The sequence below is a fragment of the Equus quagga genome, chromosome 5, assembly GCF_021613505.1.
Source record: "Equus quagga isolate Etosha38 chromosome 5, UCLA_HA_Equagga_1.0, whole genome shotgun sequence".
Taxonomy (NCBI): domain Eukaryota; kingdom Metazoa; phylum Chordata; class Mammalia; order Perissodactyla; family Equidae; genus Equus; species Equus quagga.
In genome coordinates, this window is record NC_060271.1 from 118,966,517 (window position 1) to 119,038,100 (window position 71,584).

The 71,584-nt window shown below is 43.9% G+C and overlaps 2 protein-coding genes across 4 annotated transcripts in view; both read left to right on the top strand.

Annotated features, from left to right (window-relative positions):
* The first annotated feature begins 13,635 nt into the window (after positions 1-13,635).
* DNAJC27 (DnaJ heat shock protein family (Hsp40) member C27) lies at positions 13,636-46,216 on the top strand. Of its 2 annotated transcripts, XR_006888435.1 has the most exons (8): positions 13,636-13,872; positions 21,453-21,535; positions 25,057-25,126; positions 32,626-32,790; positions 33,431-33,553; positions 38,760-38,920; positions 42,315-42,503; positions 45,650-46,216. XR_006888435.1 is itself a non-coding variant. In XM_046660071.1 (7 exons), exons 1-7 carry the CDS (start codon positions 13,786-13,788, stop codon positions 42,445-42,447), a joined length of 822 nt encoding a protein of 273 aa, XP_046516027.1. In that variant the 5' UTR covers positions 13,636-13,785; the 3' UTR covers positions 42,448-46,216. The 2 variants fall into 2 exon arrangements, 1 of the variants encoding a protein (XP_046516027.1); XM_046660071.1 differs by having other exon boundaries at positions 42,315-46,216.
* Positions 46,217-67,043: 20,827 nt separating this feature from the next.
* Positions 67,044-71,584, top strand: part of ADCY3 (adenylate cyclase 3) — an 87,717-nt gene continuing 83,176 nt past the window's right edge. The window contains exons 1-2 of one of the 2 annotated variants that reach the window (XM_046661465.1): positions 67,044-67,212; positions 67,686-68,536. In XM_046661465.1, the coding sequence (XP_046517421.1) occupies positions 67,862-68,536 (675 nt within the window). In that variant the 5' untranslated portion in view covers positions 67,044-67,212; positions 67,686-67,861. The remainder of the gene's footprint in view (positions 67,213-67,685; positions 68,537-71,584) is intronic. The other variant, XM_046661466.1, reaches the window with a different exon arrangement.

Consider the following 71,584-nt stretch of genomic DNA (forward strand, 5'->3'; position numbering starts at 1 on the left):
TGCATTTTTTTTTTTTTTTGGCTTCCTCAATTTAGTGATTATTAATTTGGTTCTCTTTTTGGAACCAAATAGCCAGTGCTAAGCAACCCATTCTCCCCGATTGTAATTCTGATGCTAGTATCTTGTCAGAGATGTTTAATTTTGCAGCTGTAGCTTGGCTCTTTGCTTCCTCTGCTTCACATTTTAGTTCAAAGTCTTTTTGGTCAGGTTAGAAGGTCTGCCCTGAAACACAGTCATCTTCACCTTAATGAGGAGCATGCTGCTAGCACTCTTTTTGGCCTCATAAGATGTAGCACAAAAAAATCCAAATTCTGTTCTTTGGCACCATCTAATTTGCTGTTTGATTCTAATATCTATACTCATTATTTTCTCTCAAACGTTTATTTTTTGAATAGTCAATAGCTGTACATGGTACAAAACACAAAAGGTACAAAATGGTATTCAGTGCAAAGTTAGTCTCCCATTCTCATCTCTCAACCCTCAGTCCCTCTCCTCAGGCACCCACAATTACAAGTGTCTCTGCATTCTAAGCTACCAGTATGCATATTGTTAACACAAACAAACAAACAAGAAACCCACACATGGGGATATCGGTCTGCATCTTGCTTGTTCCCTATCTATCTCTTGGAGACAGTTTCTCACTGATATAAACCTCATTCTTTTTACTAGCTGCCTGTGCTTGTACTGTAAAAACCCCTCCTGAGGGACATATAGGTTGTTTCTGATCTTTTAGACTTTGTTTTCATGGTCAAAACTGTGACAGATGAAAAGAGGTGAAAACCGCTCCTGTGTGCCAACAACAGCTTCAAGCTTGCCACCAATCCTGTAAGGTTTTATCGGACTATATGACATTTCCCACACAAATCAGCTGGTGAGTGGTTAATGACTCTTGGCGGGCTTTCTGTCGGATCTTGGATATGTGCTCAAGGAGACTGTGTGCCTCCTGATGAGGCAGAGCAGCCCACAGATGGCCAATTCTGAATACCCACCTCGAGGTTCCCTTCTCCCTTCTTGCCTCTCTTTTTCGATGCCATACTTAACAAAATACCAAGACAAATGGCAGAAACAATAAAGGACATGATAGTTTGAAAGAAAGAAATTAATATGAGCTGGATAAGAACAAAAAGGAAGATTTTGGAGAGAATATTTGAGCAGATCTGGACCAGGGCTTGGTACAAAGGAGGGATTCATGAATTAAAGGCAAGGAAAACAGAAAGAGCAAAGGTAAAGACAGGTGAAGCAATAGCCCAAATTTAGAAGATGAGGAGAAGAACAAACAGCCTGGAACGAGCAATTCATGCTGAGGAGCAGTGGACTCTGAGGTGGGATGGATAAGATGTGGCATGATTAGGGAGGATTTGAATACATGGATGGTAAGTTTATAGTTCATCTTGGAGAGTCTAAAAAGAGTCTTGCTATCTGGTAGGGCAAGTTTCCCCAACTTGTTCTTTTTCAGGAGTGTCCCAACAATTTTCGGTCCTTTGCTCTTCCATAAAAAATTTAGAACCATCTTGTCGGGTTGCTTTTGAGATTGTACTTTTAATGGCATTGATTCTATAGATTGATTTAAGGAGAAATGACATCTTTACATTTAAAAATTTTTTTAATTCTCAGGAGATTTCATTTTAATTCTTGGGAGATCCCTACAAATAATTTTTCAACCCAAAGTCAAAGATAACCAAGCATGGAAGGAAATAAGACAGCACGATTGAGGTTCAGCAAACACAAGACAGTAGAAACAGACCAGCAAATACTTCAGGTATAGAACTTTTAGATAAAGATTATAATATAACTATGCTTTTATATTGAAATAAGTAAAAGAATAGCTTAAAAATATCTACAGGGATAAAAAAAAGGATAAAATCGTCCCATTCACAACAACATGGATGGACCTTGAAGGAATTATGTTAAGTGAAATCAGCCAGAGAGAAAGACAATCTCTGCATGACTCCACTCATATGTGGAAGTTAAACACGTAGACAAACGGATTAGTGGTTACCAGGGGAAAGGGGGGGTGGGGGGTGGGGACCAAGGGTAAAGGGGTGCACCTACAACACGACTGACAAACAATAATGTACAATTGAAATTTCACAAGGTTGTAAACTATCATAATCTCAATAAAAAGTTAAAAAAATATCTGCAGGGATAAGGAAATTATAAAAGTTGGCAGAAACTTGGTTTTGTTTGCTGCTGTATGTCCAGTCCCTGGACTGTAGCCTGGCACATAATAGGTACTGAGTGAATATTTGTTGAGAGAATAACTTGATATCTACACCCTAGGTTTCCTGCCTGGGGTCTTGTGGCATATATAACTGCCTGTTGGTCATCTTTATTAGGATGTTGTTTTATTTGTTACCCTCAATTCATGTCTGACATACCCCAAATCTGCAATTGTTCAAAACAGAGGTCATCAATGTTTACACTGTGTATCCTTGGGCTTCCTTATTTCTATCAGTATTATGATCATTATCTCAGTCATTCAGGCTCCCAAACTAGGGGTCACCCTTTCCTGCTCTTTTGCCCCCATACTAGCAATCACCAAGAGCCTTCTCCTGTTGCACTTCTTTCATCTCTCCCCTACTGTCCATTCCCATTGTCACTGTAGATAGATTTTGTATTACTACATACCTGGGTGACTACTGGGCTTCTGATTGCCAACCATCCCTACTTCTGTATATTCTTTATACTGCTCCTGAATTAATATTTATAAATGATATTCTGTGCATGTTAATCCCCTCTCCAAAATGTCTATCGGTTGCACAGAACAAAAGTCATACACCTTGGCCAGAACAAAAGTCACATATGCACAGCTCTGTCAGAATATCTATCTTGCTTTTAGTCACCCAATTCCTTAACATATATTAATTGAGTTTTTATTCTGTACCAAGCTTTGTGCTAAGTGCTAGAAAATATGTGAACTACCGAGTCCTAGTTCTTGCCCTCAGTGAACTTGCTGTCTAGTGGGAAAGATAGCCACTTAAAATGACAATCACAGTTCAGTATGACCAGTGTTATCATGAAGGAAGTTCACGGGGGGTGTAGAAGCCCATGTCAGAGAAAAACTTGGGGTGGATGGGTATAAAACAGGTGTTGGAGGAGGCTTCCCAGAGTAAAGAACTTTCTATCTCATTTCTTGATATTCCCCTTTTGCAACTTTTTCACCAATGGTGGTGATCTCCTTCTTAGCCGAGAGTAATACTAATGTGGTACAGAGGCTATGCAAGCTTGAATTTATGCATGTATGTATACCCATGTACGTGCACACACACGTTAGGTTGAATCATACAAAAACCACTGAATATTTAACCATTTTTAACCCACAAAAATGGCAATTCCATATGGTCCAACCATACGACTTGAAAACTTTGCCTAGGATTATCCCTCCATAAATCCATTATACAAACAGAGTTTTGCTCAAAGGTGCAAACTTACAAGCAGCCCCATAAATGCTCTCTTATACATCCTACTTATTCCCATAAGTGTAAATTCTCATTTACATATTTTACATCTGATCACAAGTACATATATAAACACACGAAATGACAAACTCATTCACAAATGTCCTCGCATACCACACACCCAGTACACACACGAAACCAACAGATGCACGAGATGCAAACCTACACATGCTCCCCACACACATTCATCATAACCAGCACATTGGTGTACACACAGACTTCCACGCATACACTTGCGCACACATTCAGATCAGATCTATCCAGAATCATTTCAAACTTAGCAGAGCCAGATACATGTGAGCCCTGAGGGCATAATCTCACCCGCCCACTTCTAATCTGTCTTTTTGTAGACCTAGAAAATCAGACAACAAGGTGATATAATCATGTTTAAAATAAGCATTAATAAGCTCTGAACAAGGATTTGAAGAACTCTGCTTCAAGTCAAGCGCTTATGCATTAATGCATGACTCTTGAACATTCACTATCGCTGCTCAAAGGCCCTTTTAGGCATATGCCTTCAGGAAGGTTCCGCGTCAGAGCTTAGGGCTCCCCACAAGACCCCTGGTTAGTGAAGTGCCAGTGTGCCTCCGCCAGAGAAGGCCTTTTCTGTTCCAAGTCCCTGCCAGGCCAACTTTCCTGCTGGGTTGGGTAAAATGGAAACCAGTAATGGAGAGGGTGAGCCCGAACTAGTTATGGGGTGGATTCCCAGTAAATTATGACAAGCAATCGTCACAGTTGTCATAGGCAGACAGTTGCGTTGGCAGGGAACTGGCTGCAGCTTGAGTGGGATCTGAAAGTACAGGGGGAGAAGATGCCTGCCGCCTGTCTGTTCCTTTGTCACATGCTGCTTCCACAGGCCCCAAACCCTTCTTCCTTACTTCCCTGCCACACGTTCTCTGTCTGGTTTCCATGGACACCAAGATCATCACAGGAACACCACGAGAAACTCCGAGCAGAGAGAAACATCAGGCCAAGTCTGCTTTTTTAGCTCTTAGGCCCTTGTGAAAATTAGGTAGGAATTGTTTTTGTAAACTTTTTTGTATTGAAGTGTAACATACTACAGAAAAGTGCACAAATCATTAGCGTGCAGCCCAATGAATTTTCACAGCATGAACATAGCCATGTGACCACCACCCAGATCAAGATATAGGACACGACCAGCACCCAGAAACCCTCTTTACATCCGTTTTCATTCACTATCCCCAAAGCTAACCAGAATCCTGACTCCTAATACCATTGATCAGTTTTATCTGTTTTGAACTTTATATAATTGGAATCTTCCAGTACATACTCCTCTGTGTCTAGCTTCTTTAATTCAGCATTACACCTATGAGATTCATAGCAGTAGTTAGTATTGTAGAGCAATAGTATAGCATTCCATTGTAAGAGTATACCACAATTTATTTATCCATTCTGCTGCTGCGGACAAATAAGTTGTTTCAACGATTCCTAATAATACTACTGCAACAAATATTCTTGTGCAAAATGTATATATTTAATAAAGGATATATATCTAGAATATATACAGAATTCTTACAAATCGACAAGAAAAAATAAGCAACGCAATAAAACATTGGACAAGATAATTAAACAGGCACTTCATAGAAGAGGAAATGGGCTATAAACATATGGAAAGGCACCCAACCTCATCAGTCATCAGAGGTAGACAAACGAAATCACATTAGATATGACTACGAACTTATAAGGAAGGCTAAAATTAAAAGACTGACAAAATTGAGGACCAGTGAGATTTGGAACAAGTGGAATTCTTATTCACTGTTGGTGGGAGTGTAAACTGATAAAGCCACTTTGGAAACTCTTTGGCAGCACCTACCAAAGCTGAGCACACACATACTCTACGAAAACGCAGTTCAGCCCCACGGAGATACGAACATTAGTCGTTTTGGTGGACTTTCACTGCAAAATGTTAAAGTTCATCAAGCTGCTAATATGTATAACTAATCAGCAGCAGACGGATCATTTTAAATCTTTCAGTTGTCCATCATAATCAGCATAGTTCCTACTTTTTTATGGTTATGTACAACTTTTGTCAACATCTCTGCTGTATCTTTACCCAAACTGTTAAAGAGAGCTGATTAAAAAGCAGACTGCTATGGCATAGCACTAGAGATTTCTTTCCTTTTTCACTTCTATTTCTTGTCATTCCCTTCCCATCTCTTCCTTTCTTTCTTAAAGTTGTTATTAGGTAATTGGGTGTCATTAACTGCAACTTGATATGTAGGTGGAAACATTGATTTACGCCAAAATCTCTCCTCCCTGGGTAAGCAGAGCAGTAAGGCTGGAGCACATGGCGATCTGGGTAAGAGCATTTTGGGCAGAGGGAAACTAAACATAAAGGCCATGAGATTCAAACGAACTTGGCATTCAAAGAATAGGAGGAAAATGGCACTTGAGCTCTTTCAGTAATTCACCTGGTACCCCAGGATGTATCCCAAGGAATTGGCACCTTGGTCTGAGTCCAAATTCCTTGATGAGGTCAATGACGAGTTTGTGCGTGTCTATATTACTGAGTGTCACTTGCCACATATTCCTTATTGCTACCTTCCACTTACTGTTGGCATCCTTGTTTCACTGCCTTGGCACTTTCAAGATGGCTGGATCCCATGGCTGGCAAATTGATGCTAGCTGTCATATGGGAGCTCAGCTGTGGTTGTGGATGGGGGGAAAGGCACTCAGTTCCTCTCTGTGTGGGCCTCTCCATGAACTGCTGGGACTTCTTCACAGTTTGATGTCTGGATTCCAAAGTGAGCATTCCAAGAGAAATAGAAGGAAATTGCATGGCCTTTTATTACCCAGTTTTTAAAGTGTCCTAATGTCACTTACACCATAGTCACAAGGCCACCCAGATTTGAGGGGGAGGGAACATAGACACCCCCTCCCCACCTCTCAAGGGAGGGAGTGTCAGCTCTATTATAAGAATATCATATAGGAACCTTGAAGACTTTATGCTGAATGAATAAGCCAGTCGCAAAAGGACAAATACTGTATGATTCCACTCATATGAGGTACCTAGAGTAGTCAGATTCCTAGAGAAAGAAGTAGAACGGTGGTCGCCTGGGGGAAAGAGGGATGGGGAATTAGTGTTAATGGGCACAGAGTTTCAGTTTGGGAAGACGAAAAAGTTCTAGAGATGGATGACAGTAACGGTTGCACAACAATGTGGGTGTACTTAACGCCACTGAACTATACACTTAAAAATGACTAAAATGATAAATTTTATGTATATTTGGATTTTACAAAAATAAAATAATAAATGGGATGGGACATACTGTTTCAGCCATTTCTGGAAAATACAAACTGCCACACAGTCTTTGGGATGGTAGTAGGAGGAGTGTATAGATGTCTAGACGGTAGCATAATATTCACATCCCTTGACACGGTGCAGTGCATGCTTAGAACTAAAATCCTATGAGCTGATAGGTAAGACAGAAAGGGCTAATCAGGGTCGGTATGTTCTAAGGTCCTTATATTGCTCAGTAGAAACTCATCCCATGCCAGTTGCTACTCCAAGTTTCTCACTCCCCTCCATCATCTGCCTGATTTTTATTACTCTTTAGAATCCCCAGGGGCCGGCCCCATGGCCAAGTGGTTAAATTCACGTGCTCCAGCTTCGGCGGCCCAGGATTTTGCAGGTTCAGATCCTGGACGCAGACACGGCACCACTCATCAGGCCATGCTGAGGCGGCATCCCACATGCCACAACTAGAAGGACCACAGCTAAAAATATACAACTACGTACCGGGAGGCTTTGGGGAGAAAAAGGAAAAATAAAATCTTAAAAAAAAATAGAATCCCCAGGTAGTTGTTTTGCACTTTTTCCAGAGTTTACACTTATCAGTGGGAGAGTTGATCTGTAGGGACTTTCACTGCCATACTGGAAGCAGAACTTCTCAAGAAATTCAATCTGTAGATAAAAACTTTTCAGGGTGTATATTAGTTTTCTGTTGCTGTATAACAAACCACGACACATTTAACAGCTTCAAACAATAGACATCTACTATCTTGCAGTTCTGCAGGTCAGAGGTCCAGGCACAGGGGAGCTGGGTTCTCTAGGTCAGAAATCTCACCAGGCTGCAATCCAGGTATCAGACAGCTGTGTTCTTACCTGCAGCCCGGGAGCTCCTTCCAGTCTCATGCAGGTTTTTGGCAGAATTCAGTTTCTTGAGGTTGTCAGACTGAGGTGCCCATTTTCTTGCTAGCTATTGGCTGGGGGTCGCTCTCAGCTCGGAGAGCCCACTCTTAGGTCCTTATGTGGCCTCTCCCATCTTTAAAGGCAGCAATGCAGAACTTCCCTCACACTGAGTCCCTCCCATTCTTTGAAGATCTCTTGCCAGGAAAAGCCCACTCCATTTAAGGACTTGCCTGATTTGGTCTGGCCCAGGGAGGATAATCTCCCTATTCTAAGGAGAACTGATATTCTTGTTGATATTGCTGAAGCTGGGAAATGAGTACATGGAGCGTTGATTACATTAGTCTCTCTACTGTTGCAAATGTATGAATTCTGTCACACAAATTATTCCAGAGCATAGAAATGAAAAAAATTTCCAGGGGTTTTTTTACAAAGCAAGTATAACATTAACATTGAAAACAGGTAACGGTAGGACAAAATTACTTAATTTATTATTATATTACTTAAGAATATTACTTAATTCCAATATTACTGAAGAACATTGATGCAAAAATTCTAAAAGTTACCTAACAGAATTTGGCAATATATAACAAAACTAAATATGCATTTACCTTTGACTCAGTAATTCCACTTCTAAAGAAATTTACCCTGAAGACACATGCACAGCAATATGAAAATACACCAATGTCAATAAATACATTGATTGAAAAAAACTATAGCATTTGCACACAATGGAGCACTGTACTATGTAGTTGTAAAAAAGAATGAATATGATCTTTGTGAACTATTATGAGGTGCTTTCCAGGATATACTGTTAAGTGAAAAAAGCAAAGTTCAAAAGAACACATCCACATATAGTTATCTTTTGTGTAAGAAAGAAAAAGAAATAAGAAAATATACATGTAACTGCTTACTTTTTATAAAAAGAAACACAAGAGGGAATAAGCTTGAGTCTAATGTGATGGGGTGCCCATGAGAGGTAGGTGGGAAGAGGTGAAGAGGATTGGGATGAGGGTGAAAGTGACACTCCGCTGAAAAACCCGGTTTGTATAATCTTACTTTTGAAACTACATTAATGTTTTACATTAATCAATAAAGTCAACAGCAATGAAGGGGAAAAAAACTAAAATAAAGTACAAACAGAAACAAATAAACTTAATTGTATTTCAGATGAAAACCATAACAACCCCAAAGAGAGGAAAAAAGGATTAACTCGATTAACTTTTGAGCGCAATACTTAGAGTATATGAAACTATATGACAAACTGTATCTGTCAGTTTAAGACAAAAATAGCTATAAACAAATATTGAACTCAAGTTCAAAGTGTTTCTGTTTTTTGAAATGGTATAGGTTAGTAATTCTGAAACTACTTCCCGTGTATTGTAAGATCGAGCAAATGAGTAAATGTACTGAGGATAATGGGAGCCAGTTTCTCACTGTTGCAGGAGGGAGTTATAAATATGGAAAGGGGGAAGACTAGAACACATCCTGTTGTGCTAAAATTGTGGATATCAGTATGAACTATGTTTCAAAATATGGATTTAGATGCATGTATGTCTGTATATGTACTATTTTGGCTCAGTCAACTGAAAGGGTCAAAAGCAAAGACACCTAGTATCAATGAGCACACCTAACATCCAGATCTTGGTTTCTAAATGCCATTCCCCACTAAAAGGACCTACATCACCAGGGCTTGTTTTTGTGTCAAAAAGCAAGGAAGTGCTCAAAAAATGATGGAGACATATCAAAAAGACATAACAGCCAGCTTGAGCATAAAAATAAATAATAGTAATAATAGAATATTCTTAGGGTAAAACAAGCATATATGAGTGCATCCTGATATGAGTTAGTAAATGAATGAATGAGAAAGGAAAGCTCTCCCTTATGGTAGACTACCAAGTAATAAATGCAGGAGAAATGACGGAGTTAGAAAATCAATATTTTGCATCCATCATAGTAATAATCTCTTCAGCCATGAATCATCATTGGCTTCTAAAAATTTGTGGATGAAAAATCAATGAAAAAAGGATTTCTATATAACCTCAAAGTATTCTCTTTCAAATTACTTATTACAAAAGGAAAAAGTCACTTTACTGTGGATTAACCTGTGAACAATACCTTACACCTTAACCAACTAAAGTGAACATCTTAATAAACGGAACAAATTGGCATCACAAATCTTCTGATGTGATGCTCTTAAAATGAGATAATGTCTTTCCTGTGGTAGTTCAGCCAAATATAACTGAATCTAATCAGAAGAATACGTCAAACACAAATTGAGAGATATCCTAAAAATAACTGTCATTTTGGAAGATATAAAGAAAAGCTGAAGAACCACTCCAGATAAAAGTAGACTAAAGATATCCAACAACTAAATAATGCTGGATTAGACTCCAGATCTGGGGGTGGGAGGGTTGGGGGGATGACATAGCTATAAAGGATATTACTGGGACAAATGGGGAAATTTGAACGTGAACTGTGCTTTAGATCAAAGTTTCCCAAATCTTCTTGGTTCAAGGAGCTCTTAGCGTCTCAATAATTTTTTCATGGTGTTCCATGACCAAAAGAAATATGTAGGTCCAAACAACTTATTAAGTATTTATGCCCTAACAATTTACTTGCCATTTGAAAAACGAATACATGTAAACTGAAAGAAAAACAATATTTTTTATTTCATTCTTAAATAACCACAATTGCTTACTAATGGATTTGTGCACCTGTTGGGCACTGCACAACTTCACAAATCTTGGAATCAGATTGGACAAGACCATCTTCATTTCCTGTTCCACACTGATTTTTGCACTGTACTTGCTTTTCATCACAACCACAGAAAAACCCATCTTCCCAAATATATAACAGATCAAAGGAATATGGCGCCATCTATTGTTGAAGTTGTAAACAACCTTGAGTGAGTAGTTTTGCACAGATTTGATTTTGTTTGCCTTGAAAATTTAGAATGTAAAATATCTCACAGATATCCCGTTGTGAATTCACTGTGAGGCTGTGGGGCACCTCAGTGCACAGGTTGAGCACCACAGGATTAGATAATAGTGTTGTATCAATGTTCCATTTCCTGATTTTGCTAAGTATATTGTTGCTACCTAAGAGAAAGTCCTTTTTCTTAGGAAACACACATTGAAGCATTTATGGATAAAGAAATATGTCTGCAAATTACTCTCAAATGATTTAGAAAAGCATGTGTACATATAGATATTGAGCAGAATTGATACAGCAAATGAGGCAAAATGTTAACAACTGATGAATCTGGATAAAGGGTCTACAAGATTTTTTTCTGCTATTCTTGAAATGTTTCTGAGTGAAATTATTTCAAAATAAAGATTTCCAAAAGATGCAATACAAAATACTACATTTTAAGGTGTATGTACATATGTAGTAAAACAACTTTTAAATGACTGGAAATTAAAAGCACCAATTCAGGTAGCTGCAACGCTTGTAGAGCAGGAGGAGGGACGTACTGGGGAAGAGAACACACAGCATCAGCGATGTATTTTTCCTTAAGGTAGGTGGTGGATATACAGATAGTCATACATTATTCTTTCGACCTTTAAGTATGTCCAACATATTTCATAATTTACTTTAAAAATAACTATGTAGGGGCTGGCCTGGTAGCATAGTGGTTAAGTTCGCATGCTCCGCTTCAGCAGCCTGGGGTTTGTGGGTTCGGATCCTGGGAGCCGGCCTACATACCACTCATCAAGCCATGCTGTGCCAGTGCCCCACATACAAAATACAGGAAGCTTGGCACAGACATTAGCTCAGCAACAATCTTCCTCAAGCAAAAAGAGGAAGATTGGCAACAGATGTTAGCTTGGGGCCAATCTTCCTCACCAAAATAAATAAATATGTAGAGTCTTTCTTAATACATAAAAATAAAAAACATGAGTAAATGAAAGCATATGGCTAATGTTTATTGGGGGAGGTCACCATGTACTTCAAGTGCATTATTTCCTGCAACCCTTACCACCACCACATGCCCCTGTCATGCCAACACAAAGGATAACAGGGCTGACTCCAGACCTCATGTTTCTCAGCTCCATACCATATCTTCCAGTGTCCTTCCATACACAGCTAATTCATGCTTCTCTTTCTTCTTTTTATCTCAGACTGGGAAAGAAAGCTAACTGTCTTGCTTTTTCAACTCCAAACTAATTTAACAAACCCAGTAGAAAATATGGTTACACATATTCAAACCTCGAAAACATCAATATGAAAAAAACGGTAATAAATTTTAAACTTCCCCATGTTTTACTGCTCTTATGCTCAGTAGTATCATACACAGTCAGTCTTTAACAGTGGAAGACTTGACATTTTGCAATTCTTCTTCCACAATACCAGTTCTATTTGAGGGTCAAAGGTGAACTATCAAAGAAATAGATATTTATTGATTTAATTTATTAAATCATACTGAGATCAGCATCTGGAGAATCAGTATTCTTGTACACTTTAAACTATCAAAATTCTAACCAGGACTTACATTTCATATTTGTAAAGAACTTTAGAAGCTCCATTGAACAAGTTACTTTACTTGATTATGAACAAATCCAGAACAAGCTTTTTTTAAAAAAAGTAGTTAATGTTTTAAAATTAAATTTTAAAATTAAAATGTTTGAAAGTCTCACTTTAAATAATTACGAAAATTTGAGCCTTTATTCACTGTCTTCCTGTAATGTATTTAAGGCGTTTAAAGCTGTGTGAGAACAGAAGCTATGCCACCTTTGCCGTTGTCATTTACAGGGAAATAGGCAGCCATTCTTTTTCAGGGCATTAAATAATCCTTTGTCAAGTTCTATTCATCTTCTACAGCTGAAGATACTGACTCAAAAAGTTACAGTTTCAGGGGCTGGCCTCTGGCTGAGCGGTTAAGATCGCACACTCCCCTTCGGTGGAACGAGGTCCGTGGTTCGGATCCTGGGCGCGGACCTATACACCGCTCATCATGCCATGCTGTGGCAGCACCCCACAGAGAACTAGAATGACTTACAACTAGGATATACAACTCTGTACACGGCTTTGGGGAGGAAAAAAAAAAAAGAGGAAGATTGAACTAACAGACTTTAGCTCAGGGCCCATCTTCCTCACACACACATAAAAAATTACTCTTCCTCTCAGACTGATTTTAATTCAAGCAGACGCTTTTCTTCTCCCCTGGAGAAAAGTGGTTATCTTAGAATCCTTTACTATTCTACTGTCACGCTATCGGCTAAAGGAAAGGTGAGAGCAGAAGATGGGACTAAGTGCGGATGTGAGCAGCAGGGAGAGGAGGAAAATGAAGGCGCGCGCAGCTCCTGGCCGTCACACACACCCCAATAAAGCTGGAAGTGTAAGAAACAAACAGTCTGAGCTTTCCTCCTACGATTACAACTACGAACAGAAGCGCAAGGCCTAAACTAAAACCTGCCTTGACTTCAAACGGACCACCTATTTTTCTAAAGGGTAGGAACGGGATTCGGATCCTGCCTAAGGCCCCTCTTCAGGACTGGGGCCCTGACTTCCCACTGCCTGACGCTGCCTCAGGAAGCACGAGCACGGGAAACAGAATATTGGGGGGGGGGGGGGGGGGGGGGGGGGGGCGGGGGGGGGAAAGGACGGGTCCACGGGGACTGAACAATGCAGAAAGAACACCCCCAAAAGGGCCGTGGCCGACTTTGACATTTCAGCGCGGCCGGGCCTTGAACTGACCCGTAATTCCGGAGACTCCCAGCCGGAGGATTTCTACCTGTTCTAACAGCCAACAGGTTTCTACCCCCTGGGCTGCAAACTCAACAAACGCCTATGACCTGGCGCCCCGAACCCAAAGCCGCGCTCTGCACCGAGAGTAAACCCAGCCACCCCCGGGCGACCCCATCCCGCCGAGGGACCCGGCCCGGCCCGGTGGTGCGACCCCAGGGAACAGGTAACCACAGCCCCGTCTCCAGGGCCTGGCGATGACGTCACGCCGCCCCTCTCTACCATCGCGAGACTCTCTTCTCCCTCCCCCAGTTCCCTGCGCTCCCAACCGCCCGAGCCCGCTGCTAAGCAGCGGCGGGGATGGCGAGCCGCGGGGCCGGGGCGGTGACGATAGCAGCGGTCCCGCCATTGGACGAGGAGCCCTGAGGGACAGGCCAGCGCGGTGAACAAGGAGAGACCGAGGCGGGTGGCCCCGAGAGAGCGAGGGCAATGGAGGCCAACATGCCGAAGCGGAAGGAGCCTGGCAAGTCCCTGCGCATCAAAGTCATCTCCATGGGCAACGCCGAAGTGGGAAAAGTGAGTACCGCGCTGGGAGGGGCGGGACCTGCCCCCCTCCCCCCCCGCAGCGGGGCGGCCTGCCGATTGGCTGGGAGGGCGGCCACTCAACATCCCGGGGTCCAGCCTCCTCCCCGCCCCTGAGCAGGCCTGGGTCTCCTCCTGGGTGATGCGGCTCCGCGAGGAAAACTCTGCTGACCTTTTTGACCTTTGGGTTGCCACCCCCCTCCTCTACTGACGTCACTCTCCATAAGAAGGTGTCTCTTGTGGCCTGTAAGCCTTGAATGTACCCCAAAGAGAGTAAGGAGGCCTAGATCCCTGTGGCAGGTCTTAGATACCATGTCTGTGTTCTAGGTGATCCGTCCAGGACTTAGAGGTGGAGAATAAAAGTTTAATTACCCCCAGCGGTGCTTGGGAGCCTAAGGGAACTTACTGGGGTGCATGTGAGGATTTGGATTTATAAAATGTTGCTCTGCAGACATGGAGTCTAGAATCTACATTTCAGTCATAAGATGCTCAGGTGTTTCACAGAGGAGATGCAGTGGATGTCAAGGAGCCTGTGTTGTTTTGTTTTGTTTTGATTTCTGGTAGTGTCATAACATCCATTCTGTCAAAGAAGGCTTTGTTCCACTGCCGTTTTCCATGGTCCTTCTACTGGATATCAGCTACAAGTTCTCCCGTAGTATAGGGGGAAGGGAGGGCAAGAGGGGACCAGAGGTCTTTCCCCAAATTAATTCTGAGACTGCCTCCTCTTGACTCAAAATTATCTCTCCTTCTGGGTGAGTGGAAACTGTTGCTTAAGAACCTCCCAAGGTCATTAAATCAGTGACTAACACAGGATTAGAACCCGGGTCTTCACACTCACCACCGTGCTCTTTCCATCATTGGATGCTGTCAAAATCAACGCGGAGTAGGATCTACATGCCAAAAGAGCTGCTCATGGGAGTGTTTAGGCCATTACCCTGCTCACAGTTGATGCTCAGAAAATGTTTATCAGTGTCTTTTCTTTCCATTTAGCGTATCCTGTAATATTTATGTATCTGTCCGTGTGTGTGTATGTAAGTATTAACATAGCATTCATGGAAAGTCAACACATTGAATGGCAAGTGTGTTCTAAGCATTAAAAAGAAAAGAATAAAGCCTCTGCAAGGTTATGTACTAAACTAGCTAAGTGAACATGTATCACTTTTGTAATTTTACTATACTTAATGGTACAGCATTAGAAATAGCCCCAAATGCCCAGTGTCACCACATTTATGTAACATTGTTCCAGAGTTATTAGCCAATGCACTTAGACAAAATAAAATATGAAATGCTGGAAAGGAGAAGGCAAAATTATAATTATTTGCTAATGATGATGATTATCTGGAAACCCAAAGAGAATTAAGCTATTAAAAAATTAATAGCTTTACTATATCAAATTATAATTGTTTGGAATATGTAATCAAAAAACTATTTTAATTTATAATAATAACCAAAATATAGTATCTAGGTTTAAACTTAAGAAGAGATGGGACCTATACAAAGAAACATTTCAAACTCCGCAAAGGTACATAAAATTACTTAGGCAAATGAAAAGATATACTTTCCTCCTAATTAGGATCACTCAGTATTTTAGAGGTTAGCCCTGGTGATCTAGTGGTTAAGATTTGGTGGTGAGCACCGTGGCCCAGGAACCACACCACCTGTCTGTCGGGTGTCATACTGTGGCAGCTGCGTGCTGCTGTGATGCTGAAAGCTATGCCACCAGTATTTCTAATACCAGCAGGGTCACCCATGGTGGACAGGTTTCACTAGAGCTTCCACAGACTAGGAAGAAGGACCTGGCCACCCACTTCCGAAAAAATTTGCCATAAAAACCCTATGAAAGCAGTGGAACGTTGTCTGATTTAGCGTCAGAAGGTGAGAGGATGGCGCAAAAATATGGGGCAGGGTTCTGCTCTACTGTGCACGGGATCACTAGGAGTCAGCCAACTTGGTGGCACTAACAGCAACAAATATTTTGTAGATGTCAATTCTTTAAAATAATGTACAAATGTAATTCAGTTCCAGTTAAAATACGAATAGGGTTTTTCTTTTCTTCAGAACATAATAAAAGGCACCAAAGTCCTTATGAAAAATTAAACATGAGAATGACCAAGAAAATTGTGAACAAAGAAATGAGGGGAGACTAACACTACCAGATATTAAAACATATTTTAAAGTTACCAAGCTTTTCCTATTGATACTGGAAAGAAAGTATAGAGACATCAGTGGAACAGAATGGAGTTCAGAAAAAACCCGAAACACATAAGGAGATTCAGTTTACAACAAATGTAGTAAGTTCACGGGGAAGTAGGGACCATTTAGTAAGTACTGTTGGAACAACTACTTATATTTGGGAGTGGGGTGGAGTCCTATTGCATTCCTTTCTCAAAAGAAATGTTTAGATGGATAAAAGATTTAAATGTAACTTTAAAAAAAATTTTGCCTTAGTCGTAAAGGTAGCACATACTCATTTTAAAGAATTTGGAGAATATAGAAAGATGTAAAGATAAACAATTTTAAGTTAAAAATTAAGGCATCCCCTAGTAAATAATCCTTGAGTCAAATGGCAAATCAAAACACATGACAAAATGACTAGAAAGCAATGAAAAGGAGAGAATCCATACCAAAACCTTCAAGACAAAATTAAAGCTGTAGTCAAAGGAGAATGTGTTATCTTATTCATTTCTAAAAAAGAGAGATGAAACTAAAGGAACTTAATGGTTGCACAACTTTGTGATTGTGCTAAAAATCACTGAATTGTACACCTTAAAAGTGTGAATTTTATGGTACGGTATATCTCAATTTAAAAACTAAAGGAGGACCCGCCCAGTGGCCGAGTGGTTGGGTTCATGCGCTCTGCTTCGGCGGCCTGGGGTTTCGCCACTTTGAAGCCTGGGCGAGGACATGGCGCCACTCATCAAGCCATGCTGGGGCGGTGTCCCACATGCCACAACTAAAAAGACTCACAACTGTGTACCAGGGGGCTTTGGGAGAAAAAAGAAAAACATAAAATCTTAAAAAAAAAAAAAAAAAAAATTAAAGGAACTTAAGACATTAGAAAAAGGACATGAAATAAACCAAAAGAAAGAGAGAATTCTCTGGAAAGATAAATGAAAAAGAAAAGTGCCTAAAAATCTACTTAAGAAAAATAGAGAAAGAAAAAATTACAAGATTAGTACTGAAAAGGAGACATTATCACGTACTGGATGAGATTAAAACAATGATTAGAGAATGCTACATACAATTCTTTGGAAGCACATTTGAAAATGTAGAGGAAATGGAGGATTTCCTAGCAAAATGTAAATTACCAAAATTGACTGAAAAAGAAGTAGAAAACCCAATTGACCAGTTGCATAAGAAATTAGGAAAGCAATTAAAAGATTTACCTTCCAAAAAGGTATCAGAATCAGATGGCTTCATGAATAAGCTTTATTTGAACTTTAGATAACACATAATTTCAGTTACATAAGTTATTCCACGGAAAAGACAAAGGTGAACAGCACCCCAATTTATTATATAAAGTCATGGTAACTTAAATAGCAAAACTTGATATAGTATCAAAAAGAAAAATACATACCATTTTCACATATACGTAGAGGGGCGTAATTTCTAAATATCTACACATAGAATTCAGCAATATATCAAAATACATAAAAAGGAAATTCACTATTAGCAAGTAGTTTTTTTCCAGGAATGCACACATGGTTCAATATCAAGAAGTTAATCAACATAATTTGTTACATCAACTGATTATCTGTACTCGAGAAAATATTTTCAGTACTATAAAAACATTTGATATAATCAAGTAGTCAATCCTAGTAAACACTTTAGGCATAATCAGAATAAAGTGAAACTACTTAAATATGATAAACAATATTTGTTAACCAGCAGCAAATATACCAGATGGTGAAATGCTAAGGCCATTTCCATTAAAATTAGGTACCAAAAGGGATGCTTGCTATTTTCCTTTATTATTCAGCATTGTTTTAGAGGTTCTAGAAATGCAGTAAGAAAAAGAAGATTCCCAAGGGCTCAATCCCCTCTGTGAAGGAACCCTGAAATTTCTCTCTGGTCTTTGTTTACATCCAGTTCAGCTTTCTGCTTCAGCAGTCAACCTCCCCGAAGCCCAGTTCTCAGTGTCCTCTAGAACCTGAAATTTCCTGATGTGCTTACCATCGACTCTTCATGTCAGCCAACTCTGAAGTTTGCCCTAATTCTAGATTTCCAGTTATATTAAATAAATATTTTCCTGCTAAATCAGTTGAATTGGGTTTCTCTTACTTGCAGTCAAAAGTACCCCCATCATGCAATATTGTATATACTTCTCTGGAGGTTGCTTTTCTCTCTTAACAGTAGGTTATGGTAATCCCTCCAAGTTATCTGACACAACTCTACTGGCTCTGTTTTGTGGTTGCATAATAATCCATATCATGCAAGTGTTCTCTATTGATGAGAATTCACTTTGTTTCCAGCTTTTTTACCTATTACAAGCAATGTTGCTATAAATATGCTTGTATGTATATATATCCTAAATACTGGTACTCTAGTTTCTATGGACTAGGTTCCCAGGGGTGCAACTGCTGAGTTGAAGAGCACATTTTTTTATTTTAGTAGCTATTGCCAATTGCTCTTCAAAAATGTCTATTTCTACCAGCAGTATGCAGGCACTCTTTTCCCCAAATCCTTGCCAACACAGTGTTGTCATTCTTTTAATTACTACCAATCTGGTTCGTGAGAAGTAATTTCATTGTGACTTTAATTTGCATTTCACTGACTACAGATGAAGTGAGCATCTTTTCATATGCTTCTTGGACATTTGGATTTGCTCTTCTATGGATTGCCCCATTTATACTCTCTACACATTTTCCTATTGGGTCATGTGTCTTTCTTACCAATTTTTCTGGTTTGGGACCATTAGAGATATTAACTTTTTGCCAGTCGTATGAGTTACAAATATTCACCCCAGTGTGTCATCTTTTAATATTTTTATAGATGTTTTCCCATACAATTGCTTTTATTATTTTTGTTTACATATACTCAGTTATGACTGTCTTTTCTTTAGTGGTTTCTGGGCTTCCTTTTTTGGTTGAAAAGGTTTCCCTAAGGTTGTACATATGCTGCACATTTTCTTCTGATTTTTTTCCCCCTGAGGAAGATTCGCCCTGAGTTAACATCTGTTGCCGATCTTCCTCTTTTTGCTTGAGGAAGATTCACCCTGAGCTAACATCTGTGCCAGTCTTCCTCTATTTTGTATGCAGGTTGCCGCCACAGCATGGCTGCTGTCAAGTGGCGGAGTTCCATGCCTGGGAACCGAACCCAGGCTGCTGAAGTGGAGCTCACCGAACTTAACCACTAGGCCATGGGGCCAGCCCCTCTTCTGACATTTTTGTTTTATTTTTAAATGCTTAACTCAAATTCATGTGTAATTTATTTTTGTATATAGGAAAGTTGAGGACCTAACTTAATTTTTTTCCAGATGTATATTCAATTGTGCCGGTAACATTTTACTAAATAAATCATTCTTTTCCCATTGACTTTTAATATCAATGTCTTTGCTTTTTAAATTTCCTTATATAATGGAATCTATTTCTAGGCTCTCTGTTCTGTTCTGTTGACCTACTTGTCTGTCCTTATGCCAATATAATTCTGTCTGGATTGGTTTTTCAGGCTGTATTTTAATATCTGTCAAGCCAAATTCCCTCCTCTTCTACTGCCCCACTCCTCTTTTTAATACTTTGATTAGCTCTTCTCAGATAGTTGTTCTTTCATATGAATTTTAGGGTAACTTAGAAAAAAAGGCTCAAACCTATTAAGATTTTCATTGGAACTGTATTAAAAAAAATAAAAGTGCCTAAAGATCTGTTTAAGAAAAATAGAGAAAACAAAAACTTCTTTCCATATTTATGTTATCTAACTTAGCTTAGAAGGTCCCAAGGCCCGGGAGCCCTGTCTCTTTGTGTTATAGAGAGTCGTTATTAATACTGTTATTTAAATGTGTATCTCTTTAAACACTTAGGACTAGTGTTTGAATAGTTTAGTGGAGTAAAAGGACTTCCAGGTCCCTAATCTCATGAATAATTTAGAAAAAGGCTATGTTTATTTTTCTAAGATATCATGAGAGAAAACATTTGAGAAGTGCTTTCAAGCTATAAAGTGTCTTTAAAAGTATAACCTCTTAGCAGTAGTCACTGCAAAGAAATTTTTCCTTCAGTTCACAATGAGCTTATTAAGTACTTTTTAAAGTAACTGTCCTATTTGATTTAGATTGAGGTTCATCAGGAAAGGGTTTGAGCAGAATAAACTCCATTATCAGTACTTCAAGTAAATTGTAAGTTTCATGAATGCTAAGGATTGTTATTAATATACAAGTCGTTCTAAATTGGTTTTTCATTGGCACTGAGCTAACTGCTGCAAAAGATACAAAGAAGTAAAATACTGGTTCTTGCCCACAAGTAGTTTATTGTCTAGCTGAAGAGATAAGATAAATATACACATGTGAAAAGATAATTGATAACAGGCAGTGTATGACTGATGGCAAACACATTATATATATATATATATATATATATATATATATATATATATATATATACGGAATAGATTTTTTATGTAAAGTACTAGAGGAATTCAGATACAGGCAAGATCTCTTTTAACCTGGGTGCTCAGAGTTTGAGCTGGGCCTTGAAGGATAAGTAAGATTTGGAAAGAAGGGAGAAAGCTCATTCCAAATAGAGGGAAAAGTAACGACAGTCAGGAGGTCGGGTGCTGAGAGTTTTGCAGAAATGGAGAGTTTGTATAGAAGAGTTTAGACAGAGAAGACAGATTAGGGCCGGATTATGGAGGACCTTGAATAACGGACAAAGGAATTTAGATTTCGAACTCTGAAGATTCTGAAGATTTAGATTTCGAAGCCTCTGAAGATTTTTTAGTTAGGGAAATGAAATAGTGTCAGTGGTGTGCAATATTGATTAAGTTGGGAGGAAAAGGAAGCAGAAAGACCAGTGAAGAATTTCCTACCGTCGTCTAGGAGGAGATGATGAGGACCTAAACCACTGTGATATCAACGGGCATCGGAATGAGGAGAAAGATGGGAAAAACGTTCAAAAGAAGATTTAGAAAGGCTCAGAATCAAACGTGACTTTGGTATTTTAATCCTCTGTAATTGGGAAAATGGTGCTATTATTAACAGAACTAGGATGTCAGCAGGACAAGCTGTTTTTGTGTATAAGGTTAGCTCATTTTTGGACATGTTGAATTTGCGGTAACAGTGGGACATCTAAGTAGAAACTAGTCTGAGAGATATTTGGAGATTGGTGGTCTTCAAAAGAAAACAGCATAGGATTGAGAACTAAACTGAAAACATGCCCATATTTGGTATTAAGGGGAAGAATTTTTAAATAATTTTTCTTTAAAATCTTCACTTTTAGCATTTGTTTCAATTATTTTGTAGTTTTGGCTTTTGAAAATGCTCTCCCTCTCCATGGTGAATGAAGAAACCATAATAAAGAAATGTCCTTATTTTGTGTGTGTTCTCAGAGTGTTTTTACTAAAAGCATGTATTTTTACCTTTTTAGAGCTGTATTATAAAGCGATACTGTGAGAAAAGATTTGTATCTAAATATCTTGCAACAATTGGAATTGACTATGGAGTCACAAAGTGAGTATATTGTTTCTTTGGGCTTGTAAGTTACATTCAGAACCTTTGTAAAATGATCTGTCTTGATATAGAGATTCTGAAGATAAATTAAGAAAGATAGGAATAGAGTAAGAGACCTTTACAGATATGTAGTGATCATGTCATCTCTTCCTCGTTGAGCACGTCTGTTCGCCAGGCCTCCTGTTAGGTGTGGGGTCTACAGTGATGAGCACTCCGCACAAAGCCTCACTGGTAGATGTGACCTGTCAGGAAACATGTTTCCGTATAAGCAGGTCCTGTTAGCAAGTGTGTTTTTAGAACATTTTGAAATATTCTCTCTAAAGTCTAAATATTATGTGGAAAATTTTCTATCAGGGGACTTCCTGTATTGGTTTATGATCTTTAATAGCCTATTGGAATTTAGCAAAAATGATCTGGGAAGAGTAAAATTGGGTATGAGTGGGGATTTATTTGGAAACTAATCAAGGGTGGGCTGAGCTGGGGCGACAGGGTCACATTCACAGGAAACAGTACTGCCGAAGCGGAGAACTGGGGGAGACTGCACACCCCCAAAGGCGGGACTTCAGGTGCTCACTATTCTGGCCCCAACTTCCCCTCCCCTTCTCTCTCCTGCATTCCTTTACACACTTTGCTCTCCATGCACACTGAACTGCTATCCTCCTACTTTCCTATCTCGGTGCCGTTATTCATTCTGTCCACCTGAAGTGTCCTTTCCTCTCATCTCTACCTGTCAATCTCTTCAAGGGGTAAAATGCTGCCGTTCCCGTAAGGCCTTCTGAACACCCTGTTTATCAATCAGGAAGCTTTTTGGTTGCAAGTGACAGAAATATTGAAATTCTCTTTGCTATTTATGGTACTTATCATAAATTGCCTTGTGTTATTATTATTATTTGTATATATTTATGTCTCCTGCTAGATTATGAGCTAGCTCCATGAAGAAGGGGCTATTAGTATAAATTATCTCCAAGTGCTGGGCACAGTGCTTATGCACAGTAGATACTCAGTAAATATTTATTGTTAGGGTAAGATAGATATAGCTAAAGAGAAAGTTTGCAAGATTAGAACGTGAGGGCAACATTCAAGAGGTAGACTGAAGTGGAGGGTCTGTACTTCAGGGCACAGGATTTCATCAATGATGTGGTAGGATATCCTATTTAAACCCGTTTTGTTTTGAATCCATGTAAGTAGCTAATTTATTCCTCTAAGAAGTAAGAATCACCATGTTATGTTATGGAACTGTGGTTTATTCAACAGGCTGTTCTGTTTCTGGCTGAATTTTTTTTGGAAAAGATGATTGTCCTATGGTGAGTCAGGAGGGTATAATCAACAGAAAACCAACTCAAGGAAAAAAAGGGATATTAATCAATTCACATAATCCAATTGCAAGGATGTAGCTGGGCCTCAGAGATGGCTAGAACCAGGGACAGAATATAGCCAGATCATTTCACTACATCTCTCTCTCTCTCTAACTTTTGACTCCCTCTACGCAGCTGCCAGCGATCTCAGGCTCACGTTGTAAATTTTACTTCCAGAGAGAGACCGCAACTAATATCCCAAGCTTAAAAATCCCAGGGAAGGTTTTGATTGTCCAGGGGAGGACAGATACCTTTCCCCAGCTCGGTTGGCTGTGGCCAGCAGGTGGGATCATTAAGATGTCAGAACCCATCTGAACCACACCTGGGAGGAGAAAGTCGGGGATACTCTTTTGGGTAGTCAAAATAATAAGTGCCCATTCCATGCTTACTGTTTTCAATACAGTGAAGCTCAAATTACAGTATCCTTAAGAATTACTTGTGGAGTTTGTAAAGATACAGACTCCTAGGACCTACACTAAGGTTCTGATTTGCTGGATCTGAGGGTGGGGCACAGGAATCTGCATTTGTAACAACCTCTCGTAATTATGATACAGGTGGTTTTCAGGCCACAACTTAGGAAAGCACTACTTTGAGATGATGAATTCTCATTTTTCTTAAGATAATTTCCCCTGTCTAGCTTCTGAGTTTCAATGTGTGAACACAGTTGTGTTACTTCCTCACTTTATAGACTTCAGCTCCATCCCTATTAGCTGCTGTCTTTTTACTGTAAAAATTTCTAATATAAATTGTTATACCAGATCTTCACCAGATGCTCTCAAACTCTGTTATTATTCTGTTTTATTTTGCAGTTCTCACACTCTCTTTTATAAGATGGATCCTGATTTCACAGATGTTAAAATGAAAACAAATGTGCATCTTAGAATAGATGAAATATGGAAGAGAATTCAGGAATGGAGAAATCATGATAAGATGATTAGTGGTTAGCTTGATTTAAATATGCAAGTAATATAAAACAACTGTAGGAATTATGGTTTCAGAACAGAAAGTGGATGTTATAAACTTGGACAAGGGGATGGTGGTAATAGACCAGCCAGGAGGTGTTATAGGGACAATAAGGCAAGTGCTAAAGTCCTTGTATTCCATAGGAGGGAGTCATGTCAATGCTGTCCAAACTGAAACACGTTACTTAAAAAATGTCATGATTCTAATCTGTTAATTGATGGTTAATACTCTCTATTCTTAACCTTAGAGAATATTTTAGGAAATAATATTTCTGTGGTGAGGAAACATTTATATTTAAAACTCAATAATTCCTCCGAGTTCACGTCAGTTTCTTTTTCTTTTGTTAATATAGAGTAAATTTTATGCTTTTTATTTTAAGATAGTATAATCCCATTTTTATAAAAATATTTGTATTTATTAGTCTTATCTATGCATAGAAGAAGTCTACAATGATGTTCACCTATGTTTATGAAGGTTTTTCCTGGGTGATAGAATTTGGGCTAACTTTTAAAATTTCGTTTTTGTATTTTTTCTTTAGTGTTTGAATTATTTACAATGTTTCATTCATTCATTTTCCAATAGTGATTTTTCTTTCCAAAAAAAAGCCTAGAAGCAAATATGCTATGATGTTAACAGTAGTTAGTTCTATTACAAATTTCCGTTGTTATCTCTCTTTTTGTTCTTTTCTCTATTTTCAAATTTCTGAGAACAAATTGATCATTGCTCTTGCCCAAATGAAGGTCACAAGAAAATTAAGCAAATGTCATTAATAATATATATCTTTGTTACTGTACTGCATAGTAACCAAGCATAACCAGTAGTAATTAAAATGTCTTTCTAAGTGAAATGAAACATTTTATTTTCTTTCATCTCATTCCTACTTGTCCTAAACGAGTTTTTCTTAGCATAGCAGTGGTACCGTTTGTTAGTTAAGGGGTGTGGACTGAAGCGTCCCGAGGTAAGGTGAAGGTAAGTGAGAGTTCTTGTTCCAGTGAGCACAGTGTTCTTAAAATAGGAGGCAGAGTCATCTTCCAAGTTGCTGGCTGTTGTAAAGATTACCTGGAATCAAGAAGAGGCACTAAGAAAGCCTCATTTAAATGTCATATGCATACTCTTCTGAAATTCATAAATGACATAAATGATGTTAATGTGATTGCAGAAACCATGACCTTCTTTGGGATTGTTTCCATTTGAACATTTCAGGGTACAAGTCAGAGACAGAGAAATCAAAGTTAACATCTTTGACATGGCTGGACATCCCTTCTTCTACGAGGTAAGAAAGCCTTTTTGAGAAAACCTATACCAGTATTATCAGTGGGCTTAAGGAAAGATCCTGAATTATCTGAAACAACCAATATTAAAATCATGTATAAAAACACGTAAATTTAGCTGGTGTTTGTAGCTTCCCTTCTGAGCCCTAACTTAATGGATATCTGTTGGTCTTTTGTAGTATCCCCTTAAATGGTGGTAGGAAATTTCGGTCCTAAGTAGTCTCAGATGAATCTTGTGGCCGTTCTCTTGTGTTTTTCCTTCCTTGAGTTTTTCATTTTCCCTGTGGAGGCTCTTCACCCTTTTCTAGTTTGGCCATTTCGCTTCTGCTCTTGCCTTTATTATTTCTTCCTTCTGCTTGCCGTGGGTTTATTTTGCCCTTCTTGTTCTAGGATCTTGAGGTGGGAGCTTAGATTATTGATTTGAGACTCTTTTCTTTTCTGAGTATGCGTTTAGTGCTGTAAATCCCCCTCTCAGCACGGCTTACCTGTTTTCCGCAAGTTTTGATATATTTTGTATTTTCATTTTCATTCATATTTCATTTCATTCATTCAATATGTTTTTTTATTTCCCTTGAGATTTTCTGTTTGACCTATGGATCATTTAAAAGTGTGTTGTTTACTTTCCAAGTGTTTAGAGATTTTCCTGTTATCTTTCTGTTATTGATTTCTGATTTGATTCCATTGTGATAAGAGAACACACTGTATGATTTTGATTCTCTTAAATTTTTTTTTTTTTGGATTCTCTTAAATTTTTGAGGGTTTTTCATGGCTTGGGATTTGGTCTACCTTGGTGTATGCTACGTGGGCATTGAAAAGAATGTGTATTCTGCTATTGTTGGATGGAGTATTCTATAAATATTTATTAGATCCTGTTGGTGAGTGGTGGTGTTGAATTCTTTTATATCCTTACTGATTTTCTGTTTAATTGCTCTGTCAATTGCTGACAGAGAGGTGTTGAAGTTTCCAACTATAGTTGTGGATTTGATTATTTTCTCCTTTCAGTTCTGTCAGTTTTTGCTTTACAAATTTTGCAACTCTGTTGTTTGGTGTATACACATTTACCATTGCTATGTCTTCATTATATAATTTTATTATTATATATTTCTCCCTCTGTCTCTGGTAGTTTCCTTTTCTGTAATGTCTACTTTATCTGATACTAATGTAGACATTTCTGCTTTCCTTTCATTAATGTTTGCATGATACATCTTTTTCTATCCTTTTACTTTCAGCCTGCTTATATCATTATATTTGAAGTGACTTTCCTATAGATAGTAGATAGTTGAGTCATGTTTTTTAATCTATTATGCCAATTTCTGTCCTTTAATTGGTATTTTTAGACCACTTATATTTAATGTAATTATTGATGTATTAGGGCTTAAGTCTGCCAGGGTTTTTTTCTGTTTTTCATTTCTCTGTTTTCTTTTTCCTGCTTTTCTGTAGGTTACTTGAGCACTCTTTGAATTCCATTCTGATTTGTCTATAGTGTTTTTGAGTAAATCTCTCTGCGTAGCTTCATCAGTGGATGTTCTAGTATTACACTATGTAAGTTGTCACAGTCTGCTAGCATCGTCATTTAAACACTTTGAATGCAGTGTAGAAACGTTTCCTCCTCTTATATTACTTTGTCGTCCCTCGTTTATAATATAATTGTCTTAAATATTTTCTCCACATACATTTAGCACTACATCGGACAGTGTGCAATTTTTGCTTAACTGTCAAACATACTTTAGAAAACTCAAGAGAGAAGGAATGCCTATTATATTCACCCATATTTTTGCTTATTCTGTTCTTTTGTCCTTTATTATGTTCCAAGGTTCCTTCTTTTATCATTTCCTTTCCATTCAGAGAACTCCTTTAGCCATTCTTTTAGCATAGGTCTGCTGGCAACAGATTCTCTTAGTGTTCCTTGATTGAGAATGTTTTGATTTCCCCTTCATTCCTAAAGAATATTTTTTCAGGTTATAGGATTCTGGGTTGATATTTCTTTTCTTTCAGCATTTGAAAAATAGTATGCTTCTTTCTTTTGGCCTCCAAGATTTCTGATGAGAAATCTGCTATCATTTGAGATGTTTTTTCCCCGCAGGAGAAGTGTCATTTTTCTCTGGCTGCATTCATGATTTTTCCTTCGTCTTTAGTTTTTAGAGGTTTAACTATGATGTGTGTTAGCATGGATTTCTTTGGGTTTTTTTCCTGTTTGGGATTTTCTCAGCTTCTTGAATCTGGAGGTTTATGGCTCTTGCCAAATTTGGGAAGTTTTCAGCCATTATTTCTTTGAGTACCTTTTCGGCCCCACCTGTTTCTCCTCTCCTTCCTGGACTCTGATCTTGTTGTCCCACAGGTCCCTGAAACTCTGTTCTATTTATTTATTTACTTATTTTTGGTTTATTTTCTCTCTATTATTCAGATTGGGTAATTTTTATTGTTTCATCTTCCAGTTCACTGATTCTTTCCACTGTCCCCTCCATTCTGCTGTTGAGCCCAACTGCTAAACTTTTTTATTTCCGTTATTGTATTTTTTGTTAATTTATTTTTCTAAAATTTCCACTCAGCCTTTGCTTGAGTGGGTGGGGTTGGAGAGACAGGCTTTTTCCGAGGCGTGTGGCTGGAATGGAGTGATTATCATCTGAAGTTTTTGTCTTGCAAGTCTGCTTCTTTCCTGATTCTTTGGCTGAAGAGAGCAGGATTTTGTCGGGCTTTTATTTGTCTGCATTCACTGGCATTTCCAAGTAGTACTTCTTCAGCTTGGTTATATAAAGCAAAAGAAAATCCAGGAAACTCGCCGTTATGTTGTTCCTTGGGTCCTGAGGTCCCTAGTTTATCTGGCTCCCTCTCTCCACCTTCCAGAGTCTTCTTATCTATGTTTTTTTGTTTTTTGCTGAGGAAGATTCACCCTGAGCTAACATCTTTTGCTAATTTTCCTCTTTTTTATGTGAGCCGCCAGAGCATGGCCACTCATAGACAAGTGGTGTAGGTCCACGCCCAGGGACCAAACCTAGGCTATGGAAGCGGAGCATGCTGAACTTAACCACCAGGCCATGAGGGCTGGCCCTCTTATGGATGTTTTATATATAATATCCAGGATTTTCACTCGTACTTAGCAGGAAGAATTGGGAAAAGTAAATCTACTCCATCTTCCTGAAGAAAATATAACTTTTAATGGCTGTATAATCTTCCATCTTGTGAATATACCCAAATATTTATGTAAAATGAATTTGTTTTAAAGCCGAAGGCTTATAGTGGGTTAAATCAATTTCACAAGCATAGAATAATACCAGTGAAAAACGCGTGGAGGGTCTGGGTGACCACAAGTTTGACATAGATTCTAACCACCAGAAATGTTACCATAAATCTTAGATTATATCAAAGTCATCTAAATGGAGAGTTAGAAGATGCCTGAGAATTAACATGGTCCAGACCGCTGCCCATTGTAGGATTTCTTTCTTCAGCCTTCCTGATTGATGGCCATCTTTCATTCACCAGATACTATGCCAGTTTCTATGCTGGAAGCAAGATACACAGCCCCTGTTCTCATGGAACATAAATATGTCAGAGAATATGTTAAACAAGTGACACAATGCTTGGGAGCACTTAATACCCAGACCTAGCTTATCTGGAAGGTCAGGAAGTCCTATTGAAGGAAGCAACATTTAAACTGAGTATTGATGGATAAGTAAGTGTTATGCAGGTTGGTGGGAATCCAGGGACAATATGATACACAGGACAGTTGTGACTGGTGCAGACTGTAAGAATTTGGAGAATGACTGTCTCTAATGACGGGGTCTCACTGCCTCACTGGTTAATCCCTTACAGTGCTAAACACTAGATTAGCAGCTTCTCCCTTAGAAAGGCCCCCTTCCTTTGACTTTCACCTCTGATTCTGGCCTTGTTTTTGAAGCAATATAGACTGAGTCTCTGCTTCTCCAGGAGAGCCTTTCTACTATTTGTTAATTTGCTCCTTTCCAGGTAAAACATTTTTTTATTCCTGTCTCAGCTAGACCTATCAGCATCCTTTGTGGATAATCTCTAGTTAGCAAATAGGAAGCTGAGAACTGAACTCAACTTTCCAGATACTAACTAGTGAAAAACACTGAGTGTTCTGTTACTTTCTATCATTAGACACTAGACTCCTATTAATGCAACCTGAAATTGCAATTACTTTTGTTCAGCAGCTCATAAAAATAGAAGTGTAATTAATAGAAGCTCCTTGAAGTCACCACTTCCGAAGTACCTTTTCTCCTATATAGCCTTGATCTCTCTTTTTGTCAAATATTTGCTGTCCGTAACCGATTTCTCCTTTTTGACAAGACCAAAGCCATCGTCTTCTTTCTAAGCCCAAGCTGACCAAAGTATACCTTTGCTCGGGACACACCTAGGGCAGTGGCCACAGCCATTCTTATGATCCCTGGCTTCTATTTGAGGCTTCTCCTGTCACCAGTCCTTTTGACAGTTTTCCTCAAAGGGCCTGCTGAGAAAGGACGGTCCACTTAGTATGTGAGATACTGTCAGAGGCAGGTGTCAAAGAAGGGACTGCCGAGGGAGTGGTGGGGCTGTATCTGACCGCTGATCTTGTTTCTCCCATGCACACAGCTGAATTCTGGGGTTTATTGGTATGAGTTAGAGAGTCCATAGAAACTTTCTGAGGCCTGAGTGATGTTAAACTACAGGTTTCTCTAACCTACAAGCTAGAAAGTTTGCCATCTCTACTTTAAGAATTAAATAATCCCAATTCCCTTAGCATCGTATTTAATTAAACTTTGGATGGAGCAAGTCTGCCAGGACTAACCTTAGAAAGTGGTTTTGGGAGACAAGAATAATAGAAGTGTAGGCGGCCAGTAAGACGTCTGCTTTGACCTTTTCATTTTACAGATGAGGACACTACGGCTTGAGGTAGTAAAATACCTCCTTCAAGATGACCTGGTAGCTAGTCGCTGAACCCAGGCTTGAATATGAGCCCTTGAGAGAGAAATCCACTGAGCTTGCTTAAGTGTCTTTTTACACGCCAGTCTCCCTCTGGACAGCATGATCTGCATTTTGAAATTCTTTCTTTTTCCCTTTGGCCTCTACTTTTGTTCTCTACTAGAAAGCACATTCAGCCATTTGATTAAACAAATATGCCTCAAATACTTACATCTGCTAGGCCCAGCGAGTGGCACACAGGGATGCCTCAAGATGCTTGCCTTCACGTTGCTCACGGTCTAGTGGGGAAGGCAACTGGACATGCTACTGACTGTGAAACCAGACAGGAAGTGACATGAGCACTATCAGAAATACGAGATGCTGTGGTATTCCAGGGGACATAGAGATTACATTCTGTTTTGCAGGCGTAGGAGATTAGATGGGGAGGAATTGGACAGAAAAAGCCGTGTGAAAGATACAGTATTATAGCTAGACCTAGGAAGATTAAAGACAAAGAGGTGTCTGTTTCCAGATGGACTTACAGAGGCATAGGGCAAGTTTGGGGGAAAGAGAGATTGTCGGTTTGAAGTACAGGGGATAGTAGGAGGGTAAGACTAGGAAGTTGGTGGAGGACCGATCAGACACCATTGATGTCAATTAAAAGAGTTTGAACTTGAGGAGGTTGGCAGTGGGGAGACACTAAAGAATTTTTGAACCAGGGCTTTAAAAAGATACATATGCACAGTGTATAATGTTGCTAGGGGATTGCTTGGAAGACTCTTGCAGCAGTGCAGTCAAGAGATAATGTTAGCAATAAAAATGGAAAGGAAGTGAGAGGTTCAAGAAACATGGCAAAGGTGGCTTCTGCAGGATTGTTTGAAACTGCTGAGCAAAGGGACAGGACAGCTGCAGCAGTTAACACCAGGCTTTCAAGCTGAATGACTCAGATGAGTATGTGCTAATTTCCTTCACTGGAAGTTCAAGAGAAGGAAGAGGTTAGGAAAGAATAAGTTGGAGGGTTTCCTGTTGTTCATATTGAATTTGAGATTCCAACAGGACCTTGAGCTGCAAGAGTCTAGAACTAATTGGAAATGCGTGTCTGGAAGCACAGATGAAAGGACTCATCTTGGAGGTTCTCACAATTAAAACTGTGCAAGTGGTTGATTTTGCTGAGTTGGGAGGAAGGATTAAAAAAGAAAAGATAAGGGCCCAGGACAGGATTTGGGTAATTGTGGTGGCAGACTGGAGTGGGAGCAATGGACAGAAGAGGAGTTGGTGAGAGATCAGTTAGGGACCTGGAGAATGTGGTGTATGGGAGCCAAGGCAGCTAGAGTTTCAGGAAAGAAGGGGGAGCCCTGTTTCAACTCCCGCAGGAGGGCTAAGGACCGTGAGTGCTGAGGGGAGCCGACTCACTCTAGTCATCATGGTGAATTCTTTCTGATTCTGTTGGTTTTAATATTAGGGGATAGCTTCTTAAGTTCCTACGAATTAATAGGTACTTACATTCTTGGTCCAGGTATCTATCTATGCTCAGAAACCTATAGACACTTCCTGCCTGACGTGTAGATGCCTTCATTTCTTACAACATATCCATTGTGAGTCAGAAGACGTACTGGAAATTTCTGAAAAGAACGTGTCATACGTGGCCTCTGTCAAGGTTCTTACTGGAATTTTGGCCTGAAACTCCCAATTTGTCAAAGTTGCTCTTCAGTCATCCAGCCTGTCATTGCCTCTGTCACTTTAGTGTGCCCAGTACTTCATGCTGCCTCTTCCCAGAATTGTAGACATGCCCCACGGCGAGTTGCCATTTCCAATGAAAACATCAGAGGAGGACAAGCAGAGAATGCATGCAAGGAAGCAAGGGAGAAGGTTCCAATACACATTGTTTTCCAGGCACCTTTTAGGTGCTTTGCCTTCATTATTTCACTTAATCCTCATAATAACCCTGTGAAGTAAGTAGTAGTATCCCCATTTTACAGATGAGGAAACTGAGACACAGGTTAAGTGACTTGCCCAAGATCACACAACTGGTGAGTACATGTGAACCCAGATCTGTCTGACTCCAGAGCCTGAGCTCTTTTCTGCTGCATTGCACAGAGGCTCTGAGTTTGGAGTTCTGAAGCTGGTGTCCAGATCAGGAGTCACTGGGGAAGCTCTGCCCGGCATCCTGGGGGAAGCCAGCTTTGGGATGCGATACATAAATGGCCGTACCTCTCGCTGATACTTGGGTCACTTAGTTCTTTTTAATTTTTCACTCACCTTCCTACTTTCTCCTAAGAAGAACTTTATAATCTGTGTTCTTTTAAAGCCTACCAACAACAATTACAGATTGATTGCCTCTGGGGAGTCGAACTGGAGGTGAGGAGGGATGGGGCAGGAGGCTGCTGTTTCCATTACAAGTCCTGCTGTGCTAATAGGGTTTTGTTTTGTTCTTTATGATACTTTCATTTTGTAAAAGGTCCTCTAAAGACCAGCACATATTGACATACAATAGTAAATACTATGAATACACAAAAGAATACACTTTGCTAAGTTAATGACTGTGAGGTGTATTTTTGTAAAATCAGAAAACCTACATTTTGTGCATCCGTTCTTTTGTGTGAAGGTTCGTAACGAGTTTTACAAGGACACACAGGGTGTGATACTGGTCTATGACGTTGGGCAGAAAGACTCCTTTGACGCCCTTGATGCATGGCTGGCAGAAATGAAGCAAGATCTTGGACCTCATGGAAACATGGAAAATATTGTCTTTGTGGTGTGTGCCAACAAGGTAATTGCTTTGGAAATGGTATGCTCAACTTTCTAGATTCATTATGGGAAGACTACAGCTCTGAGTTCTGGGGAATAAATAAAAAGAAAAGAAAAATTCTTTATTCTGTAATATAGGAATCAACAGCTTTGCAAAACATATGTCCCTAAAATAAATAAAATAAGCAAAACCTGGTATATCAGGATTTTTGTCCATTTTTTTTCTGGTGTCTTACTTGGGGAAGGATACTGTGACTGAGCAGGAGAGGTGGGTCCTGATTATCACGCTCTGACCTGATTGGAGGAGGGGCCATAGTCAGGTGAAATGAGCACTATGGGAAGGTGTGAGAAGCAGCCCATGGCCCCTTGAGTGGGGCAGATGTCATGCAGCCAGGCTTCACAGAGGGGAGGGGTAGAGTTTTCTCCCGGGATAAAGTGGGAAATGCGGTTGCAGGCGCTTGTTGTTTTGCCACGGAAAATCAGTCCGCATTCAGTATTAGTAATTTTTTGGCCCTTTTGCTCCTGGTAATTTGATGTACTAGCGCTGGGGTTCATTTGAGAATAGTATTTGCCTCAGTGAAGGATTGACACAGACCTCACTGGGCCTATTCTAGTGGGACAAGGTTGAAATCTTCCCTCTGCCCCATAACTTTCTATTTCAGATCGATTGTACCAAGCACCGCTGTGTTGATGAAAGTGAAGGGCGTCTTTGGGCCGAAAGCAAAGGATTCCTGTACTTTGAAACTTCAGCACAAACCGGAGAAGGAATCAACGAGATGTTCCAGGTAACCTAGCATTTTGTTATTTTAGAGTTTGTGTCAAGGCTGACGATGCCAAATTTTAGTTTAAATTATGAGAAGCAAAAAAGTAGCAGGAATTTCTCATTAGAATAAGCTCTTTCTTTCCAGAAGCTGGTGGGAAAGAGAGAGAAAAGAGAATGAATGTGTGTGTCTGTGTGATATCTGTCTGCTGTTATTTTAGCCCAGACTTGGCTGATCATCAGAATTACTTGGGGAGATTCTTCCAAATACAGATTACTGGGCTCCAGATCTACTGGAAGCTTAATGTTGTGCTGGAACCCAGGAATCTGTATTTTGAAGAAGCTCTCTAGTTTAGTCATCAAGTTTAACAACATTTATTGTACACTTACTTAAGTGGGACAAAGATTTTCTTCAGAGCTACCTTTGGTTACATTTGTATTCATAATCAAATGGAAGCATTACTTTGGCAAAATTGCCTCGCCATAGCTAGTATAATCCTATATTCTAGACCATGGGGGTGCAATTAGAGAGTGGGAGACTGTTATTACAGAATCCAGCCAGTCATACATAAAAATTAGGTCTTACCAGTCAAGAATATGAGTACGAGAGAAGGATGTACTCATATCACAACCTGAATAGATGGTCACTTTTTAAAACTTACTAGTCTTGAATAATTTTAAGGAGAGGAGGCTATTTCAACAATCAGTTATAAAGTCAAGTCAATTCTTAATTATAGACACATTTGGAAGTAAGTCATGGCATGAATAATGCATTTTTTTCTTGTGAATATATCTCATATTTTGGGAATTTTTAGCATTTCAAATAATGTAGCTATACTATAAAGAGTTGTTCTTAATTACTGAGTGGGATTTTATTTAATCTTTTATGCTGAATTTCCCTCTCACAAGATGTCACCCCTCCTACCAGAAGACAGGTTTCATCCTTGGCTGACAGGCTGAATTGGGCATCAGTAGCTTCTATTTCAAGAATAGAAGGTTGATGTTGCTTTGCCATGTGTTTAGTCTTTTGAGTACGTAGACCTATGCTAACTCGTACCTATGTATGTGCGATAATGACATTTAACCATTTGAATAGTATTGTATAATTCTGGAGGAGTTTGCACGTTTCATCTCATTTGAGACTCTTAACAATGTGTGACAAGTATTATTCTCATTTCAGATATGAGGACATCTAAAAGTAGTAGTTATTTGTCCAAGAGGTATAAATAATAACTGTTAGGGCCGGCCTGGTGGTGCAGCGGTTAAGTTCGCATGTCCCGCTTCTCGGCGGCCCAGGGTTGGCCGGTTCAGATCCCAGGTGGGGCATGGCACCACTTGGCAAAAGCCATGCTGTGGCAGGTGTCCCATATATAAAGTAGAGGAAAATGGGCATGGACATTAGCTCAGGGCCAGTCTTCCTCAGCAAAAAGAGGAGGATTGGCAGTAGTTAGCTCAGGGCTAATCTTCCTCAAAAAAAAAAAATAATAATAATAACAATAACTGTTAGAGGGTCAGTTTCTTTCAGCGCTTTAAAGATATTGGTCCATTCTCTTCTGGCCTCTATTGTGTCTCATGAGACATTAGTACCCGTTCTTACTCTTGCTCCTTTGTACGTGATATGTCTTTTTCTTCCCCCTAGCTATGCCAAGAGTTTCTCTTTATCTTTGGTTTTCAGTCATTGTGCTTGTACCTAGGTGTGGTTCTCTTCATATCTATTTTACTTGGGGTTTGTTGAGTTTCTCAAATTGGTAGGCAGGTGTTTTTCATCACATTTGAGAAGTTGGGTTTTCTTTTTTACTATTATTTATTCCAATTTTTCTTTGGCCCTGTTCCCACTCTCTTTTCCTTCTGGGACTCCAATTACATGTATATTAGACCATTTGATTTTGGCCCCTCATCCTTGAGGCTGTTTATTTTTCTTCCATTTTTTTTCTCAATTTTTCAGACAACATAGTCTCTCTTGATCTGGCTTCAATCTGGCTTCAATCTGCTGTTAAATCCACTGAGTAAATTTTCCAATTCCCCATACTTTTCAGTTCTAGAATTTGTATTTGGTTCTTTTACATGGCTCCCAGTTCTCTGCTGAGATCCTCTTATCTGTTCACTTATTAAGAGTATATTTTCCTCTAATTCTTTGAACATGTTTTCCTTTACCTATTGGAAATATTTATAATAGCCGCCTTAAAGTCGTTGTCCAATAGCTGAACCATCTTGGGTTCATTTTCTCTTGACTACTTTTTTCCCTGACTATGGATAACATTTTTTTTGTAGAGTAGTGACTTTTGATTGAACACCAGACATTGTGGAGACTCTAGATTCTTTTATTTTCCTCAGAAAAATGTTGATTCTTGTTTCCACAGGTAGTTTAATTACTGGAAACTTACATTGAACTTCTGTAGACTTGATTTTTTGCTTTGATAGCAAGGATCTGAAGGAAGCCCAAAGTGTTTCCCGAGCCCTTCTGATTTGGCAGGACTCAGCCTCCAAGTTCTGTCCCTCGTGCAGATCTTGTCAGCTCTTGGGTTTAGGTTTTGTTAGGATGAGTCTAATTCCTAAGGCATAGCCGTTGTGTGGTGTCTCAGCTGGATGCTGGGGGTATTAATGAGGGGTTAAGGCAGTCTCTCCACTCTGGCAAGGCCAAGCTCCAGTGTCCCCGGGACAGCTCTTCCCCTAGCACCACTAGACTTCCAGTACAGCAGCTCTGTTCTCAACCCCATGGTAGCTGTTATCTGCTAGGTCTCAGATTATCTCACCCTGTGTCTGTATAGCCTAGCCCTCAGCTACAAACTAGTGGGGAACTCCCACATGGGTTCTGGGGCCCAACTCTGCAGAGTTCCTCCTCTCCAATGCCCTGCTCTGGCATATCCTCTAGCCACTAGCATCCTCAAGCTCTGGTCTCTGCCTCCTTGGCTCAATGGGACTTTGTGTCTGCTCAGACTCCAACTCTCTGTGACATGATCAGGAAATGGACTCCAGGTAGAAAGCCAAGGAGCAATCTTACACTTGCTGTTGTCTACTGCCTGAAAATAGTTACCTTATATATTTGTCCACTTTTGTAGTAGTGTGTGGCAGGATGTCTAGTTCAGTACCCGTTACTCCATCATGGCTAGAACTCAGACATGGAATTTAGACAGACTTTTGACTTCACTTTTGGTGTTCTGTGTACCACAGTACAGCTGATCTTCTGTAACCATGTGTGTTATGAGAGAATACTTGGGCTTTCAGAAATCTGTGTGTTTATATTTAGGTTAACTTATAGACTAGAAGAAAACTTTCCTGATACCTAGCACAAGCAAACATCTGTGAATTGTGATCCCTTTTAGGTGCTTTTATCCTGTTAGATAAATCTTGGGTAGGCTAATGAATAAATTAGTCTGGTGTTTTTTTTTTTTTTTGAAGAAAAGGGCCAACAGAGTGTAATAAAACTATTCTGTAAGTAAGCACTTAGAAGTAGTGCTTTCTTGCTGGTTCAATTATAATAAATATTTTCTTTGTTTCCTATATATTTAATAGACACTTTATGTCAGGAAAGAACTTGGTTTTGTCTTATTCACATTGTTAATAGAGAGCAATTTAAGATAGACCAAAACCAAGTCAATACTGCTTTTGTCTTGGTATCTAGTGGCTTTTCCTATGACACCCCTTCTCACATGTCAAGGCTTCTTATCTAGGTTGTCAAGTTGATTAGCTGTTATTGGAGATAAGAAAGAGGAGTCTAAGAGAAAGATAAAACTTTCAGACAATAATAAGAACTATAAAAATATCTGGAAAAGAATAGGAAGAGATTTAAAAAGAAATGGAGGGAAAAGGATATATTTCTATCTAAAAGCAGCTATAGTACATTAAATTAGTATTTTGAGTGAAGTTATTCAACAACAAGCAGTGCACAGATCGTGAAATAGGAGCAAGATCAAAAAATACTTTTCACGTTGAAAAGCATCATAAAAAAAGGCAAAGAATATGAACAGTTTACAGAAAAAGAAACAGCTGATAAGCATATAAAAAGATACTCAATTTCACTTACAATTAAAGCAGTGTGAGTCAAAACTGTGAGATACACATCAGATTGGCAAAAGTGAAGAAGGACTATAATGTCCAATATTGACGAGGGTTTGGGGAAATAGATGCTCTCATACCCCGTGATGGACGTGTGATCTGGTACAGCACTTTTGTACAAAATTTGTCAAAATCCAAAATTAAAATGCACATGCTCTCTTCTTCAATAGTCCTTCTTCTAGGAATTTATCCTAAAACAGTATCCCTACAAGTGTGCAGAGATATATACACAGAAAGGTATTCATCAAAGCACTGTTTGTAGTAGCAAACAAAGGGAGACCGTTGACTTGTCCAAGAATAGGGAGTTGGTTAAATGACATGGGACAGTCACACGGTAAAATACTCAACAGTCATTAAAAAAGATGAAGAGGGCCAGCCCAGTGGCGCAGCGGTTAAGTTCAGATGTTCCGCTTTGGTGGCCCAGAGTTCGCCAGTTCGGATCCTGGGTGCAGACCCATGCACCGCTGGTCAAGCCATGCTGTGGTAGGCATCCCACATATAAAGAAGAGGAAGATGGGCACGGATGTTTGCTCGGGGCCAGTCTTCCTCAGCAAAAAAGAGGAGGATTGGTAGTGGATGTTAGCTCAGGGCTAATCTTCCTCAAAAACAAAACAAAACAAAAAACAAACAAACAAAAAAGGACAAAGCAAGTGTCTATATGCAGCTAGAGAAATATTCCAGGGTTCATTATTATGTGAGAAAAATGCAAGGTGCTAAGCAGTGTGTTTAATCTACTCTCTTTTATGCAAATGTTTAGCGTATGGATGTGTGTATGTACTGGTGTACTGATAGAAAATTTTTCTGGAAGGATACCCAAAAAAATATCAAAAGTGGTTTCCTCAAGGAGAGGAACTTGAAGGGTAGGGAAACATAGTTTTCATTTTACACTCTTCTTTACTATTTGAATTTTTCTAACAGTGTTCATCTGCTACTTTTTAACCTCAAGTATAGTTATCTGAGAGTAGGATTATAAGCCATTTAAATTTTATTCCTTGTACTTTTTGTGTTTAAATAGATATATTTAGAAGGAAAAAAATTCTTCCAAAGTACGTATTTGCTTTATCATGAATTTTAAGAGTTTTTGGAATATATTAAAATTCTTTAAGTTGATGCTTAAAAGCAATTCCTATTTTCACAAAATGAGTTCTACTCTGGGTTGTGTTTTCTTTTTGCAGACCTTTTATGTATCCATAGTTGATTTATGTGAAAATGGCGGGAAACGTCCCATCACAAATAGCAGTGCTAGCTTCACCAAAGAACAAGCAGACACCATTCGCAGAATTCGGAATAGTAAAGATAGTTGGGACATGTTGGGAGTCAAACCCGGGGCCTCAAGGTAAGCAGTGCTCTGGGGTGTCAGTGCTGAGTTCCATGACAGAGAAAGACTCAGTCGTCAAAATCATAGGTGCACTGTATCTTCTTGTAATTGGCTAGAAATATGAGGGTGTGTGGAAATAGATTAGATTAATTAATAACACTCCTTTACTGAATTAACTGAATACCAAAGAAACAAAATAGAGGGCACAGTAGCCTGATAAGGGAACCATGTAGCGTATATGCATGAATACTTTCTGAAATCGTGTGCTGTGCTTTTGTTTAGTAAGAGCCTTGAAGCTAATGTAACTTTAAGAAAATACCTTATAAAAGAGAATCCTTAAATCATAGAATTTTAGAGAAGGAAAGAATATTAGCAATCAACTTGTCCAAACATTTCGTTTTATAGGTGGGAAAACTGGGACTCAGTGAGACTAAACACACGTCCAGGGACCCCAGGAGTTAGGGGGAGACATTGGTTCTTGACCCTGAACACTGTGTCTGCCTTTCTCCGTTTCTGTCTTTCTCTCTCAGAAATCCTGCTAGTTCCTCATCTTTATGTATTTATGTTAAATTATTTTAGCCAAAAGAATTATTCAGGAGAAAAAGAAATACCATCGTTACTCTTTGTTGCTTGTGCAAGAATAAATGATTATTCATTATGGTTATATCACTTTTTCCCCCAGTTTTATTGAAATATAATTGACATACAGCACTGTGTGAGTTTAAGGTATACGACATAGTGACTTGACTTACATATATTGTGAAGTGATTACCACAGTGAGTTTAGTTAACATCCATCATCTCATATAGATAAAAAAGAAAATGAAAGTGAAGTGTTTTTTTCCTTGTGATGAGAACTCTTGGGATCTGCTCTCTTGCTAACTTTCAATGGTTATATAACGTTAACGGTGTACGACTACTCTTACCGTGAATATTATAATTTATAAGGTTCTCAGACCTTTCCATTTTGCTCCACAGCTTTCCTCCACATGCTTCTCCCTTTCTACTTTTTCACCTTGATTCCCACAAAAGAGAAAAGTATGTCTTGAAATTACCTCGTCAGCATCAACAGCATTAGGTATCTCTTCTCCATTTTGGTTTCATAGCATATATCTTCAAGTCCAGAAGGAAAGAGGGGAGGGGATGAGGAAGTCAGTTATTAGTCACCCTTGACTTGCCAGGATGCTTTAAACATGTGAAGGAATTCAGATGACCTCATGTATATAGCACAAAGTTAACTGGTGTCTTTTAAATGTCCTTTTACACTTCTGTAGTCTCATTCTAAATTCTTCCGTTTCATCACCAAGGGATATTGGCTCTAAAACTAATAAACTATTACTTTACATATTAATTAACTTAGAACAATATTTGTTAAAAAAAAAAAAAGAAACTTCTGATTCCTTATTTATTCACTGTAGTTAACTGGAATCTACCAAAATCCACAAAACCTCCATAAGTTCCATATCCTTGACCAAAGTAAACACATACTTTTCTTATCTTTGTTTCTCTGAGTCTATCAAACTCATTTTGTATGGCACTGAGCACATTTGGAAAAAACCTAAAAACATTTTTTTTGAGTTATAGAGAGTTTTACTATTCTTGAACTTTAAGAAAATCTTCATCTTCAGTAGAATTAATATATTTGTTACACACCTGACTCAGTCTTTTTCTCCAAAAATTTTCCTCAGAAGTCTCTTGCTACCCCGAATTCTTGCAAGGCACTCCTGGTGCAGAGGACCAGGCCTAACTACTAACTACTACATGTGGACATGTTCCCTCGGCAAGCAGAGTGGCCCTACCCAGGACTCACTCATGAGGAAAAGAGGATGCTGTACCTGTCTCAAAGTCAGAGAGTCTTAGAAAGAATAGGATTCTTGTTAGCTAATATCAAAATTATCTATGTAGAAAAGCTACATGCAAGGTTAAAGGAAGAAAATTCAGAAGGACTCCTCTAAGAGCAGAAAGCAGAAAAAGCCTTAGAATAAATGCCGAAGACATGAAGAGCTGTTAACATGGCCCTATGACCTCAGTCTCTCCAACTTGACACCTTAAGACTTTCTATCACATCCGAGATATCAAAGACCATCTCCCTAATTTGGAGAGCCTAACTAGAAATCCTTCTGATAAAAGATACAGGAGGAAAGCTAGGGCATTTGGGAAAGTTACCCCATGTGCAGGCGTATGGGATAACTGGAACCCCGAATTACAAAAGGGAGGTGGGAAATAAAACCATCTGGTAGAGACAGAGCCAGACTCTGACCAGGGTTGTGGCTGAGTTTCTAGAAGCCTCCCAGAGGCCTGACACCTGAGGATAGTGAGGAGCAGAGAGAGTTATAGGGACAGGTGGTCTCCAGGCCCCTGGCCCAGCCAGTCCCTGCTCATTGAGGTGCTCAGAAGCCTGAAGATCTCTCCTGGGGCTCTGCTGGTCTTTGGAGAAACATTCGTTGTTGCTGCTCCTTTCCTCTCTGGTTAATATTAAGTCCTCTCTTCTTTCTTCTTTGGTCTCAGGGAGCTCACTGTTACTCTCAGGTACCCCTTTCCAGTGGCTCTCTCGATCAGTGATGTCACCATCTTCCTTGGGCATCAGATTCTCTGTGACCCTGGAACTCATTTCACCCTTTTTTCTTGTGTCTTCTCCCCCTCTGTATCCAGCTCATCATCTGCTTCTTCCAATTCTTTCTTTGTTATCTCTTTTATCCTCCCTTGTTTGCTTCCACAAACCCCTTAGTCTGAACTCTTGTACTCATGCTTGGGCTGTAACAGCCTCCCACCTGTCTCCAAATTCAGAAACAGCTTTCCCAGCACCATTTTGTCATGAAACATCTGCTACCGTCATTGTTCATCAGATCTGACGTTTTTGTTGCTTTGCCCTTGAGGCCCTTCACTGACTCACCCTGCTCCCTGGCCAACTTTGTTTCTTGTTGCTTCCCAGCACTTTCCTCATGAGCTACACATCGTGTCCGTGCTTCGCTCCCAGCCTCTGCCAGTTGTTCTGTGTTTCCCCACCACTGTATTAAGCCCCGAGCCCCCCTTTTTTCCAGAACCCTACTCCGAGGGCCTGCCCTGATGGCTTCATGTCCTCATGCCTTCACTCAGCAAAGATTTGCTGAGTGCCTCTTAGGTACCAAGTGCTGTCTATTTTCATCTGGTCATTTTTTTTTACCTAGCGTTTTCTTAGTGTTTATATACTCATTTTGCATTGTATTTTTTTCTACTTGTATGTTACATATTATTTGTTTGTTTGTTGTTTGTTTCCCAGTCCTTTAGTCCCACCTTTGAGAAAGGGTAATAATTATTCGGGATATGCTTACTGCAAGAGATGTTCTCTCTCTCTTATATATCCAGACAGCTGAAGTGCAGGGGTGGAGGGGGCTGGCCCTGTTGCTGACGGAGAGCTTCGCTTCTTTTCGTAGGGATGAAGTCAATAAAGCGTATCGGAGACTCGCTGTGCTGCTGCACCCTGACAAATGTGTAGCTCCCGGCAGCGAAGATGCCTTCAAAGCCGTCGTGAATGCCCGGACAGCCCTCCTGAAAAACATCAAGTAGAAAGTAGGAAAAAAAGACAAGTGTGGGCCTCAAGTACAAACAGACTTTCCCGAGAGGTAAAATAGCCAACATGGAGTTTTCCTCCCCAAAAACCTTCCTGCTCTTTTCGCTCATGTGTTGTCATTTGTAAATTGGTCATTCAGGCGGCTGTTGCCATTGCATGGACATTTTACAGAGGTGAAGTGAAGAGAACCAAGCGCCGCTTATGCGCTGTAGTTCATTTCCTAGATCCCAGCAATCTGAATTTGTTTTTCTCCTTCGTTTGTAAGCTCTGTGATTGTAGCATCCCTTAGGCACTTCACTCAGGAAAGTCCGTGAGGATTCTGGAGAGAGGAAGGAAGACAACAGGACCCTTTCACTTTTTCCTTTTTTTTAAATTCATCATCAGAGAAGAAAACAACAAAAACGGCAGCAGACAATATCAAAACCCCTGAAAGTTTGGTGTGACCTCAATAGCAAGTTACTCCTTTTACAATGAGGTCCTTAGGTGGTATTTTAACCATCGATCTATTACTAATGAACTCTAGGCAGCCCTTTGGTAGTTTGTGAAACGAGGCCATACAATTCTGAACGAGCAGCCCTTTTATGACATTTGCTCGGTTTCCCTTCTCCAACCAGCAGGGGGAGAGACAAGCCAGTTCTAAAAGAGGAAAGTTCTGGGTACTCTGGCTGCTGCTAATCCTGCCCCTGGATCTGAGGGCTTTGCCTGGCCGTGGAAATGGGTGCTGGTAGCTGCAGGGAGCATCACTTACCTAGGAATCAGGAACCAGAGCCCAAGACAGAAGTGCTTGCAGGTCACACTAGATTGCGCACGCATCCCCAGAGGGCACGGCCAGCCTGGCTCAGGCACGTGCGATGCCCTAGGAGAGCCCCATGTGAGCTTCGGCCTTTTCTTCTTTCTGCATCATTTGCCACCAGCAGGTGGAAAGGCACGAGTGCTCCTCGACAAGCCGGGCTTCCTCTTCATTTCCTCATCCTCCTCAGTGTTAGTTTCCTGTTTTTCCCTCTTCTTCTCTTGCCCTCTTGTTTTTTTACACCACAGCTGCCATCATTTCTCTCTTCTTGAATCCCTGGCTTCCGGCCACTGCCTTCTCCATCCTTTCTTATAAGCCTTGACCTGGGCCTCGTTGACCGGAGGGAAGTATGGAGCCTTTGGGTGGTGGTGAAGGGAGAGATCTTAAGGCCTGTGTGGGAGGAATCTGTAATTTTTGCTTGGGCTCCAGATTTCAGAATAGTAATATTTTTAACTACAGGTTACAAAAATTAATTTCACATAGAGAAATACCATCTCTTGTCACAGTCTCCTCCTCAGTATCCCAGGGATGGTCAAAGGCCCAGTGTGAGGAGTGGCCTTTCTTCCAGAGCGCACAGGACCAGTCCCACTGTGTGACTCATTATGTCATCACTCTCATTACGTTACTCACGTTTTTTGCTGTGACCGAACTGCCCTACTTGAGGCTTTAAAGTAGGTGGAACTTTATTGTTGGTGAAGTTTAAACGGCTATCCCATATTGATCGCCAAATAGCACTGACCTTACCATCTAAGAAGATAAGCCACTTTTGTTTAATTTGAGCCCACTGCAGCCTTCTGGATCCCTCTCTCCCCAAGCAGCTTCCCTCTGTGGCTGCACTTGGGCTGCACTGAGCTCACTGTCAGGAAGCCGGAGTGTTGTTTTCTAGTGTGAGTTTTCATCATAGTATATTGAAAATGCTTTTTTTTTCTATGCATTGAGATCCGAGGTAGGATTTCTCGTGGGATTTTCCTCTGGCCTTTTAACTTTACCTGGCTGCTGGGACGGCAGAGCTCCAGCCCAAAGTTCTTCTGGACCTAAATGTTGCTTACGGCCTTCATGGCGCCTGAAGTAATTCAACATAGATCTGTTCTTGCAGCAGACTTTAGGCGTCTTATGAATGAGGGATCGTGCATGGCAGGGTCAGCCAAACTGACATGAGCATGTGGTCCTGGACAGAAGCCGGGGCCAGGTCTCATCACTGTTGTTAAACACTAGGTCAGTCACCTCACCCAGCCACATGGTGCAAATGAGCAGTGCCATCGAAGAGCGTTCTTCAGCGCTTCCATTCCTGTCCTCACATAACGAGTGACTTCCCTTCATGTCCTTACGTAACGAGCGACTTGCTGAAATTTAGTCTGATCTTGATTCTTAGGTCTTGGGACTCAGTTCCCAGCACCTTCACTATTAACGGTAAGGATGGCCATGTACTGCTTCATTTATGTAAAAGAAAGAAGAGACAAACGTTCATCTTCAGGGTCCTAGAATTTTTCTGGTTTCCGTAATCCGTGAGTAGAATGTCGAGAGGTGATGAAGCATGATCTGCACTGAAAAGGTTTTTTGGTACTAACTCCATACAAAACTTTGCCGACCTTGGTGCATTAACTTAAGCTCTTGGTGCAAGGATGCACTTTGCGGTTCAACCTTATTCAAATCCTCCAGCCTGTTAGGATTTCAGCGCACCTCAGTGAGAGTGACAACCAGCAGAATAATTTCGATGGCTTAAAGAAATTTATAGAGGATCTTGTTTTTCAAAAAAGATAAAAAGTTTCAACAGCTATTATTAGAGAAAAGCCATTTCTTCCACTTCTGAGTCACCAAGAATTAACACTTTTAAACTTGTTAGAAATCCCCGGAGGCATTTCCATTAATTGTCCAACCTACCTTAGCACTTTAAAATACACCCTCGTCTTGTTCCTATTCCCTTTTGTGCCTCCTTTTCACTTGATGTTCTGCACTGTCGAGAGTGCCTTTACTTCAGCACGCTCATTTTATTTCTTCACTTAAATATGTCTTTGGTTTTGTTGGCCTGTTCGCTTAGACATCCAGACTTGGGGGTCTTGTGCTGCTGCCCGAGATAAATTGCTGTAATTCTATAGATTGCACACTATTCTTTCAGGCTTCCATTTACCTCAGGAAATTACTCGAGTGTGTTCTCACGCATTCAATTCTCAACTGGCGAATATTTCTTTATACCCATAAACTGGTACCTAATTCACTCTTAGTTCAATGAGCCATAGATAAGGCAGCTAAATTTCTGAAGAAAAGCCCTAGTCGATGAGCAGCCCCGTGGGCTCTGAATCAGTAACGAAGTAGCTGCTCCTCCAGAGCAATGACAGGCTGGAGGGGGAGGAGGTATTTCCGTCTCAAGGGAGAAAGGCTGGAGCCGTGTGCACATTGTCTTCTTACAGGTAATTTCAGGAGGCGCTGGAACGGCACTCCCTTCTCCACTCACCATCTAGCTCACACCGAGTCTGCCAACGTCTTTATAAAAGTTTTGGAAATGAATTTAGCTGCAAAACGTAGCTAACCACCTTCCATTGCGAGTTTTGCAAAGGGAAGAGAGGATCAGACTTCTCACGATGGATACTTAGCACAATTGTAAGACATAGTTAATTCTGTTTGTACATTGGTTTTTCCCTTAAACGTTTCTAGAGAAGATGAAAGCTTAAACTTGTGGTGTGAATAAGTTAGATTGAGTCTAACAAGCAGTGCAATATTAAGCTGTGCAATAAAGGCCCTGTTGGTGAAACGGCCTGTTGGAAAGTTGGGCAGTTTGGGTTAGCTTCCCGCACTGGTTGCTCTCGGGGTGTCTCTGCTCGGCCTGTGAATGCAGAGTCTCTAAAGAAACCCTTTGCTCTTACGAGGTAATTTACATATTTGCTTTCTGTTGAAATAACTGAAAATGTTAAATCTAATAATTGTTTATGTCTTGTATAGAGAGTGTCATATGTATTTCAGTTGTGTATTTTTATAAAGTAAAGCCAAATATCAAACAGTGGTCTGTGGGCTGCACTTATTTGTTGAGACACTGGTCTTTAATGTAAAACATACTAGCCTGGAAGCTAAGCCAGTTCCTCACCAGCTGAGACCCTAGATAAGACGTCTTGCTTTAGTTTCCAACTGGTAAATGGAGGAAATTTTATTCATTGGTCCATCAGGCTATTCTAACTTTATTAGCTTGTGATCTCTAAACACTTTAAAGTGTTTCGATCTTCTAAAGAAAGATAGTAATATTTTAATTCAGATGAAAGTATTGTTAACTCATTGTAATAATGCAGATGTTGACTAAATACTTAATAATTCATTTAACTGGTCCCTGGACAACAAGAATCCTTAAGTAACACTATTGTGAACCCAGAATTTGAGAGTGAAACCCTTGTAAGGCCAACCCACAGAAGGCAGTCTCTCTCTGAAGGTTTCAAACAAGAGCTTTAATTTTCACTATAAACAATACACATTCTCTCCTGATGGCGCCCACCACTCTTTTGGGGAGCTGTTCTGCCCTCTGCATCCTGCTAACGTTTTTGAAAGGAGAGCTGCCAAATTCCCATATGACCCACCCTCCCTCCCTGGCCCAGAGATGGGTCCACAAGACAGGAATGTCACCCAAGCCGAACCAATTTTCGTCCCTCCCTGGGATCTTCCTAACTGGATCTCCTTTCAGGAGAGAAAGATAGGAGGAATCCTACTGATGCTGGCAAACTTCATTCCAACTTTATGGAAAAAATTTGAGAGAACCAATGAGACATTCAGAAAGAGGCAGAGTCCTCATGGCCCAGCCCTTCCTTCCAGGCCCCGAGGCCCCCGAGCTGGTTGTTCTTCAAGCCCGTCAGCCACCCCAGAATCCTTCCAATAAATCTTCACCCCTCCTGCTTTCTGGGTAAGTTATGAGAGTTTGCTTTCTGTTACTCGCAACGAAAGGAGTGTTAGAAAATAATAGATACCAAGGATCAGAAGCAAGGATGAGAAAGTTGTGGTCTGTAGACTGGTGCAATATTCGATGAGTATATTACATTTTATATTTGAAAATATGTCCAAATACTTGGTGTTCCTCAACTGCAGTCTTTGGCTATGTCTTAAACCAACAATAACCAGTTGTAAACTAAAAACAAAAATTAGGTTCAGTCATTTCGTTTCAGGGTCAATTTAAGATGCAAAACTTTATCTAGCTTTTTGGTCTCCATTTGATCCCTTGCCTCTCGGGGGCGCTTCTACTTTCTTAAATTTCTCATCAAACTTTATTGTTAGAATCATCATTCACCGTGGATTTCTTGGGCATCTACTCTGCGCAGGCCCTCTTCTAGACACGGGAGACAGCCGAGCGCGGGGCTAACAGAACCCTGCCCTAGGGAGTCTGCATTCTGTTGCCAGTTTTCTTCATTTGTGAAGTTTTGAAGAAAGATTCTTTTTTTCTATACGTTTACTTCCGAAGAGGAAAATCTGCATTTTTTGACAACTCTTCCAGTTATGCAATTTTTCGGTTAATATTCTTTTTTTTTTTTTAAAGATTTTACTTTTCCTTTTTCTCCCCAAAGCCCCCTAGTACATAGTTGCATATATTTTCGTTGCGGGTCCTTCTAGTTGTGGCGTGTGGGACGCCGCCTCATCGTGGCCTGATGAGCGGTGCCATGTCCGCACTCAGGATTCGAACCTGCGAAACCCTGGGCCACCCAAGCAGAGCTCACGAACTTAACCACTCAGCCACAGGGCCGGCCCCCTTCAATTAATATTCTGATTACGGCTACATCCTGACGATCATGTAGGTTGTTGAAATGCCATTAATTTTTTTTGAGAACTTAACTATTATCGTTATATGAAGCTCAGTTTTTCATGTTAGCTTAGAGGAAATAGTTCTAGAATTTAGGGATTTCTTTATATATGTTTTGTATTTATAATTAAAATATTAATATATTCTTCCAAAGCAGTTGATAAGGTTGTGTTCATTTTGAGGGAAAATATCGAGAATCTAAGTTGTTGTTTTAGTTAAATCAATAGTGTGTGCCTCTGATATCACTCAGTTGAATTTCTGATTAGTTGACTGTTCTAAAGGATGCCGTGACCTTTAGAAAATTATTTCTCCCTGCATCCAAAACAGTTAGTTGTCAGTGATAATTATGAAATCGGCAGATGCAGCCTGTGAAAGCGTGAACTAGGAAAGAGAAAGTAGAAGTCTGCCGTGACTGAGAGAAATTAGATGAGAAGTGCCCCAGGTGTCAGGGTGTGAGCATTCTGGCTGATTTCAGTGTGAGAGAAAACAAAAGGGTTAATAAAATAAATACTAAAGAGAGAGAAGGCATCTTAGTGGTTAAAAAGGAAAATAAGAGAAAACAAAAGAAACTGCATTCTGACTTAGGAAAGTCCCAAGTCAGTGGCTATCAAATGCTTTTATTGACAGAGCCCAGTATTTCTAGTGAATTCCACCATGGGACAAGCAGTGAAGAGCAACTCTTTATTAGGATAAATTTATAAGTTCATGTTTTGTTTTTTTTTTGGTGAGGAAGATTGGCCCTGAGCTAACATCTGTTGCCAATCTTCCTTTTTTGCCTGAGGAAGATTGTCCCTGAGCTAACATCTGTGCACCCGGGATCAGAACCAGCAAACCCCAGGCTCCCGAAGCTGAGTACATTAATCGCTATGCCACCAGGCTTGCCCTGTAAGTTCACATGTTTAACATCACCTATGAAAAAACAACCTATCAGGCAGTTCCGCCTCCTAACAGAGACAGCAGCATTCATATCAGAAGATGAGAAATCCCCACGTTCCTCGCTCCTGCTCACAGACGCCAGTGAGTGAACGCCTTGCCTGAGAAAGCGATCAGGTTCAGGAAAGTTAAGAGCTTCTGCCAGGTGCTGTGCTGATGGCAGTGCTGGACAGGGACTCTGTCTAATGAAGCACCTTAATAACATTCTAGACCTAAGGGACAATACTATGGCTTCATGTAGTGAGGCAGAGAGCCGAGCTGGTCTTCATAAGAAATGGACACGACTTCAGGGGTTAGGGCTGCCTAAAAGAAGAGGAGGAAAGACTTGATAAAATGGGGCAGAAGGCTGGGATCCTGAGAAGGATAATTGGAAAGAGATTAGAAATTAAAATTATTAGATAATATTAGAAATCTATTAATATTAGAAAGATAGCTGAAAAGATCTTCCCAGTGACGGAAACAACCAAAGGACTTTTAAGAATATAGATGTCTTTTATAATGTTATCACCATTTTACAGATGAGAAAACTGAGGCTCAGAGAGGTTAAGTGACTTGCTTAAGGTCACACTGGAAGCTGTTCAAACCCAAGCTTGCCCAGCTTCAGAACTCAGGCTCCCAGTCTACACTATCAGCCTCAGGATCCAAATTTTAAAATATTCTGCTTCATTCTCATAAATAATGTACCTGCTTGTACCATGTTACTTAAACAGACATAAATAGGCCTGTACTTTTTAAAAGACCACAGCGGTACAGTTTTCCTCATCAACGACATAAGTTCAAAGGCTACGTGGGTGCATAGGAATGAAAGAAACTTCTTTCTGAGGTGCCCAAGCCGAGAGGGAATTAACGTGACAAGTTAACAGTGTGTCGAAATATGAAATATAGTAAATACATTTGGATATATTTAATAGCAGGGGGCTTTTTTTTGGTGAAAATTCAAACAAACTTTTGCAGAACCTCTGATTCTAGAACAGCTTGAAAATCATGTCTTAAGGGACATCCACTCAAGCCAGCCACCGGAGATCAAATCAGCCTGAGAATGTGACATAGCAAGCCGGGGGCGGGGGTGGGGGGGAGGCAGGGAGGCACACACACAGGAGGGTCCCTTTACAGCACATGGCAGCCTAAGGGTTTTGTCTCTGGGTGATTGTCACATCCCTAATTTATTCCTTTGTAGTAGTTAGAACCCAAGGAGCTATAAAAGGGCGGTTCGCTCCCTCCCTCCACCCCAAAGCCAAGCATTTGGCGTTGTAATTACATTAAAGGAGGAAAAGCTGGCTTATATCCACCAACTGTAATGAGTGAGTGTCTGCGGCATGGGTCTTAGGGGAAGGGAGCAGGATAGTTTGACTTTTTACCCTCTGCTTGTCTGTATTACTTGAGTTTTCCCAGTGAATGTCAAACACTTGAATCATTTAAAAAGTCATATGAAACCAAAAACTTCAGTCTAGCACCAGTTTAAAAAAGAGAGACTCACTCTGAAGCTGTTGGTGGGACCTCTAAGGGATGGTGGCTCTGGGCTGTAAGGAAACCTCGCTTCTTTACATCAGTAGAAACTTCAGACTAAAGCAGAAAGAAGCTTTTAGTCACTTAAAAGTTTTTTGAAAAGCTAACATAGCAATCAGTGCTCTCCAGCTGGAATTTCAAATTCACTTAGTGTAGTTACATATCCGTAAACTCACTCTCTCATGTAACACAGAAGCAGTGGAATTGAAATGAGAAGACCTGGGCCAGAGTCTTATCTGTCCTGTTAATTAACAGAGCAACCTTGGGCAAGTGGGTTCACCTTCTGAGGGTCAGTTTCCTCCATCATTAGATGAGGCTGTTGGTTACGTAACACCCAAGGTCCTTTCAAAAGCCCATTATTTTATGAAATTTTACAAAGCCAGTAAGTCCTAGGTCCCCCAGACTTCTTACATATAACTCCACCAATTACACAGTCACGCGCCACCTAACAACGTTTCAGTCAATCACAAACCTCATGTACGAGGGTGGTCTCATAAGATTAGTACCATGCAGCCTAGGTGTGTGGTAGGCTATACCATCTAGGCTTGTGGAAGTACACTCTGTGATGTTCGCATAGCGAGAAAATGACCTAACGACACATTTCTCAGACTGCATCCCTGTCATTAAGCGATGCATGACTGTGTTGGTATAATATGCTCTGCTCCATGGTCCTCGTAGCACTCTGCACCCTGCCCATGGAGGGTCAGTAACTCCAGGCCACTTTCCCCCAGCCCAGCCACGAGGCCCTGCCCCCTTCGCCATTCTATGGCTCTGGTGCCATGCCAGGTACAACATCACACCAGGAAACTGCATTCCCAGGAAATTGCAGCCTCCCAGGCTACACCTTGGAGGCCACCTTGAACTTTCCTATCAGGCCCTAGGAGTTACTGGTAAACTGACTCAGAGAGGAGGATGGGGAAGCCCAGATTTGTGGCTTTTACCCAATTTCCGTGGTACAAATATTCTCTTCATGATTGACTTCAAGTTGGGAAGAGATGTGCCAATAAGCTTCACGAGCTGTCATGCAGCAAACTGCAGCCTGACACCCTGTTTACCCTGGGAAAGCCTGGGTGTGGGCAGGGCTCTTGTGCATCCTCCAGTGTCTACGCTTCCCTCACACACCTCAGGATCCTCCCCTTTCATCTCCTCTCCTCCACTAGATTGTCAGCTCTCTGGGGCGGGATTATGTCTCAAAGCCTTCTCTCTCATAGCACTTCTCACGGTGACTTGCAGGAGGCACTCAGAATTATGTTGGTTGATTACAGCCTTTGACAATATTGCCGCTAAAGACTTAAAGCCTCACTCTGTTTTCACTATTAGAGGCATAAAGGTGACTCACTTATGATTTTTCCCTACAGACCAGATGAAATTAATCCAATGGCCCAAGGCTCTTCAACCCTGCCCTGGAGAGCATACCCACCATATTGCCAAGGAAATTTAATGCAGCAAGGTTTGGGGTTTTGTAAAATGTATTTAGGGGGATGGATTTGGTTGAAATCAAACTAATTTACATCATGACTTCAATTACTAGGCAGGAAGACCTGACAACTCCCTAGCAGCCTGCAATCAGTGTTATCAATGGGCATTAAGTCTTTTTCACCTGAAGCATGTGATTTGTTGCAGCAGGAACTGATTGAGCATCTGCTATTTGCAAAGCACGGTGGACGCTTCGGGAACTGAGAAAATATGTAGGACAGTGATTCTCAAAGTGGGATCTGGGACCAGCAGCCTGGGCCATCACTGCTCCTCTGGGGCCGGCTGCCACTCTGCAGTGTTCTTGTCCCAAGAGACTGCCTGAGCTGGGCATTGCTTGGGGCTCAGCCCAGTGCACCCGTGCTGTCAAAAAGAGGACAAATTTGGGAAGTAACTCTTTTCCTCCCCCTCCTCAAACACCTACCTTTTCAAACCTTCTGCTGTTTACAGGATAAAGGCCAAGTTCCTACCATTTATTGAGCACTTACTGTAGACCAAGTTCTTCCTTTGCAATTTAAGAGCATTTTATTGGAATCTCACAATGACCCCTAGGATAAACATTTTCTCCCTATATTACGGATAAGGAAATGTACTCAAAGAGGGCAAGTAAATTATCTAATACCACCATAGTGTTGCCCCATGATCTCTACAAGATATGCCTACCCGGAACCTCAGAATGTGACCTTATTTGGAATAGGGTCTTTCAGATGTAATTAGGGAAAGGATCTTGAGATGAGATCATTCCACATTAGAGTGGACCCCGAATCCAACGATGAGTCCTTGTAAGAGAAGAGAAGGGGAAACAGAGGCACACAGAGAAAAGGAGGCTGTGTGAAGACAGAGGCAGAGACAGGAGTTACAAAGCCCTACGCTAAGGAACGCCCATGGTTGCTGGCAGCCCCCAGAAGCTTGGAGAGGGGCGGGGAATGGATCCTCGAGCCCCCAGAGGGAACCAACCCTGGCGGCATCTTGATGTTGGACTTCTGGCTTCAGAACTGTGAGAGAATAAATTTCTGCTGTTTAAAGCCACCCAGTTTGTAAAATTTGTTATGGCAGCCCAAGAAAACTAATACAGACGTTGAGCTATTCTGGGAAGGAAGCTGTATTCAAACTGGGGCCTGACTTCAGAGCCCAGGCTCTTCGCCACAGAGCTGCGCTGCCTGGGCCCGGCATGATCCCGCCTCCTTCCATCCTCTGTCTACACTCCATCTCTTTGCCCTCTCCTCTGCTCTAGGCACGCTGAACTTGGTGTTCTCTGAACACACGATCTGCTCATGGCTTTGCGCCTTTGTACTTGCTGCCCCCTCGACCTGACACACTGCTATCCACTGAATGTGTTCCCTCCAACTCCGTATGTTGAAACCCTAACCCCCAATGCGATGGTATTTGGAGGCAGTTAGGTTCAGATGAGGTCGTGAGGTTGGAGCCCCTCTGATGGGATTAGTGTCCTTATAAGTAGAGGAAGAGACCCCAGAGCTTCCTCTGTCCACCACGTGAGGACACAGCAAGAAGGCGGCCATCTACAAGCCAGGAAGAGAGCCCTCACCGTGACTGACTCTGCCAGCTCCTTGATTCTGGCCTTGACGAGGCCAGTTCTGGCCTCCAGAACTGTGAGGAATAAATGTCTGCTGTTTAAGCCACGCAGTCTGTGTTATTTTGTTCTATTAGCCTCAGCAGACTAAGACGCACACCCTCTCTCCCCTCTCCTCTTTGCCTGGCAAACTCACTGAACTTTTTCTTTCTCCTCTGAAATTTTTCTAGACTCACGTCTGCTGCCCAGGTGCATTTGGTAGACTTTCTCCTCGGCAGGGCAGAGGTCTCCCCACTCTATTACTCTTGGCAGACGAGTACCTTATCTTTTCTATCTTTGCATCCACATTGCCTAATAAGAGCATGGTAAGTATTTGATAAATGAATGAATAAATGAATGAACACATTACCTTTGTTGCCAAACTATGAAATAGATTGTAGCTCTTCAACCACATAATTCCCAATCGACTATGAGAAAAAGCTACAGAATACAACTGAATGTTGATTAAAAAAAGGGCCTGAGAGTAAAGAAGTAAGAAAAGTGTGGGTGTCCTTAACACCCAAATATTTTGCTCATTAACCAATCAAATCTTGGTGTAATTTTCTTGACGAAATTTTTCTAAGTATTTCCCTGGTTTATAGAAGCTCCTCAGAAAAATGACAAGAGAGCTGGCTTTGTCAGGAATCGGGCCTGGCGTTTGAAGAGTATCAGAGCTGACACTACTGATAGGGCATCTAATAGCCATCCCTCCCTTCTTCCTTGCTGGCAGAGTCCTAATGTTGTCCAGGTGTCGGTCCCTCCACTGTGTGGCTCAGTGGTGATTCAGGAGTGACTGAAGCCATCCATAGTGGTGCCAGTTCTATTGCCATGATTAGTTTGGAAGTGGGCATGTGCCACTGCTCTAGCCAAAAAAGACACAATGGGCATTCTTCTCGGAAGCTTCTGGGACAGAATTTTGTACTCCTAGAAAGAGAGGCACAGGAAGAATCTGTTCCTCTTCTTTTGTGAAACAATATCATATGATGCTGATTGTGGTGCCATCTTGCAGCATGGGGAGAGTTAGCCTGGGATGGCAAAGCTGATACCCTAAGAGTGGCAGGGAAGAAGACAGAAAGTGACATGGATCTTAAAGAGGTGTTGAGCCACCAGACTCACCTTAGACCTGCCCTGTCTGAAGATGGGATGGAGGTCCTACCTAAAGACTTGTTATAGAGACAATACATTTTCTCTACTGTTTAAGCCATTTTGAGTTGAGTTTGGGGTTACTCAAGACAGAAATCACCCCAACGACTGTAATACAACCCAGGTACTCAGAACGCCTCTGACCCCACCCCTGGACGGAGGCATGAGAACTCCACCATTGGCAATTTATTAAAGAAAAGTTCCGTGTGTTAAATGACAAGTTATACCCTTGAGAGGGATAAATCCCCAAGCTCTAACACCTTATAATGTATCCATTTGTCCCTAAGCATTCTTTCCTCCGTTAAGCATTTACTAAGTGCCTTTTCTATGCTAGTCACTGCTACACTCAGGATAAAAAAAGTATGAGTATCAATTTATAGCTAACATTTAAATCCTCCTTTATGTCTTCCTCTCTAAAGTTACTTAAATGTAATTATTTTTCACTTAAGGGCAAATTTGAACTTAGACTTGATTGTGTGAAAAAAAACAACTCCCACTTATAGCTACATTAATGCAAAATTGCAAACAAGATGAAAAGTCTCCAGCTCCATCCAGGTTAATGTACGTGACTTGTGGGGAGGCTTTTATCCAGAGATGCAGGGAAATATGGACCCCTAAAAGCCTGCCCCTGCCCAGTGAGATGATCAAGAGGGGGATGCTGATGTTCACCGAAACATTATTCACAAGATGCAAGACATGGAAGCAACCCAAGTGCCCATCAATGGATGAATGAATACAGGAGATGAATGGATAAAGAAGTATCCCAGTCCACACAATGGAATACTACTCAGCCATAAAAAAGACACTATCCCATTTGCAGCAGCATGGATGGACCTTGAGGGTATTGTGCTAAGTGAAATAAGCCAGACAGAGAAAGACAAACACCATATGATTTCACTCATATGTGGAAGATAAACGAAGAGGTGGATAAGGAGAACAGATTAGTGGTTACCAGAGGGGGAAGGGGGGAAGGGCAAAAGGGGTAAAGAGACACATATGTATGACGACAGACAAAAACTAGACTATTAGTGGTGAACACGAAGCAGTCTATACAGAAACTGAAATTTAATAATATACCTGAAATTTACACAATCTGATAAGCCAATATGGCCTCAATAAAATAATTAAATGAGAAAAAAAAAGATAAAGAAGAGGATGTAAGCCAGAGCTGAGCGGGCAAGGGAGACAGGAGACTACGGACTGTTCTAAGATGGGAGCGAGCCTCTGACAGCATGAGAAAGAAAGCACAGAGGGCGCCAAGCCAGCAGAAAGACTGAGTCAACGCTAGCAGTTCCCAAAAATAGCAGAGCAGGGTTATAAGCTTTCCCGTCCAAACAGATTTAAAGCTGGCAGGTAGTGTGGGCTCCATGGGGACGTTAATGAATGGGAGAGTTAGTGCCATCTTGACCAGAGCAGGGGTGTGGGTCCTCGCTCAACTATGAGTAAAACCGTCACTTGCTTCCCACTTGGCAGAGCTGGTTGCATCTAAAGCCAGAGGCATCTTAGAGGGGAGAATGGATGACAGCCAGAATTGCTAAAACCCACTCTGAACCCATTTCACTGAGATGAATTTTAATAGACTGAAAAATAAATTTTTAAAACTAAAAGAAAACCTGTAATTTTTTTTTTTAAAGGACCAAGTTCTTGGTCTGGTTTCGAAAAAGCTTAGCACGTATTCCATTGACTATAACACTTTCAGAAAGGTGCCTGCTGTGCCTGGCATCCACCACGTGGCACAGCAAGATTGGAAAAGGGATGGCAAAGTGGGTCGCTAATTTATTTCCGCCACCGCTTGAGCAGTAAACGGCATCTTTTTTAAGAACACAAGAGGGAAAACAATGCCAGCATGAATTATTTAATAGTTACAAAAATTACTATCTGCAAAAAACACATGGATATGCTTAACCAAAAACCCAAACGTGTCTAATCTGAGTGTAAGTCAGTATGACATCTCGTGTATGAGGCCTGAGAACTTTGTGGAATGAATCCTAGACAGCGATACTTACATTTGGGCCACTGTCTCCTGGTACTGTAGTTATTATTTTGTGCCTTCCTGCCAGTTTTCTCTTGACAGTCTCTTCGTTTTCCAAACTATCTTTTATCCTAAGTCAATCTTCTCAGAGAACATAGCTAATCAGGGCATGTCATTTGCTCAAACGAACCGTCAACAACTATAAAGTGTGAAGCCCACACATAGCCATTTTAGCTTGGCATTCAAGGCCTTCTGTGTTCTGGCCCCTTCCTACCATTCTTGCCTTGCCACGACTTCCCTTTCTGTGCCCTTCCCACCGCCTGTCTTCATTTGCCATTCCCATGCACTCCCTGGATGTGCCTGCCTCCATGCCTCGGCTCGCACTGCTGCTTCTACCCTAGAGGTTCTTTCCTCATCTCCAGGCAAATGCTCATCTCCCCTTTTGCTTCTCAAAATGCCCCACTGGAGACCTTTTCTGGTCCCTGATCTTGAAGTAAACATTACGAGTGCTGTTTAGCAAACTTTCACAAGAAGCGTGACTTGGAAGGCGGGAGGCAGATAAAGTAGCAGCTGGAGGAGATGAAGGGCCTAGAAGGGTTGTTTGTGATGGAAGATGGAAGAAGCTTAATCTGTTGAAAGTGCCAGAAGAGAAGGGCAAGGACCAGTGGGGGATGCAGAGGGTGGGCTCCAGGGCCGGGGGAGGGGTCAGCCCTGGACAGGAGGCAGGACCTCTTCTCTACCATCTCTGCTGTACTTCTGGGATCACATGTGCTCTGATATGATGGGGCAGGGGCTTGGAAGGCCACCCGCCTACAAAGCACCTTCTCTCCCTACCTATTTAGTGAAGTCTGAAATGCTGCCATGCTTACTTATTCCTTTGACCCAGGGCTTTGACCCTTGTTCAGAGAGGGGGTGTGTCTGTATGCGCATGTGCACGCGCGCGCATGCGCACGTGTGCAGAGATCACTGTTGGTGGAGACTCTCTTACCCCTGATCTTCTGCTTCTACAGAGACCCGCTGGAGAGCTGTCCTGGCCTCACTAACTTTTCTGCTGGTGAAATGGGGAGCAGAAACTGAGCCCCATCTGCTTGGCCCTCGTTTCACATTTGTTGGCCGGGTGAGGAGATGGGCTACGTTTTGTCCTCTCACCTCCATACTCCCCAGTGCAGACTCCGCCCCTCCAGCGGAGCCCATGGCCACTCCCTATGCCTGGGAGGGGGTGAGGGGGTTCATGTCCAGAGCAAAGTGTTATCCCAGACTGTGGCCACACACCTGAGCCCCAGGCTCCGACTCACTTTCCCTCCCTAATGAAGCTGCATGCCCTGTGTGCCTGATTCCTGGGTCCACTTCGTAAGTGGTTCACAAGCAGGAGCAGGCAGAGGAGGAATTAATGACTGTCCCAAGACCTCAGCAATCACATTCAAGTCACTCCATCCCCCAGTGGATCACCCTCTGGGATCTGGTCCTGACACTGTTGTGAGGAGGGAGAGAGGGAAGAAGAGAAGAGGAGAAGCACAGGCACGGGGAGAGGAGGAAGGGAGGGTGCCCTAAAAGACCGAGGGAGGCAGAGAAACCTCAGCTTCACGAACCTCGGCCTCCGTCGGCTCCGACTTGACAAGTGTCATTGCCAGAGCTTGTACTCAGTGTCTCTTATTTTAAGATATGAAAATGGGTCGGCCGTATGTAAATCAAGCTGGCCCGAGTCCTTCCTGGCCAGGCTGCAGGCCTCCTCTTGGGTGTTGCCCTGTCTGGCTCTCCACCCCTCTGACTGGGACTGGGCCGCCTTCCCGCCTCCCAGGCTGGGGAGGATGACTCTGGATCTGAACGGACATGCCCTTAAGGCAAAGACCCAGCCTCCCTCCACTACTGCTCATTCCTCCTGCTTTGCTTTTCCCTGCCGCACACGCTGTGGTCCAGCACCAACTTGACCCCCCTCTAAGCAAAGGGGCAGGCCATCGAGTCCCTCCTGCCTCCAGCAATGATGGATGAGGCTGAGCGGGTCAGATTGCACAGTGCGCAGGTGCCAGGCCCTGGGGTCAGATGTGTGGCTATAAACCTGGGCAGTGCCCTTTACTAGCTGTGGAACCTTGGGCAAGTTACGAACCTAGTTTCAGTTTTCTCATCTGTAAAATGGACATAAAAATCATATTTATGTCATAGGACCGTTGTGAAGATCACTTGAGATAAGTAGTTTGGGACCCAACCAAGGAATATTCTGGAGGCTAAGGACTTTAGAATCGAATCTGAGGGCAGTAGGAAAACCACAAACATTTTGGAGGAAGTGAAACAATCTGAACTGTGCTTGTGGGAGATAATTCCAAGGGCAACAAAAAGGGGGTTTGGAGAAGAGTCTTGGAATGAATCCCGTGAACATCAGGCATCCATTCTTCCACTGGCTCCGTGTCATCTTAGCCTCTTGTTCCCAACCAGCCTCCCTGGAATGATGGATCTGTCCTGTTCGCACAGGCAACACGGTACACAGAGGGAGGGGGAACCACAGGCAGGGAAATTCCTTCTATGGTTTTCTCTTGCCTTATAAGATTTCAAGAGCCTCTTTCCTCTCAAAAAACCCAGCTTTTCACAGATTTTTAAGATGCTTTACAATCTCCAGATTTAACCTGCTAGCGTCGTTTAGTGCAGCATCGAGGTTTGTATAGGAGGAATTACCTAACCTGGGTCCTTGCTCTCATTAGCACGGCCTGGGTATCAGGAGCCTACCGTGATAGGCAGAACAGCATCCCCCTAAATTGTCATCATCCTAACTTCTAGAAGCTGTGAATGTGTCGCCTTACACGGCAAGTGTGATTAAGTTAAGGACACTGAGATGGGGAGATCATCCAGGTGGGTCCCGTCTAATCACATGGGTCCTTCAAAGTGGGAAACCTTTCCTGGCTCTGGTCAGAGGGAGACGTGGCTATGGAATAATGGTCAGAGAGTTGTCACATCTCTGGCTTTGGAGATGGAGGAAGGGGCCAAGAGCCAAGGAATGTGGGAGGCCTTTAGAAGCTGGAAAAGGTAAGGAAATAGACTCTCCCCGGAATGTCCAGAAAAGAATGCAGCCCTGCCAACACTGTGATTTTAGCCCAGTGAGAACCGTTTTGCTTTCTGACCTCCAGAACTGTAAGATAATGCATTTGGACTGTTTAGACACTAAGTTTGTGGCAATGTATTATAGCAGCTACAGAAAAGGAATACACTTATTACGGGCCAACTTGGTGCTAAGCACAGGGGTATAGGAAGTTAAAACAAAACAGGGTCCTTCTCCACTGGAACTCACATTTTTGGGGGAAGAAATAAGACTTATAAACAAATAATTATACACTATCACTTTAGGCAGAATGTGTGTGCTATGAAGAAACATGAAGTGGGTGAGGGGGTGGACGGGAACACGTGGTCCACCTGTGAGGGACTCATCCAGAGTGGGAGACAGACGGGCAGACTGTCCTCACAGCAGGTTCCCAAGGGGGCTGCCCCTGCCTGGGGACCAGAGAAGACCCCAAGGAGCAGGCAGGGCCCAGGGTCTTTGAGAATGAGTAGCAGTTTGCCAGGTGGCCAAAGCGGGGAACATAGATCCGAGCAGAGGGAACAGCATATTCAAAGTGGCGAGGGCGTGAAGAGTGTGCTCAGAATGATGAGGAGCTCAGCGTGGCTGGGCCCAGGGGGCAGGGCAGCAGCAGGGAGGTCCGAGGAGCGGTGTGGACCTTGGGCATCTCCGGCGTTCCTGCAGAGGCAGAGAGAAGGAGCCCTCCAGGAGGTCTGGAGGGGGGAGCACAGGATCACCGTGGTGTCTTCATCTTCTTACAGTCTTGTCCCTTAAAACAGACACGAATTTGTGCATTCCACTCCACAGTCAATCCCTGATGGTTGCACAGTAAAAAGTGTGATTAAAATTACTTACCAGTTAAATTAGTCAACTTCTTCCAAGAAAAAAAAATCACTTCAAGTAAAACTGAAGTCCAGGAATAACTACGAGGTGACGTCCACAGCTTTTGCCACGTCCTAGCACGTCTCAGGGTGCCTGGGGCTTCCGTTCCCCAGTTGAAGAAGTTCCATAATTGCAGAGGGGGACCCAGCAGATTTGTTTCTCTTAATGCAACGAGGCTTATTGAGAAGCTATCAGGGGCCAGCATTCCAGGTACGAAGGGGAATAGAGGCCCTGACCCGGAGCCTCTCTACTCCAGAGAGCGGGGGTGGCAGCCATGTAAAATTGCAATAAATCCTAGCAAGCATTAAATACAGGGATGGAAAATGTGCTGTTGGATCCTGTCTTAGGTTCTTGTGGCTGTCGTAACAAATTACTACAAACTGGGTGACTTAAAACAACAGAAATTTGGACCAGCCTGGTGGCGCAGGGGTTAAGCTCACGCGCTCTGTTTCGGCGGCCCGGGGTTTGCCGGTTCAGATCCCGGGTGCAGATATGGCACCACTTGTCAAGCCATGCTGTGGTAGGTGTCCCACATGTAGAGTAGAGGAAGGTGGGCACGGATGTTAGCTCAGGGCCAGTCTTCCTCAGCAAAAAGAGGAGGACTGGCAGCAGATGTTAGCTCAGGGCTAATCTTTCTCAAAAAACAAAAACCAAACCAGAAATTTATTCTCTGACAGTTCTAGAGGCCAGAAGTCTGGAATCAAGGTGTCAGCAGGGCCGCCCTCCCTCGAGAGGCTGGGGAAAATCGCTCCTTGCCTCTTCCAGCTTCGCGGGGCTCTAGTTGTTCCCTGGCATGTGGCCACATCTCTCCAACCTCTGCCTCCGTCTTCACATCAGCCCCTCCTCTGTGCCTGTCTTGTCCCCTGTGTGTCTCCTAAGGATGCTTGTTATCAGATATAGGGCCACCCGGGTAATCCCGGATGATCTCATCTCAAGATCCATAATTTAGTTCCATCTGCAAAGACTCTTCTTCCAAATAAGGTCACATTCACAGGCTCCAGGGGTTGGGACATGGACGCATCTTTTGGGGGCCTCCATTCAACCCACTACAGATCTCCAAGTAAAGAATGACTAATAGTCCTTGAGGACAACTTCCAAGGGAGGGTGACACCTGAGCACTTGACAAGTACTGTCTTATTTAATCCCCTAGTTCCTAGTACCCTGGCGCAGGGACAGCTAGTGCCCAGGGTTTTAAATAAGAAAGGGACCAGATCAGATCTGGATTTGGAAGATGGTCCTGGTTGGGGTGTAGAGATTGGGTGGGAGGAGGTGAGAGGAAGGGCAGGGTCAAGGGTGACTCCTGATTCCTGAGATGGGGACGAGGTGGGAAGGAGTGGGGTGGTGGGGAGGAGGTCAAGTTTCCATCTGCAATCTGGGCTCTGAGCCAGCCCTTCTCTAAGCCCCCCCAGCCGGACCCCCAGGACTCGGCCCTCTTAGCCTTGCTCCTCTGGGTATTGGTGACTATCCCTGTGTCAGAGGGACCCTGGAGGTGGAGGCCCCCATCTCCTCCCGGCCTGGGCCTTTTCTAGCCAACTCTTGGTGTTCTAAAATCTTTGTCTGCGTCTCCTTATCCCCAGGAGAGGCTTGTTAGTACGTATTTCTATGGTGTCTCTTCCCGGAGGGGCCCTGGCTTGAGCGCTTTTGGAAATGTGACATTTCCGTAGAGGCCTCAGGATTACTCAGCATTCACAAGCTGCTTCACAGTCCAAGGGCATGTGTCTTCCTTTCTCCAAATTTAATCTGTCTGGGCCTCAACTTCCCCATCTGGGCTGGAGCAGAATGCTGTTTCAAGTCTCTGTCAGCTCTGACATCCAGGGAGCCAGCATTCTCCAGGCTTCCCTGCTGTAAATTGGCACCCCGTCTTTGAGAGCGAGCGCAGCCTTGGTTAGAGCAGCAGTGACCAACTGAAGCAGGCTTCCTGAGGATTCCTGCTCCAGGCAAACTCGGGCACCATCTAGAGCACCTGGAATCCAGCCTGCCCTCTGCCCCTTCCGAGCTGTGGGACCAGGAGCAAGTTATCTCAAGTCTCTGAGCCCCAGGTTCCTCACCTGTAAAATGGGGATGTCAGGAGTACCTACCTCATAAACCTAAAGGAGAAAACACACCCACATGCCTGGAAGGTGGGATCCCGCAGGAAGTGGGTGCTGCCACCGCTGTTGTTACCACCCAAAAGGAGGTTGGGACCAATGCGTGAAAACATGTGATTAGCGTTTAATTGATGTTATTCCAATGGCAGGTTATGGAGTAGCTACTGTGTTTCAAATACTGGGCTGGAGGGACCAGGGGACCTGCTCACCCCCAGGAGGGGGACAGACTCAGAAACACACCCGGCCCAGGAAGGCCAGCACGTCGATGTGGTCTTCACATTGCTCTCTCAGCTCTGCTTCCCTCTGCCTGCCCTAGAGACCTGGAGTGGTGCCCGAGGGCAGCAAGCAGGGCATAGTGGTTGTGCAGCCCGGTGGGACAAGCTGGAGACAGATGGGGAGGTGCGGCCGGAGCCAGACCTGCACGGGCAGGTGGTGCGGCCGTGCCTTGAGTGTCTGCACATACACTCACTCACACTCATCACACATGCTTTCACTCATCACACACACAGGGACAGACACAGATGAAGAAGTGGCAGGCAGGCCCATGCCGTCAGAGAGGAAAACTGCTATGGGATCAAGAGGGGGTCCCAGCTGGAACCACACAGAGGGCCCAAGGGAGCAGGCAGCCCAGCCCTGTGCAGTTCACCTAGAACAGAAGTGGCCAGCGCTGCTGGATCCAGCTGGGAGATGGACGGGAGCTCCTATGGGCTTGTTCTGTGGAGATCTGCCAACCATTTTGGTTCCCACTAATCCCCTTCTTCCTCCCGATGACCCTGTCTAGGGGTTAGCGCTGTGTCATCGCACGGCAAGGACACTGGGGCTTAGGGAGGCTGAGTAATTGTCCGGGGTCCCATGTAGCGCCCTGCCTCTCTGCCCTGTGTGTCTCCTTTCCTGCCTGGGACCCCCATCAGCAGCTCTGAGGCTCGTGCACACCTGGGAGTGCTCAGGAGTGAACACCCCAACTGGCGCCCCTTGACCAACGGTGGAGGGTAGCCGGTGGACAAATCCTTCCAGCCCTCCACTGGGAAATCCTGAGCTGCCTTCCGCACGGCTCCTCCGAGGGGCCCAGAGGGTTGGAGCTCCATTGCCCAGGGTGGTGACCGCTGTCACACGCCTTGTATTTACCGCCTTTCCCGCCTTCTTTCCCCAGGAATCTCTTGCCCAATTAAACCACCTGCATGCAGGCCCCCCTCCCTGGCGCTGCTTTTGGCTCAGGGCTCTCCCGGGGCCCCCGCCAGGGGAGCTAAAGATCTCCTCTCCTCCTGCTTCTTTCCCCCAGGACACCAGGGTTCTGCTCTGATCTGTTGTTTGCTGGATTCAGGAGCCACCACATTTCCCCAGGGGGCCAAACGACTCTTGTTTATCCAATAATAATTAATTCTCAGCCATCATCTCCAGTCTTAAACCATACAAACAAAAGGTGCCTTCAGCAAAGAGGTCTCCCATCCGAGCGGGTCCTGGGACAGGGTGGGAGTCAGGAAGCCACGATTCTGTCTTCACTTTAAGACACGTGCCATAGGCAAGTCACCCACACAGCCATTCATGCTCTCCGGTTGCGTGGGTGCATGTATGTGTGCGTGCGTGTGTTTTAAAGATAGATTTCCTGTATCTTTTGATTGCAAAAGCAAAGCATGTCAGTTGTCCAGATTACAAGACAAAATGTATAGCTTGGAGCTGAAGGCACCTCCCCCATAATCCCACCCTTTTCACTTGAGTGTGGTTATTTTTAATTGCCCCTGGACTAGAACATTATCAGCATCAATGAATGAGGCCTGTTTGTCCCTTTGGGGGCAGCCAGTGCACTGATAAAGTGCCATTTCCTCCTAGGAATAGCATCCATTCACTCACCGACTATATTTTGAGTCCCTACTGGGCGCTACGTGCTAGAGAAGCGGCACGAGTGAGACAGATGAGGCTTTCATGGCCTTGCTGCCTGTGTCCAGCTAGTTGTGTTTTCCCTGATCTCCTCTGTGGGCACGACCTTGAGTGGCTCTCTTGCTCTGGAATATTCACCCAGTTGCCTCTGGTTCCCGGGAGGCCCAGTGAGGGGCTGCAGCTGTCCCACTGGGCTTCCCACGTCCAGAGGGAAGGGCCGCGCACACAACCGAGAATGCAGAGCAGGGACGGGAATGTGCTGCCGAGCTCCAGCCACTTGGAAGGCCGCCCCTTTCAGGCCCAATCAGACCCTCCCCTCTGGTCCTGCAAGGCCCTGCTTCAGGTCACCTCTGACTGCCATCTGTGCACAGCTGAGGGCCTGTCTTCTCAGTGAACCTGGGGCCCTGGAAGAGCTGGCAGGCATTCCAAGGACAGGGGCTGGGGGGCTCCTCTGGTCTCCCCTGATGTCCGGCCTGGCTGGGCATCCGCCGTGTGCTCTCAGCACAGGTCTGCTCGCCAGGTGCCCACAGTGAAGAGAGTAGGATCATAGAAGGGCGGGCGGTGGAACAGTGAGGCCCGGGGTCAAGGAAGGAGAGGCAGGACACTGGGGTTTTGACCAGGGGTCCCTTTGTGTGGAACCCTCTCCCTTCACAGGGTGGGTGAGGAGGAGAGGCTGGGGCATGGGGGGTGACAGAAGGCTGGGCAGGGAGGCCACAGGGCCTAGGAGCTGGGCATGGCCCTGCCAAGTGGGGAGCCCCACAGGAGATCTCCAAGGGTTGGCAGTGTGCCAGGGAAGGGGGAGGGACTCAGAGTGTGCAGTGGGGGGGGGGGGGGGGTCCCTTGTGCCAAAGCAGTATTGATCAGCTTTTTTCTTTTTATTAACACAAATCCTTTTGTTAAACATAAAAATCATGCATCCTTTAACATCATGTAACAATTTAAAATAAATGTTTGGACTCCAGACAAATTAAAACCATGGGGGAAAGTGATCCTTTATTCAAATTACCCTCCTCCTAGATCTGATACTATGTCCCCCACCCTCGACATCAAAGCCGTGATAAGTTTGGGCTGAGGTTGGCAGCTTTTCAGAATTAGTATGAGGGACTGATAGAAACAGCTATGCCAGGATCAAATCTCTGAGGAATCCACTCCCTGAAGGATGTGAGTTGACACCTGAGGTTCTGGAAAGGGTACTCATGGATTGGTCTCAGGAGCTGGAGGAGGAATCTCCATCCAGGGCCTAGATGGCCAGTTTCTCTCCTCTCTAATCCATTTCTTCTGTTCTCCCTAGGGAGCCCATCCCCTAATGCTCCTGGCTGTCCTCAGCAAGCCCCTCCCTCTCACACATGCTTTTCTTTCAAAACAACCTATCTTCCTCTTCTCCCTTTATCTAAATTCCTAAAGCTTGTGGTTGATCTTGGCAAGGTGTTCTGGCAAATCCAAGAAAAGTAATTTATACTATAGTGTAAGAGACTGATAGGCTTAACCAGTCAAAGGAGCATTTGACTTGGTAAATTCAAACAGGTGAAATGTGCACGGGAGATCTTTTTGAAGCAGGGTCTCTTCCAGTTCCATGTACCAGGTACCATCTGGGCCACTCCTACCCCTGAAGAACAGGGCTCAGCTTTGGGCCAGTCTGCGGAAAGCCGAGGCCCCGTGCTCTGGAGTGTAGGTTGCCAGGGTGGGCGGGGACACTTAGGCCGGGCACGCCCGACGGGGAGCCATCCCCAAACCTCAGCCTCGGCCCCTCCGGGCCCGGAAGGAAGCCGCAGCGAAGGAGGGGGCGGCTGGGGTGCCCCGAGCGCGCCTCACCTGCGGGAGGACGCGTCCGGGCTTTCATCCTCCGAGCCGGGCCTGCGGGGGGAAGGCGTCGACTCGCCCATCCTGCCCGCCCGCCGCCCGCCCCGGCGCTTCCACGCAGCAGTCGCCGCCAGCCCGCCGCCCGGTACTGGAGCGTGGGGCCCCCGGGCCGCGCCAACTCGCGCCCCCGCGCTCCTCCTCGCCCTTCTCCTTCCCCCGCCGGTCCCGGGTCTAGAGCGGGCGCCTCGCTCCCCGCCCCGACTCCGAGCGTGCTCGCCGAGAGGGCGGCGACTGCGGGCAGGGAGGGGGAGCGGGAGGGGCGCCGCCCGCCTCCCGGGGCCTGGGGCGCGCGGGGCCCCGAGCCGCCGGCGCCGCGCGGGGACTCACAGTGCAGCGCGCCGCGCCCGGACTCGCAGGCTCCGCTCGGCGCGCGGGCGAGCAGAGGATGCTGGCGGGCTACCCCGGCCTCGGCCCGCGCTCCCGCCAGGGAGGGCCCCCGGTGCGCCCCTAGCCGCGCCGCCGCCGCCGCGCCCACAGCCGGGGCGAGAGGGAGGGGTCCCCCGCGCCGCGCACGCCGGCCCCGGCCCCGCCAGCCGCAGCCTTTGGGGCGGGCGCCCCGAATTTTCCAGCCGCCGCCGCCTCCTTCTTCCTCCCGCGGCCGGGCGCCTGTGGATGCTGAAGGGCAGCCCTGCGCCTCTCCCGGCCGGATCCCGGGCCTGACGGCGGGGGAGTCGCGCTCCGGCCGGGGGCCGGGGGCCATGGCGCTGGCGGGGCGGCGCAGCTCCGCGGGGAGCAGCACCCGGGCGCGCTGAGCCCTCCTGCCTCCGGCCGCCGACGCGTGACCCGGCCCCGCGGCCCCGCAGCCCCGCAGCCGCGCGGGGACCGGCCCGGAGCACGCGGCTCCCGAGTTCCCGCACAGGTAATCGCAGGGGAAGGGCCGGCCTTCCGGAGGGCAGACAGTGCCCCGAGGTGGGGAGCCAGAGTCGCCAAGGGCTGGATGGGAAAGGAAGTAAACAGAAGGAAGATTCAGGAATCCCCGGGATGACTCTGGCTTCTTTCTGGCTTGTTTCATCTTCAGTTTCGGAGGCTTGGGCCTGGAGGAGATTTAGGCGAGGAAGTCAGGGACTGAGAGAGGAGACAGACAGACCCGGGGTGCGAGGGATGGAGAGACGGCCAGGCCCCGGGGCAAGCCGGAGACGGGAAACTGAGCACTTGGCGTGGACAGGACCCAGTGTGTGTGTGGTCGGGTGGCGCCGGGAGCACGGGGGTGGCGGGAGAAAGCCCTGGTTCTGGAGCCTCTGCAGCAGCGGCTCCTTTCTGAGGGGTAGGGCGGTCCCGGAGAAAGCACAGGTGGGGAGGAAGAGGTGCTTCGACTTAGCATGTTCTTTTAAGTTCCAGATGATCAGCGCTCCCTGTGCCCTGGAGACCAGCTCTGCCTTCCTGCCGGAGGTGGCCGGCCCTCAGCCTTCCCCAGGTCTCAGAGAGCCCTGGTAGGTGGCCCTTCCCAGAGCCTTTCTTCAGTTCCCGGTCCACTTCTCCAGGGCCAGTAGAAGCAGACACCAGCCAGGATGCCGAGGAACCAGGGCTTCTCCGACCCTGAGTACTCCGCTGAGTACTCGGCTGAGTACTCTGTCAGCCTGCCCTCTGACCCTGACCGCAGGGTAGGCCGGACCCATGAAATCTCTGTCCGGAACTCGGGCTCCTGCCTCTGCCTGCCTCGCTTCATGCGGCTGACCTTCGTGCCCGAGTCCTTGGAGAACCTGTACCAGACCTACTTCAAGAGGCAGCGCCACGAGACCCTGCTGGTGCTGGTGGTCTTCGCAGCCCTCTTCGACTGCTACGTGGTGGTCATGTGTGCAGTGGTCTTCTCCAGCGACAAGCTGGCTCCCCTGGTCGTGGCCGGGATCGGCCTGGTGTTGGACCTCATCCTCTTCGTGCTCTGCAAAAAGGGGCTGCTCCCCGACCGGGTCACCCGGAGAGTGGTGCCCTACCTGCTGTGGCTGCTGCTAACAGCTCAGATCTTCTCCTACCTGGGCCTGAACTTCTCCCGCGCCCACGCGGCCAGCGACACGGTGGGCTGGCAGGCGTTCTTTGTCTTCTCCTTCTTCATCACGCTGCCCCTCAGCCTCAGCACCATCGTCATCATCTCTGTGGTCTCCTGTGGCGTGCACACGCTCGTCCTGGGGGTCACTGTGGCCCAGCAACAGCAGGATGGGCTGAAGGGGATGCAGTTGCTGAGGGAGGTGAGTCCCCACCTCGGTCGGTCCCTTCCCACCAGCTCTCAGCTGAGGTGGTACCTGTTTTGAAGGTGGGGGTGGCGTCATTTTCTTTGCCCTTGAGTCACAGCGTGTCCTGGGGTCTCTCAGCTGCTGTGCAAAGAGGAGCACCTTTCCCTCACCCCTTGGCTTTGTGCTTGAGTTTGTGCTTGGCCCTAGGGACCGGAGGATCTCAGGACATTGGGCCTTGGGGCTACTCTGTCACCCGTGCCCACCCTGAGTGAGTGGCAGGAAGACCCGCCTAGGCCCAGTCTCCAGGCAGCCATTCCTGTCATTGACCTCCTCCACCAGAAAGACCTCTGTGGGGAAGAGGGCTCCCTGGCTTCTGGTCTCTAGCCTGTCATTGAGCAGCTCTAGCGAGTGACTGACTTGTGTGGACTCAGTGTGCCTCTGTCGAAGGGGGACAGTGCCCGCCTGTGTAACGAGTCGTTATCAAACGAACTGTGGGGGAAGGCGCGCTAAGAAGGGTGAAGGGCTGTGAAGAGGGAAGGTGCGATGGCCACAGATCCCTCTTCTGCCACTGGGAGGGAGCTCAGGGTGCCCCGAGCAGTGACGTGATGTGAGGGATGACGGTCTCCCCACAGAAGGCATGGTATGGGGACACAAACGGAGACAGTCGTGCCGGTCACGGTGGTGGAGGGTCTGCTAGTTCTTTGAGGACGTGTTCTGCTGGAAGGGGTGGAATTTTGGCCTCAGCTTAACTACTAGACAGCATGGTGCTCCCACCCTGGCTAGGGGCTGGGGGGCTGTAGACCGGGACATGTGACTCTTGGCCTTCTGAGTTGATTATCTGGTAACCCATCTGAGGGACTCCATGGGGCTTAGAGTCAATGAATTCTACAATTGGACATCCTACCTGCTACCTCCTTATTTTATACATAAGCCCAGAGATGGAAAGTGATCTGCCCAAGACCACGCAGCTAGTTATGGAGTCATCTGGCTGGAGTGCCCATTTCTCAATTCCAGTTCCAGTGCTCTTCCTCCTACGTCACGTTGCTGCCTCCATCTCGGCCAAAGCCATTATCATTGTCTTCTGGGTTCGGGGACTGAGTCTCCAGGGGCCCAGTGGCAGTTGAAGCAAGCACCCTGTGGAGCTGTCCCACTGCCTCCTTCTTGGTTAGGGGAAAACAGGTTTTTCTCTGTTTTAACTTTTTTCTGGTTTTGGACTAAGATTCTTCCTGTTTTCCCATTCTGGCTCACGCAGCGTCCTTTCTCACGGAAGCTTTGTGCCTCTCGGTTCTGCAGGCTCCCGGCCCTGGGCTGGGCCTGTGGATTCATGTGGGCACACCAGCAAGTCCCCTTCTTTTTCTCGCAATACCCTATCCGTATAAGGTGGTAACCTGCCGCTGCTATCTTGACTGCCGGGTTGGTGAACTTCAGCCTGTGCCTCTGCCAGTTGAGGGCCATGCTGCAAGCTGTTTGGGGAAGAATGGCGAAGGTCGTTCCTGTTGGGAATCAGTAAGAAGCACAGTTTGGGGCAAATAGGCAAGTGGGCCCGGCAGCTTTTGGGGTCTGGGATCCAGCTGTGAACCATTACCTTCTACTGACCAGTCACTTCTGGCCCTTTCCTCTCTGCCAGGGCCCCTGGACCACGTGAGCTGCCCATAGGCTTGTTGTCCATTAAAGGAGAAAAACAGAAATTCCCCCCATTGGAGCCCAGAGGCTGAACCCATGGTTACTGGTCTCCTTTGGGGGCTGCTAAGAAGCAAAAATCCATAAAGACTAGGAAACAGAAAAAAAGATAGAAAAATAAGTAAATCAAAAATAACAATATTAGCATCCCAGGAGAGCATGGCCTGACATGGAAGCAGTGCCCTGGATGTGGCTTGGGGAATAGGGGGTGGGGAGGTGGCTCCGTTCGGAAGCCTGAGATAGAATGCAGAAGGCCCCAGCTTTCAGTGGGCTGTGTTCCAGAAGTTTCTGAGTCACTTGTTTGGGACTAATGTGACTTTTTAAAAGATGCCTTGGTTCCCAGGCTCACCCACTAAGGTCTTCTTTCAGTCACGGCGTCCCTGTATTGGGGGTCTCTGAACGTGGTGGAGTCTGAGTCCTGTGTGGTCCTGCGTTGCTGTGGGGACAACACCTGGATACTGCTTTCCCCAGCCGTGGGATGAAGCATCCCTCACCTGCCCGCTGCTCCTCTGGGCCCGTTATCTCCTGGGATGGGGGAGCGTCAAGGGTAGGAGGACAGGGACATGAGAACGGGGTGGCCAGACAGCTCCCTAATCAGGGTAACACCAGGAACTTTCCCCAGATCCAGGCACCTTCCTTCTTTTCTTTCTCCTGCCTGTAGACTCCCCTTTCCTTTGTCTTCTCCCATCACCAGTTGGCTGTAGCCAGGGACTCCCGGGTCAGGATGGGATGGGGTGAACCCGGTTTCACAGTTAGAAGCAGACACTGGATTTCTGGGTGCTTGTGAGTTTTGTTGCTGCTGTCACTGGCAGCACTGAAGAAGTATTTCCAATGCCCAGGTCTTTTTCCTCTATCCCCTCCATCCCCTACACCCGTACTCGGCTCTGTTGGGGAAAGACAGAAGGGACACAGGGGCCTCGGGGCAGCCTGAAATGTCAGAGGCGAGCTGTGCAGCCTGCCCTGGGCTCTTCTCCTGGGAGGTGGGCGGGTGGGGTTCCAACAGGAAGAGCAGGTGGAGTCAGGGGCTGTGGGATGGGGTATGGGCTTGGGGTGTTGCTGGGGCTTCATGTATTAGTGAATGAGTCAGTATTACTGAGCAACAGGTACAGGCTTTGTAGCCTGCGGGGTCTGGGAATAAAGGGGGTCAGAAGATGACAGTCGGAGGCCATGGTGGGGGAGAGCAGGGCATGGGGCTGGGGGGCTGGGGGGAGCGAGCTGCAGCTGGCACGGTTTTCCCACATCCGTCCTCTTGCCTGGGTCCTGGCATCACCAGGCCTGTTAGGGCACAACTTGCCTTTTACTGCCCCAAACTGCCTGTGGGGTGAAGGAGGAAGCAGGAGGGAGTCAAGGGCAGAACCAGGCAGTGGCCGATGGCTGGAAAGA

What these genes read in the sequence shown, in the direction of transcription:
- DNAJC27 (XM_046660071.1), top strand. Translation starts at nt 13,786, where the DNA reads ATGGAGGCCAACATGCCGAAGCGGAAGGAGCCTGGCAAGTCCCTGCGC. An exon ending in GCAACGCCGAAGTGGGAAAA is followed by an intron (nt 13,873 to 21,452) that starts GTGAGTACCGCG and finishes TTACCTTTTTAG; the next exon opens with AGCTGTATTATAAAGCGATA. An exon ending in TTGTGGTGTGTGCCAACAAG is followed by an intron (nt 32,791 to 33,430) that starts GTAATTGCTTTG and finishes TTTCTATTTCAG; the next exon opens with ATCGATTGTACCAAGCACCG.